This window comes from Humulus lupulus, chromosome 9, assembly GCF_963169125.1.
Source record: "Humulus lupulus chromosome 9, drHumLupu1.1, whole genome shotgun sequence".
In the NCBI taxonomy this organism is placed as follows: domain Eukaryota; kingdom Viridiplantae; phylum Streptophyta; class Magnoliopsida; order Rosales; family Cannabaceae; genus Humulus; species Humulus lupulus.
Window position 1 is genome coordinate 61,425,634 of NC_084801.1, and position 72,089 is coordinate 61,497,722.

Sequence of the window (72,089 nt, forward strand, 5' to 3'; positions counted from 1 at the left end):
AGCCATCTGTCCAGGTACTGAGGTAATCCTCACATCTCGGGCTATCATAGCATTGAGCCCTCGAATGAACCTATCCTATCTGGCCGCATCTGTAGGGACCAAGTTTGATGCAAACTTCACCAGCCTATCAAACTTCAGGCATACTCCGTAACTGTCATGCTGCCTTGTACCAGCCCTGTGAATTCATTTATCTTCGCGGCCCTGATGACAACATTGTAATACTTCTGGTTGAACAAATCTCTAAACCCATCCCAACTCAAAGTAGAAATATCTCTAGTCTGTGATGCCACCTCCCACCAAATATGGGCATCCTCTCTAAGCATATAGGTGGCACATGCCATCCTGTCATTACCTTAAACCCTCATGAAATCGAGGATGGAAATGATCATACTCATCCACTGTTCAACCTTCAGTGGATTTGGTCCTCCCTCAAAAGTGGGAGGATGCTGTCTCCTGAACCATTCATAAAGTGGCTCCCACCTGTTACCAACCTCAATTGGCTGTACTACTGATGCCACAACAGGTGGCATAATAGGTGCAGCACTCCCTGACGGAGCCTGGTGTCCCAAGAGGCGGATATGCTCTTCTTGACTCTGTAACCAGGCTTGCATATCTGCTACCAGTTCTCAGGGACTGGCGGAGGGTTCGGGCCCTGCTCATCATCTCTAGCCCCAGACCTTATGCCGGCTAGTCGTATAGATCGCCTTGGACGCATAGCTATCCAAGTTTATCTGCAATCAACAACTTGACAATCATGCAATGATGATAGGTTAACAGCCTTTCCATTGTAATGCCCCGAATTCTCCCATATGGTTTAATGGCGGGAATAGTAGGCCGGGAGGGCCAAACTTGTTTAATTATGCCATTAAATGATCAAATGCATGTGTAACACCCTAATTCCATAGAGCCGTTACTAAGTGAGTTTTAAATCAAAACTTTGGGCAATTAACTCGCTAACCGAGGTTTTTAAAACAAAAGTGTGACTAAGCAAAAGTTAAGGCTGTAATCTTTTGAAAATGCTTTACTTTATTGAAAACTTCAAGTATCTAATATTTGGGATCCCAAAATAAGGTTTGCAAAATGCTTTACAACTTAAAATAAGTTTACAGTTGATTAATTATTAAAATCACAGATTATTGCAGCCATTTCCCGAATAAACCCCCAACCAAAGCAGTCGGGCAGGCCAAACATGTACGCGTCGCTTCACGCTCTCCGTACTCATGGCTGGTTGACTCAATCTTTGCCCTTACCTGCAATACAGAGCACCCGTGAGCCGAAGCCCAGCAAGAAAACTCATACAGTATATAACATAAGCGAATTATATAGTTAACATATCATATAATCCACAGATAACCAAATGTTCCATCAAACTAAACAAACACGGCCATGCCGTCCCAGAGGCATTACCAGAGCCTGGGGCCTCGGTCCTCACTGTAAAAATATCACATGTATCCATTGGGGTCCCACCCTGACTACAAGCACTTCACATGCTAAGTGTTACTTTCGGCCCAGCTGGCGTTCTCGGCCTTTCACCGTTCTCGGCCCCATTGCTGTCCTCGGCCTTTTGCCGTTCTCGCTACTATAATCACATATAGTATAATTCAAATAACATTCAAACATATAACAATTCAATCAAAACTACACCATAATCATGTAATACAATTTAGGGCCGTGCCTTGCATTAACACTATGGGTCCATGCCCTGTCATACGGGTGCTACAGTTTTCTTACCTGTATTCCGAGCTTTCTGATGCACTAAAGCCGCGAGCACGGTCCTCTAACCCGAGCTTTTCCAAAGACCTAGTCACAACACGTATAAAACATCCTTTAATACTAATAAATTCAAAACCACTTCCCGGGATCAATCCCACACTCTCGGGACTCCCAAATTCCTAAAACAATTCATTGGAAACATCCCTCGAACCCCCGGAACAAAAGCTCAAAATTGCAAAATTTCATGTCCTGAAAATGGCCTAGCGCCGCAGTGCTGCCCAAGAGGGCCGCGGCGCCCAGCAAGTCAGAGAGCCCCCTTGCCTGGAAGCAGCCTCGCGCTGCGGCGCCCAAGAACAGGGCCGCGGCGCTTCTTCGCGAACCCAGATTTCTAGGTTTTCTCTTGCGTTTTTCCCGAGCTACAACCTCCTCAAATCATCCCAAACAAATACCTAAACCCCAAGATCAATTTAAAACTTCATATGAACCATCTAACAACCCATAAACACTAGTATCAAGATCAAAACACCATCCCACCCAAAGATTCACCCTTTGATTTCTAATTTCAGCAACTCAACCCAAAACTTTAAAAACTTAACTCATGCTTTAGATTTCTCAAATCAAAACAGAAACAAATCTTAAATGTGCATAAAATCCTTACCTCAAGTGGAGAATTCACCCAAAAGCTTCCTTGATCTCCTCTTAAACTCCCACTTCAGCCCCTTCTACTCTTCTTCTTCTTTTTCTTCTTCTTGCCCTAGCTTTTTCTTCTCTTCAATTTTCATCAAAACCATCAAATGACCCAATGCCCAAACCGTGTACCCCAATATCCCAGCTGAAAATTGTCTAAATCCCTTGCCAAATGACCACTTTACCCCTTCCTAATAATCCTTCCTAACTAAACCTTCAAGGGCACTTAAGTCCTTTCACTTCTATTCAATTCTATTCAAAGCAGTTACAAATGGTTACACAGGTTACTCAATCGCCAATAACTATAACCATTAGTTCTCAATTCAACTTACGAAATTCCTAAAGTACCCCTAGGCTCCTTCCGAGCCGGGTACAAAATCCCGTTGTGACTTTTGAGTTAACTAGCTCTCCAGGACCGTCTCGGCACGTGCATCACAATAATAACACCACTCTCACATGGTGCAAATCACATAATACAATTATCACATATATGCCCTCAGCGGGCTAAAATTACCAATTTACCCCTATCATACAAACAGGGTCCACATGCATATTTATTTCACCTAAACATGCATACTAACCACATATTCATTAAATTCATATAAATTAATGCAATATAACAATTATTGCCCTCCAGGCACACTAATCAAGGCTCCAAACCTTATTAGCAAATTTAGGTCGTTACAGCATGTATATGTGGATTATATTATAATATGATGTTAAATGCATGCATGTGAGTCCATATTTCTAATTACAGGGATGTGATGGTAATTTGGCCCGTTGAGGGTAAATTGTTTATTTGTATGCATGTCGGTGATATATGTTGAGACCACATTATATTGTGGGATTGTTCGAGCTATTCGGCATGAGACGATCTTGGATTATTAATTAGCGGTCTGGTCATGACAGGTTTAAGTTCGAGGCTCGGGAGGAGTCTCGCGGTGATTTTAATGATTAGAGTGTTACCGGGTATTAGAGGGTAACGGGATATGAATTATTGGCATTTGTGATTATTGAGAATAGCGGGAATTGGAGAGCGTTAATTATGATTAACGAGATAGGTTGGGAATGACAAATATGCCCTTGGGAGCCTCTAGAAACCCTTAAATGACCTAGGGGTATAATGGTCTTTTTACCCCTAGGATAGATATAAACTCCTTTATGCTGTAAGTTGATGAGAGAAACAGAGCAAGTTCTTGAGCTTCCCGTACCTTCTCCTTCTTCCATTTCTCTTTGTGATTTTTGGTGATCCTGTTGAGGATTCAAGCTTGGGAAGTAGACCTTGGGCGTTTGGGAGAGTGTTCCACCATTGAAGAGCATCACAACCTGAGTTTGAGGTAAGATTCCAGCCATTGGTTTACTGGTATACTCTGTTTTGGTGTTAGTTTTCAGCTTGTGTTTTTATGGTGGATTGCTGGAATTGATGGAAGTTTTGATTGGGGTTTATCTTGGGTTTTGCTAAGGGAGTGATATAGATCAAGTTTAGGGGTTGTATTGGAGGTTTGAGTGGTGTTTAAACTTGGTTTGAAGGGTTGGTTCCAAGAGAAGTCGCAAGGGAAGAAAAACAGGGGTTTTGGCTAAACTGGAGGTTGGGCCGTGGCATGGCCAGGGAGGGCCGCGGTCCTTGAAGGATGCTGAATTTGGATGCCTCTGTTTGAGGGGTGGGCCGCGGCATGGCCAAGGAGGGCTGCGGCCCTTAGTGGCTTTTTGGTCAGAAATGGCTTTTTGGCTCGGGGATGCAAGCCTTAGGCCTCGGGGTCGATCCTACTACCCAGTTTAGTAGTGTTTGATGTCTCGGAGGCTAGGTTTTGGTTTGGGAACCTTTTATTATTAATTTTATTGATGGAATCCCATAATTGGTTATGACCAGGTAACCGCTAAAGGACCAAAAGGTTGATCATTCTCAAGGGTCATTCTTTTATTCATTTTAGCTCGAATCAGAGGTAAGAAAACTGCACCCCAAATGTGACATGCATGGTTATTCATGAGGCATGTTGGTTGTATAAATGTGGACATGAATTGATTGTGGAATACTTAGAAAATGTTGCTCACTTGTGCATGGTACTGACTCATTAGTCAGGTTTGGCAAAGGTGCTAGTATCAATTGTGAAGCTGTGACTCATTAGTCAGGTTCGGCAGTGGTACTGGGCACTGGTCACATTGCGCTGACTCATTAGTCAGGACGGTCTTAGCGTGTTTAACGCAAGCCAAAAAAGATTAAATCTAATCGACTTTCTGCATTGAATGACTCAAAGAGCATTAATGCTGGACCGACCTCAAGTTCGATGAATATTATAAGCGCTTGAAGGCTAGTGGCTTACCTAGCAGCCACTCTTCCACTTGAATTAGTGACTTGCTTGTCAGTCACTCAGTATGGTTTACCAGAACCTGTTGAAGGCTAGTGGCTTACCTAGCAGCCACTCTTCCATTTGAATTAGTGACTTGTTTGTCAGTCACTCAGTATGGTTTGCCAGAACCTCAAGCGATATTCACTCATCTGTTTGATTATAATGATAATCATTTGATGATGTTTACATATAATGTCATGTTTTCTTGCTGGGCTTTGGCTCATGGGTGCTATGTGGTGCAGGTAAAGGGAAAGAAAAGCTCACCCAACCTTGAGTGGAGAGCTTAGGTGGTGATGTGTACGTATGTGGCCGCTTGACCACCACGGCCAAGGAGTTCTTAGAGGAACTAGGGGGTTTACCCTATTTTTGCCGCTTAGGTCGGCGGGGGTTGAAATTTTGGAACAGTAATGACATTTTTGAGTTGTAAATAACTTGTAAATGTTCTTGTGGGCCCATGAATAGTTTTATGTATCAATAAAACATATCCTTTCCTTTTTACTGGTTTTCACCTTAACCTGTTAATAACACTTAGAACACGTTTTTAACCAAAGGACTCAAGCAATGAGTCAAATTTCCGGTTCACCGTTCATCGTAACTGTTCTGGGGTAACCAGGGCGTTACAACTTGGTATCAGAGCAATGCCAAGGTTAAGGTTCCTATAGACTGGCTGGGCATGTACATACATCACTGAAGTCAAGCTCGACTCATGGTTTGGTAACTATTTATGTAGTATGTGCATAACTGCCTAAATGTGGTGCATATGCGTTACCTGTATGCATGAGACACTGTGTTGAACCTGTGCCCTTGAAATATTATGAATTGTTATGTGATACATGCTGAATTCTGAGTGCCATAAACATGTATCTGCTTATGGTTGTTGAATGACTGTGGAATATGATAATTGTCTGCTTGTTCTTGGACCGTGAGGCGGCAAGAGGTCTAGTTATTACTACCTGACTGGCCGTATTGATCAATGTTTCAGCAAGGTATCAGATAAGAATGAACCCAGAACAGTCAGACACTACAGCTGGCCAGAGTGATCAGGGCCAGAATAACAATAACAGTCAGGGTCAAGAAAATGACCAGTCTCAGATTCCACAGCCAGCTCCTGCAAACTGGTAGCAGTTGTTTAATAAGTTGCAGGCAACAGTGTTGAAACAAGGAGAGGAGCTTCGTCTCCTGAGACAGCAAAAACTTCCTGTAGTGGTTAGTGTATCAGAGGCACCTCCTGTGTCAGTGCCAGTAGCTGGGCAGCTGCTTGAGGTTGGAAACAAATGGGAACCTCTTTATGAAAGGTTCAGGAAGCAACAACCTTCTGTTTTTGAGGGCAGTGCAGATCCTGCCAAGGCAGAACAATGGATTAATATGATTACCACTATCCTTGATTTTATGAGGGTAGCTGGTAACGAGAGGGTGGCCTGTGCTACCTATATGTTTCGGGAGGATGCCCAGATTTGGTGGGAAGTGATTACCCAGACCAAGAATGTTAATGCCCTGAGCTGGGAGGAGTTTCAGACCTTGTTTAATGAAAAATATTACAACGATGCTATTAGGGCAGCTAAAGCTGAGGAGTTTATTAGGCTACTTCAGGGAAGTCTATCAGTTACTGAGTATGCCTTAAAGTTTGACCGTTTGGCAAAGTTTGCCAAGGAACTGGTGCCCACTGATGGGACCAGGAGAGAGAGATTCCTCCAGGGGCTATAGCCCAGGTTAGCCCATGACGTTCGTATCACCACTATGGCAGGGGTTACTACCTATGCACAGGTGGTTGAGAAGGCACTCACAGCTGAGAGTGTAGAGACCAAGATCTGGCGTGGCAGTGCAGCCAGAAAGGATTTCAGGAGGACAGTTCCTCCATTTGTGGGTTCTGGTAGGGGTGTTGGCCCCAGTGATCAGAAGAGGAAGGTTCCTGACACCTTCCCAGTTCCTGACAGGAGGCCCCGTGGTATTACAATGGGTCGTCCTGGGGGTAGTGAAGCCTAGAAGACTCGTCTTGAATGCCCTAGATGCAAGAGGCATCATTTGGGAGAGTGTAGGGCAAAGGCCTGCTACTTGTGTGGAGCAGTGGGTCATCTTAAAAAAGATTGCCCTCAGGTAGGGAAAGAAGAACCCAGGAAGGTGGACAGCTCGGCCCCAGCTCGAGTGTTCACGTTGACACAAGAAGAAGTTGAGGCTTCCCCCTCAGTTGTTACAGGTCAGCTTCTTAGTGCTGGAACCCCTTATCATGTGTTGATTGATTATGGTGCTACACATTCCTTTGTTGCTAGTAGTATTATTGATAGGTTGTGTAGACCTTGTGATTTCTATGCTGTGGGATTTGGTACTTTGTTACCCACCGGAGAGTTAGTGGTATCCAGAAGATGGGTCAGATCTTTGCCAGTGACAGTGGAGGGCAGAGAGTTGTCAGTGGACTTGATAGAGTTAGTTATGACTGACTTCGATATGATACTGGGTATGGATTGGTTGGCAAAGTATGGGGCAACTATTGATTGCAGAAGGAAGATGGTCACCTTTGAGCCTGAAGGTGAGGATCCTTTTGTGTTTGTTGGTGCTGTGCATGGACCTCGCATTCCTATGATTTCTGTGTTGAGGGCCAAGGATCTATTGCAAAGAGGTTGCATTGGATTCTTAGCCAGTGTGGTTGATACCACTCAGGTCATGCCAGTGAGACCAGAGGATACTAGACTTGTATGTGAATTCCTGGATGTGTTTCCAGAAGATTTGCCAGGATTGCCACCACGCAGGGAAATTGAGTTCATTATAGAACTGGCACCAAGGACGGAGCCAGTGTCTAGAGCGCCTTACAGAATGGCCCCAACTGAATTGAAAGAATTAAAAGTATAGTTGCAAGAGCTGTTAGATTTGGGTTTTATCAGACCCAGTTTCTCACATTGGGGTGCGCCAGTTCTGTTTGTGAAAAAGAAGGATGGTTCTCCGAGAATGTGTATAGATTACAGGGAACTAAATAAGCTGACAATTAAGAATAAGTATCCTTTGCCAAGGATAGATGATCTGTTCGATCAGTTGCAAGGTAAGAAGGTATTCTCAAAGATCGACCTTCGTTCTGGTTATCATCAGTTGAGGGTCAAGGAGGGAGACATACCGAAGACTGCCTTTCGTACCAGGTATGGGAATTATGAGTTTCTAGTCATGTAATTTGGATTGACTAAGGCCCCTGCCGCTTTTATGGATCTGATGAACAGAGTGTTCAAGGACTATTTAGACCAGTTTGTGATCGTCTTCATCGATGATATTCTGGTATATTCTCAGACTGGGTTAGAGCATGAGCAGCATCTGAAATTGGTTTTACAGAGACTGAGAGAACACGGGCTGTTTGCTAAATTCAAGAAGTGTGAATTTTGGTTGTCTCAGGTATCCTTTCTTGGACATATTGTCAGTAAGGAGGGGATTAAAGTAGATCCAACAAAGATCGAAGCGGTCAGAGATTGGCCAAGGCCAAAGAATGCTTCTGAGGTTAGAAGTTTCCTTGGGTTGGCAGGCTATTACAGGTGGTTCGTGGAAGGGTTCTCGAAGATTGCCATTGCTTTGACTGAGCTGACACGCAAGAGTCAGAAATTTGTGTGGTCAGATAAATGTGAGAACAACTTCCAGGAACTGAAGCAGAGATTGATTACAGCTCCGATTCTGAGTCTTCCGACAGATCAGGAGAAGTTTGTGATTTACTGTGATGCTTCTCATCAAGGTTTGGGCTGTGTTTTGATGCAATCAGAGAAGGTAATAGCTTATGCTTCTCGTCAGCTGAAGGAGTATGAAAAGAGATATCATACTCATGATTTAGAGTTGGCGGCTGTGGTTTTTGCTTTAAAGATATGGAGGCATTATCTCTATGGAGAAAAGTGTGAGATCTATACAGACCACAAGAGCTTGAAATACTTCTTCACCCAGAAAGACCTGAATATGAGGCAAAGACGTTGGCTGGAGTTAGTGAAAGATTATGATTGTGAGATTTTGTATCATCCAGGAAAAGCCAACGTGGTAGCTGATGCTTTAAGCCGGAAGGGTCTGGGACAGATTCATGGTATGAGGCTGATAGCCAGGGAGTTAGCAGATGATATGACCAGAGCAGGTATAGAGTTGCTGGCGGGCCAGTTGGCTAACATTACGCTACAGTCTACGCTGTTGGAGAAAATCAAAGAGGATCAGTTGAGTGATCCATAGCTAATCAAGATTAGAGAGGATGTTCTGGATGGAGCATCCAGAGACTATACAGTGTCTGAGGTAGGCATGTTGAGATACAAGGGGCGGATATGTGTTCCGTTAGACACTACATTGAGGCGAGAGATGCTGAATGAATCTCATACTACACCTTACTCTTTGCATCCAGGCACCACGAAGATGTATCAGGATGTGAGATCGTTGTACTGGTGGCCGGGGATGAAGAGAGATGTAGTAGAGTATGTGGCTAAGTGCTTGACATGTCAATAGGTCAAGGCTGAGCATCAGAGGCCGGCAGGGCTACTGCAGCCTCTGGATATCCCAGAGTGGAAGTGGGAAGACATCACAATGGATTTTGTGGTGGGCTTACCCAGGACTACTGGTCAGCATGACTCTGATAGTGGATCGCTACACCAAATCAGCTCACTTTCTGCCAGTGAGGACTACTTATACAGTTGATCAGTATGCAGATCTCTATGTGAGAGAGATTGTGCAGCTCCATGGTGCACCTAGGTCGATCGTGTCAGATCGGGACCCTACTTTTACTTCCAAGTTCTAGGGGAGTTTGCAGAAAGCCATGGGGACACAGTTGAAGTTCAATACAACTTATCATCCTCAGACAGATGGGCCATCTGAGAGGACAATTCAGACTCTGGAAGACATGCTGAGAGCGTGTGTGCTGGATTTTGGTGGATCTTGGAGTAAGTATCTGCCTTTGATAGAATTCTCCTACAACAACAGTTATCAGTCTACCATTGGAGTTGCACCTTATGAGATGCTGTATGGTAGGAAGTGCAAATCTCCCATTCATTGGGATGAGACAGGTGAAAGGAGATACTTAGGTCCTGAGGCAGTTCAGAGGACCAGTGAGGACATTGAGAAGATTAGAGCTAGGATGCTTGCTTCTCAGAGTAGACAGAAGAGCTATGCAGATCCCAAGCGCAGGAACGTGGAGTTTCAGGTAGGAGACTATGTTTTCCTCAGAGTCTCACCATGGAAAGGGGTGAGAAGGTTTGGGAAGAAAGGCAAGCTGAGTCCTAGATTTGTAGGTCCATTTGAGATCCTGGAGAGGATTGGTCAGGTGGCTTACAGATTGGCCTTGCCTCCGGCATTGTCTGCCGTGCATAATGTGTTCCATGTATCAGCTCTTCGGAGGTATGTATCTGATGTGAGTCATATTTTGAGTTATGAAGATTTGGAGCTTGAACCAGATCTCTCCTTTGAGGAGCAACCAATTCAGATACTTGATAGAAAAGACAAGGTCCTCAGGAATAAGACAATACCTCTGGTTAAGGTATTGTGGAGGAACAGCAAGGTCGAGGAGGCGACCTGGGAGCTGGAGTCAGATATGCAGAGTCAGTATCTCGAGCTGTTCAGGTAAATTTCGAGGACGAAATTTCAGTAAGGAGGAGATAGTTGTAATGCCCCGAATTCTCCGATATGGTTTAATGGCGGGAATAGTAGGCCGAGAGGGCCATACTTGTTTAATTATGCCATTAAATGATAAAATGCATGTATATGTGGATTATATTATAATATGATGTTAAATGCATGCATATGCGTCCATATTTCTAATTACAGGGGTGTGATGGTAATTTGGCCCGTTGAGGGTAAATTGTTTATTAATGACCCAACCACCCTATGCTGACCCACCGTCTTGGCAGCCCGCTACGATACCTATCGCGATGTTCCCTTATTCCCATTATAAAATACTCTGAGGCTGTAATATCCTTACTAGTTTTTGACACCTTGTTTTGACCTGCTAACAGGTTAAGAGCTTTGTCCTTGATTCCATTACGTTCCTCTCCACCTAGGCCTCCAATATAAAGCCTTTAGATTATGGTACCTTTTTCCTGATGTCTAGATGAAAAGACCATAAGAGTAGTATGAGATTCATCCAAAATTTCCATGTAATTCCGATGTCCATCAGAGTTCAGATTCGATCCTTATATTACAATGAACTTATACATGACACCGTAAAATCCTTAGCTAACCCAGTTAAGACTTTGCCTTCAATTCTTTTCATCTGGGATTTCCTTAACTGTCTTTCTTTAATCCTTTATGAGATAATAGTTCCAAGTATAAAACTGGTTACCTAGCCCACTAGAAATTCGGACCCTTTAACCAACATCATGCATAGACAATCACCTTTTTCTTGCTACTGAGGTGTCATAACAACTCACAACCTGATTCTGGCCCGTAAAAGACGTAGAATTCAACCCGAAATACATGTACCACCATGCCCGCCTAAGGAAATACCTACTCTTAAGGCGTTCTTTAACCTTGGAAAATTTCCAACCAAGAATACACCACAACACCGTCGATCAAGATAATCACAAATCCAATTAAGATAATCTTTGAATACTCCGTTGCCCCTTTTACAAAATCAATTTGGCATTGAACAAATCTTCAACACTTAACTCGGCATCCCTAGTGCCCTTGTCTAATATAATAACAATCCTCTGTCTATCATTCTCCCTGATTTCTAGCTGGTAATAACCAGATCAAAGATCTCTAGCTGGTAATAACCAGATCAAAGATCTTCCTTGAGGAACATCATCCCACTCAACAATTGAGCCTTTAAACCTTATAGCTTTGATGAAACCGTTCGATACAGCGCCCTAGATTTGATTTCATTCATGGCACCAGTACAGTCACTACTTTATCTCTTGTGCAGATGTACCCTTGACAAATTCCTTGGAAACTTATCCAGAAATTCACAAACTAATCCAATCTGTCTTTGTCCCACTGGTACAACTCAAGTAGTGTCCATCACACTAGCTAAGATCCTAAACATACTCTTGTAGTAGATCTCCAATTCTAAATACAAATGCCATATATACATCACCCATTAATGCAAGGATTTCTCCCTTTCAAACTCAAGAATTACTTTTCCTTCCTTGCAATCCACCACCGTCCCCCATATCTGACTAACCATTCCATATTCAAAATCCTTACGTTGTAGCTGTCTTTAAAGATACTTTAAGTAGTAGCTTATATGTTCACCAGTCTTAGTGTGCTTCTGATCAAATCTCTTCGTACTTGATCTCTTCCCTTCCTGTAGCTTAACCTTGAATACCTTTGAAAAATAAACGAAGTTAATACCTTCTGAAACCTTACCTATGACTCTGCTGCTTCAGTCGTAACATCATCAGTGTAGTAATCATTCACATTCTGATTCTAGTTGGGGAGTAGTTGAACACATCGCTAATGAACCTGAATATAACCCATTTATGTCGTTTCTGTATTCTCTGCTTGTCGGACTTACCCATGTCATTGGAGTATAAAACGGTTGGGAACCCTTACCCTTAATCCATCACACCCCACTCGGTACAAGTAATAATTCCTGAGATGTCTCTTTCCTTGATCCTTATCTGGTAATAACCAGATCGATGATCAACTCTTGAAGACATCGTCCTGTCTTGTAACGGGGAATTTAAACTCTTCATCCCTAGCAGGCAATATCCACGAGTCCCATGATAGAATGTTCTGTCCAATTCACTTATAAGTCACATACTTCTTCAGGTGACCCAATAATTCCCTAAGCCAAACTAATATCATTCTTCATAGCGTCCCTGATATCAAATCCTTCCATACCCAAGTTTCGAACTGTACCCAAAAGCTCCTAGCATACTCAGTTGCATCCTTACTGACCAATTTGATTTTCATTCAGTCTAATCAATATACTTCAAGAGATATCCATGACTGTCCAGGGTTGTCCCTTATGTAACACATTAGCTTTTCTCAACAAATATTCATATCTGAATCTTTCCTAAGAGACACACGGCACCAAGCTCTTTCAGTTCTTTTTCTAACCAGAGCAAAAGCTATCCAATCTACTGGTCACTTTCGAGGAACTAACCTTGGGCTCTAAATGAATAAAATATCCCAATCTTCCCAATCTTGATGGCCAACCTGTAAACTGAACCCCCTTCCTGTCAAAACCAGGAGCCATAAAACCACCAAAGGTTCTCATTTTTTTTCCGATCACTGAGTAGCCACTCTTACTAAATTTCCATGAACGAAAATATCATCACCTGTGTTCCTTATGTCTTAGATAATGAGGCCCTCTCTCTGCCGCCCAAGCATAGATAACCATCTCAAAGTTTAACTCACAGATGACTTATCATCTCCGACTACATCCGTTTGTACCATAATCCAAAGTGGATTGATCAATCCACCAAACTCGTTAACATATACTGTCGTTATCCTACCACTTTCGACATCCTTCTGCCATAAATGCCTAATACGGCTATTCTGCCCCAATCTGTCCTCCTCATATTATCAGGAACAGGATTAGCCATACCCATTCACTAACCAATTCTTGAACAAACCCAAACCTTCCTCAAAACTAGAGGATAATACTTCCAAGGCCTTCCATATAATGATTCTTATCTGTTCCCTCTCAGTTACCTGCTTTTTTGTCCATCTAATCCCCTCTATCAGACCTCACAGCCTGACTCATATATCAGCAAACATCTGCTGCGAATCTCAGGGGCAGACTGAGGATTCCAACCTTAGCTGTCATCTGCTACCCCTACTAAAACCATAACTGGGTCCAATTAACCATTCTCAACACATACAACCTGAATTAATCTGTCTTCACCGACTAAACCTCTTAACCCTGATGTTCATATCCAGAACCATCCCAAGAGCAGATCCAAACAACCATAGTAATCATGCACATATAAAGCATACCAAACACCAATTTACAATACCATACATAAATTACCAAATTTCATTACCATTAGATGCATACATACTATGCACTCCATACGCCAATAAACAGGTATAACATATAAGTTCAATTTATACATATAATCACCTACAATTCATGTACCAATCATTATCCAAATATTCATCCACATGCAAGAGCGATGCTAATCAACATGCCTTAATATCGTCACACAACAATCAAGGGCCAGACCCTATTAGTATCTCATGCTCCCTATTGATCACACCAATTAATGCACTCATATTTCATTCAAGCACTTAAGCATACAATTTCATGTATTCAATTACAAACCCTTGAGTCGAGCTTGTCTTTAGTGGCAAGTGTACATGTCCAGCCAGTCTTCAGGTACCCATAAACCTAGACCGCTTTGATACCAAGTTGTAACGCCCTGGGTAACCAAGATTGTTACACTGTGTGTTTAAAATAGTGCAAGACTTGCTAATCAAGTCATTTAAACAAAATGTGAATCTAACGTTATCAATGGATTAGGAATAAAAGAGTTTGGTCACAAAACAGGCTATTTTCATTTAAAATGACAACTTAATACATGGAAACTCAAAACAGGGTTTAGATGACTTAATTACAACATATTCCAGAAGTTATAAATAATTCAGGCCACTCTAATGGCAAAATATACATTTTAGGTTTCCGTCCCTGTACAATCCCTCGACTGTGGCGGCCTACACCTCGCCCCCAGAGCTCTCCAACTCATGGTTAATCCAATCTACCCTTGCCTTGACCTGCACCACGTAGCACCCATGAGTCGAGGCCCAGCAAGAAAGCATGATACCATAGCAAGATCAACATAAATAACCAAATATTCCACAACGCATAACTAAGAATACGACAATTCATAACATTCACCCAATCAGTGATAACACTCAACAAATTAACCATTTGTCATCCAGACAATCAACAAATCATATTCATAACACAATATTCACATTCATAATCAACAGTTTATCACAACCATCAAATGATATTCAGGGTAAGCGCCCTTAGGTTGCACCCTCTATTTAACCCACTGTCTTCGGCTCACTTAGGCTGCCCCTAGTGTTGTACCCACTGACTCCGGCCAGCTTAACCGAGCTCAGTGATTAATAAGCTGCCTCAGCTACCAGTGGCTGAGCCGCGCCCTGTGCACAAATGTTGATTCTGACACCCTTAGGCCGGTTATCACATGTCCCATGGCATAATACCATCTCATGACATGATATACAAATATAGGGAGCTCTTAGTCCCATCATGTTCACATGGTTAATCATATTCACATAACAATGCATATAAACATAGGGAGCACTTAGTCCCAACCTAACCACATAATCGGGTGCATCTTTCTTACCTTTAGATATCACTAGCTTGTTCAATTGATCCTCAAGCACGATCCCGTCTGAACCATAGCGCGCACCTAATCATAGCCATAGATTAGAATCATCACCGAACCTCAAATCAAAAACCTAGCCTCGGGACCAATCTCGAGTCCTCGGGAAGCTCTAATTCCACCAAACGGGGTGGTGGAATCAAACCCCGAGCCCCTGGGAAAAAACCCTAAGAGATAACCCAAAAACCCATTTATGGAAACAGGGTAGCGCTACAGTGCTACAAGTAGAGCCAAAAACGCCCAGAAAGCCCAAGCCTAGCGCTGTAGCGCTCAAAGGCTAGCACTACAGCACTAATCACAAAACAGCAACACCTTGTTTTACCCTTCTTCGACTTTCTCGAACCAAAACCCCTTGGAACCCTTCCAAACCTCAACTACACACCAAATCGAGTCTACCATCACCTATATCTCATCCTAAATGGCCCAACAACCCAAAACTTAGCCACTTGCATCATCAAGCTAAGAAAACAAACATTGAACTCAGAAACTCAAGAACTCATCTGAAAACCAGCAACTACCAAGCAATTCAAGATGACAAAACCCAGAAATCCTTACCTTTTATGGAGAGCCCAACATAGGTTGTCTCTAATATCCCTCCAGTCCTTAGCTCCTCAATCCCCAAAGCTCAATTCCCTTAAGTTCCATCCAAAGCATCAAATTAGAAATCTATTCTAGTGAAGTTCAGAAAACTCAACAGAACCCTTTAAACCTTACCTCAATTGAGCAACCAATCCCTGATAACCCCTTAGCTTCACCAAGGTCTCTAGCCCCAAACTCCAGTATGAAATTTCTCTAAAATCCCAGCTCCAAAACTCACAGAAAAAGATGAGGAAAAGAACCAACCGAATGGAGAAGAGAAGTCCCTGTTTTTCTTCTTTCTTTCCTTCTTTCCCTTTCCTTCAGCTTCTCACACTTTCTAATAACTCCACTAAGGCATAAAGGCAGATTCTACTTATCTCTTATAGTCAAATGACCATATTGCCCTCCCAATTAAACCAAGCTTTTAAACATCCTAAGGGCATTTTAGTCATTGCTCCCAATTCCCACTAATTCCTCAAGTGTCCTAAATATTTACCACTTAATTCCTATCATCTAATTATTCAGCAACCATTTTTCGTCATTATCAAATAATTTCCAGTATGTTCTCCAAATTCTTAGATACATCCCCAGGCTCACCCCGAGCCGGTTATAAATCTCCGCTGTGACTTTCCCGCTAAACCGCTTGTTAGGATCGCCTCGAATCACAAGCTACAAACATATCCACATAATAATGTGGTCTCAACATTAGCCTACCAATATACACACAAATATGCAATTGCACTCTCAATGAGCCAAATTACCAAAATACCCTCACAACAAAGTATATATCCCCATGCATGCTTTTATCATCATATAATAATATGACCCACATAATCATGCATATAATCATATAATAGCACAATAAATCAATTATGGCCCTCCCGGCCTCCTAATCAAGGTCCCAAACCTTATTAGGAAATTTGGGTCGTTACATCAACTGCATGTTTTCCATCTCCACCACCGTCAGGTAACCCGAGTTTGGATTTGGCAGTAGGGGCGCTGAACTTCCGGTGTCATCATGGCCCATCGGCTGTTTTCCCGATCGTTGCTGAATCTCTAGGTTTTGTTCATTGGATACAGCGGTATAGTGAGCCTCATGCTCACCATGCTGATCCGTTTCGTAACCATGCCTTGAACGAGTGACCACCATGATGAACTTTTTGTGATAACACTAATCTAAATTATCTCAATGAAAGCACCAAACTGTTGACATGGTTTTTCACCAACAATGAATTATATGAATAACTAGGATGGATTAGTGCTTAATGATAAATCGTACTAAGAAAGTGATAATACTGAAGGATGTTGGAAATTAGCTGCAAAGAAAATGATCACTCTTTTTTACGTGGTTCGGAGGTTAAAATCCCCCTAGTCCACAAGTCAATATTATTGCTGTAAATTTCTCTCTATTTTTACAGAGTATTTGCATTACAGAAAGAATTCAACCCCTTGCACTACCCAAGATCTTTGTATTTATAGGAGAATTATCTCTGGGTAGGTATCGGGGTCATCCTGTGATCTCTTGATCCTTCACATCATCTCTGTGACATTGATGATATATATGTAAATTTTACATTGAAGTGTGGTCTAATCAACAGATAAAAAAGATAATGGGCCGCATGACCTAAATTAGGCGTGTGATATTTGATCACGCACGTTTATATTGCGTATCCAGGAATTCGAGAATAAAAAAGACACGTGATGTCTGTTTTATGCACGTTTATATTGCGTGATCAACTTTATAAAGACCCTGAGGTACGTCAGACCTTTGGCGTACCACGAGCTTAACGTAATGTTAGCTCGTGCCTTTTGATGCCGTATTACACAAAATGGTTCCAGGTGATAGGTTGCTAAATGTCTCATCAGCTCGAGCTATTTGTATAAGGGATGTCACTGAATGTCCTCGGATGAGAGGTGAACATGTGGTACATCGATTATGGATTTTTATTAGCTGGCTGTACCCAAACTATCTCAACAAGGTATGTGCTGATTTTCAGGGCGTACAGTGTTATATGTGATTGGGGCTTGGCTGAACTATTATCAATTATCTAGACTAGGGCTTGGGCCTCGGGGACATTTATATTTAAGCTTTTGCTTCACATTTTGGTTGATATCTGCTTAAGTGCTTTATGACTGTTGTGTGAATTCTGTGGTTAGGGCATGAGGCCCTGTTAAATAGGTATGTGTACGCCCTGGTTTTCCCACGGGCTGTTAGCAAGCTGAGATACGGCCTAATCATGAGATACGACCTAATCATGTCTACCACGTGGACATCCCCAAGACCGGAGCTGCCACTCGAAAGATCCTACCTCCTCAGCTCGAGGTAACCTAAGGGTTCACCAAGATTAGACTGAGTTTGGACTTTGAAGGCCACAGGTCGAGGGAAGCATCCAGCTCGTGGTACGAGCTAGAGTTGGAGGCTGTGACCTTTCATAAAGTCAACAACGCAAGGTAAACGTGCATATATCAGACATCACGTGTCTGATATATCCCTGACTTCTCGGACACGCAGCATGAACGTGCGCATTCAGACACCCACAACTGGGTTGGGCCGTGCAGACCATTATCCCCTTACCTATTGATTAGACCACACTTCATGTGTCAGGTTTTAGGAATTAATCATGAATGTCACAGAGTTGACATGATAGGTAAGAAGGTCACGGGATGACCTTCTTACTAACTCCCAGGTGCCCTCTCCTATAAATATGGAGACCCTGGGAGTTGCAAAGGGTTGGATTCTATTGTGTAAGAAATACCCTGTAAAAGAATACCAAGCATATAGCAATAATATTGATTGGTGGAGTAGAAGGATTTTAACCTTTGAACCACCTAAAAACGTAATTGTGTCACCAGCCCATTTCTAAAAAGATCATTCATATATTTCGGTTCAACATAAGCACTAATCCCTTCCTCTTATTTTCTTAATTACCTGTTGGCGAAGAACCGCATCAACAGTTTGGTTCTTTCATTGAGAGCAAGTTAGATTGGTGCTGTCGCAAACATCCACTATGGTGACCACTCAATCCAGACACGGTAACGAGACGGAACAGCATGATGGGCAGGAGGCTCATCATATCGCAATCCCCGATGAACAAATTCCTGAGGTCCAACAGAGGCCGGACAAACAGCCGGTGGGCCAAGATGACACTGGAAGTTCGGCGCCCTGGCCACCTAATCCAAACCCAGATTTTTACACTGCGGTAGAGATGGAAAATGCTCAGCTGAGGAGCCAACTAGCAAAAGCTAATCAGCAGATCAAGGATGTGTTGGCCCGACGACCCCCTCTTACAACCGACGCTAACGTCGGAAAGAGGCAAGGCGAGACTCATAAGTCCCGCCGGGGTAATCGGTCCAGGCCTAGCCGCTCGGATAGACCTCCGACAGCCAACTCTATTCCCCCATCGCACCGTCGAGAGGCAAACTTCGAAGAAATACCTAGAGTCAAACAACAACAGTACAGCCGTTCGGTCCAAACTTCAACTCCCAGCTCCCAACCAGCCTTGAGCGCGCCCAGGAGAGCTCGAGGAAATTCCAGAAGGAGATCCGGGGAGGGCTCACAGCATCAGCCCGTCCCCACCAGCCATCCTGCGCCTCGTCCAGATCGCCAGGTGTGGAACCCGCAGGTTGGTAGGGCCGCGAGGCCCCCACCTAACTTGATCCGCCCTGACGGAACCAGGATTGCATCTCCGGTCAGGCATCCTCCGTCTCTGATAAGGTATCCATCCCCTCCTCAGCCCATTCGAGATATTCCAGCCTACGGAAGCAGCAGGAGAAACACGCCGTCCGCGGAACCTTCCCAACGTAGCAGGGCGCCGAGAGAAAGCCCGGGTCCTCACCCCCAAAGGCGGACTCCGAGCTTTTCTAACGGGAGCTACTAGACCGGCAGTCGCGGGAGCGACCTTTCTGGCAGAGAGCTACGTCAGCATTTAAGCTCGGCACAAAGTCCTCAAACCACCCAGGGGGGCGACCTGCGAGATTGCCTTAACTATCATAGAGGAGAGCCAGTAGGAGGCGGCAGCCATGCTTGCTCAGGGGGGGACCTATCCGAAGTACGTAACGGCGGGAATGCCCCAAATAACCTATCTCAAGATAGGAGGGGCAATAACCCACCAAATATGTACAATGGATCCAGAGCTATTGAGCAGCCCCGGAATAACCAAGGAAATCAGGACAAAACCCTCGAGCGCTAGGCTCAGATGGAGGAGTTGATGAGGAAGCTCATGTCGGAGAAAGAGAAAGATGAATATGATTCGGGGGACGAGATGGAGCTCTTCGCCCCCAGCATAGCAGCAATGACTTACCCACCCGGTTTCCGTATGCCGCAGTTGTCCAAATTCAATGGAGACGGAGATCCGTCAGATCATCTGGGGATGTTCAACACCCTGATGATGGCCCACAACATCGACCCTGAGCTGAGGTGTCTGATATTTCCCTCCACACTGACTGGACCAGCCAGGCAGTGGTTCAAGCAAAGCAAAAGACAATCAATCAGCTCCTGGAAGACTTTCTCGGCTGACTTCAAAAGGGCATTTCGAGCCTCCCAGGCTGCCCGCGTCAAGGCCGATTCTCTGGCTAACGTGAGGCAGCAGCCAGACGAACCTCTGAAGGCTTACCTGGGCAGGTTCGCGAGCATCGCTGCTCGGGCCAGAGATGCGAATGACAGCTCCAAGCTCATGGCCTTGAGGACTAGGATCCTCGTCGGAGGGGGACTCTGGAAAGATATACAAATGAAGGGAGTTAGCTTGGTGAACGAGTTCCTAAATAGGGCCCAGGAATGGATCAACTTGGAGGAGGTCGAAGCCTCAGCTGCAAGAACAAGCCAGGTCCCTGAGCAGCCCGCTGGAGTGGGGACGGAGGTCGTGACAGCAACCCAAAACATCACACAGAACAACCAGCTCGGTGGAGGCAAAAGAAAGGGGAACGGCGATGGCAGCCAGCACGGCCCAAAGAAGAATAAGTCCGTAGACAAGTTCAAGCCAGTCTACGCGACTTATACAGAGCTTACCCACTCTAGGGAGAACATATTCCTGGCGAACTCTACTCGCCTCCCCTGGAAGAGGCCAGAGCCGTTGAAGCACCAAAAGGGGAAGAGAGACACCTACAAGTTTTGCCGTTTTCACAACGATGTTGGCCACAATACCGATGATTGTAGGCATTTGAAAGATGAGATCGAGACTCTCATCCGAGCCGGCCCCTTGGCCCAGTACGCGCGGAACTGGGTTCCAGTAAGTCGACCTGCTCCGAAAGTCCCGGTCAGTCAGCCCGGGTCTCGGGTAGATCAGGACGTCCCTCGTCCCGTGATAGGAGGAGAGATATCCACAATCTCTGGAGGTCCACATTTAGCTGGCGTGAGCAGGGGTGCCCAGAAGAGGTACATAAACAAACTCAAGGCGCATAATGGAGTAGAATTCGTCCCGGAACAGCGTCTGCCAAAGCAGCAGCGATTGGAGAGGCAACCGATCATTTTTACAGAAGAAGATGCGGGCCATGTCCAGTTCCCTCATAACGACCCTCTGCTCGTAGCAATTCAGCTCGCTAATTGGAGAGTTAGGAGGGTGCTGATCGACAATGGGAGCTTGGTAAACCTTCTATTCCGGTCCACATTGGAGAAGATGGGTTTGACTGTCGCCGAGTTGAAGGCGACCTCCATGATGCTGTATGGTTTTTCGGGAGAAGGATCAGCAGCTATAAGGACTATCGAGCTGCTAATCACCCTAGGAGAAGGACCTCGGACAGTCTCTAAACTCCTCGAGTTCGTGGTCATCGACTCCTCCGCTGCGTACAACGCAATTTTGAGACGACCCACGCTCATAGCTTTTGAGGCCGTCACTTCCATTCGCCACCTCACGATGAAATTCCCTACTTCCATGGGAATATACATTGTTCGTGGCGATCAGCTCGCTGCCAGGGAATGCTACAGCATTTCCATGAAGGGAAAATCGAAACCTGGGCAGCTAGCAATGGCCATCCAAGGTGGTGGAGAGGAATCTCAGGAACCCTTAGCTGATCCTGAGATTGAAAAACCTCAGAGCGCCGAAGGGGAAAATATCGTCTTAAGTGAGGATATTGACCCCCGAATAGGTGAGGACAGGTCCGAGCTCCAGGCTATTGAGGAGCTCGAGGAAGTAAACATCGATCCATAGAACCCTTCACGGATGGTCAAGCTCGGGAAAAACCTCTGTAGTAAGAGGAAGACGGAGCTGACTAAATTTCTGCAGGACAACCTGGATGTGTTTGCATGGTCACACGAGGACATGGTGGGAATCAACCCAAGTGTCATCATGCACACCCTTCATCTGGATAAAAGCATTCCTGCGAAGTCCCAAAAGCAGAGGTGCCTTGGAACAACCTGGGCTGAAGCCCTAGAGGAAGAAGTTGCCCGGCTCAAGAAATGCGGCTTTATCCGTGAAGCCAAGTTTCCGATTTGGGTCGCCAACCCCGTGCTGGTCCCGAAGCCCAACGGGAAGTGGCGAACCTACATCGACTTCTCTGACCTGAATAAAGCCTGCCCCAAGGATTGTTTTCCATTGCCAAGGATTGACCAACTGGTGGATGCCACGGCGGGGCACGAGCTCATGTCCTTTATGGACGCATACTCAGGCTACAATCAGATCGCCATGAATCCGGCGGACCAGGAGCACACCAGCTTCATGACCCCGACTAACGTTCATTGTTACAAGGTCATGCCATTCGGGCTGAAGAACGCCGGTGCTACGTACCAAAGGTTAGTAAATAGAATGTTCTCAAACCAGATCAGGAAGAACATGGAAGTGTACGTTGATGACATGCTAGTCAAGTCAAAGACTGCCGATAACCATGTTTCCAACCTGGAAGAATGCTTCAAGATACTACAGGAGTATGGCATGAGGCTTAATCCACAGAAGTGCACTTTTGGAGTCACATCGGGAAAATTCCTGGGTTTCATCGTCAATACCCAAGGAATCGAGGCAAACCCCGACAAGATCAGATCATTGCTCGAGCTTCCCTCATCCAGGTCGCGCAAAGATGTCCAAGGCCTGACAGGAAGGGTGGCAGCCCTCAATCGGTTTATTTCAAAATCCACCGATAAGTGCTTGCCATTCTACAACCTGCTTCGAGGAAATAAGAAGTTTGAATGGACAGGAGAGTGCGAAAGCGCTTTCCTCGACCTGAAGACACATCTGGCCGAGCCACCCGTATTATCCAAACCAAAAGCAGGAGAGCCTCTTTTTCTCTACCTAGCTGTCACAGAGGATGCAACTAGTGCCGTATTGGTCCGAGAAGAAGACCGGGTTCTGAGACCTGTCTATTACATCAGCAAGAGACTTCTCGGAGCTGAATCCCGGTACCCGTTGATGGAGAAATTGGCATTCTGCCTTATCACGGCCTCTCAAAAGCTCAGGCCGTACTTCCAGTCCCACTCAATACACGTCATAACCGATCAGCCTTTAAGGCAGGTTTTGCAAAAAACTGAAGCATCAGGACGTCTGTTAAAGTGGGCTATCGAACTCAGTCAGTTCGAGATTTTGTACACCCCATGAACTGCTATAAAAAGTTAGGCCCTGGCCGATTTTGTAGCAGAGTGCACAGGATTCCGAGAGGATCCTGCAGAAGACTCACCCCAGGTCACCTCGGCCCAGGCGTCGGGGAGGATCTTCGTGGATGGTTCATCCAATGAGAACGGCTCTGGGGCTGGGATCATTTTAATATCCCCTGAGGGACATAGATTCCACTCGGCGCTGAGATTCGGATTCAAGGCCTCCAACAACGAGGCCGAATATGAAGCTTTGCTGGCCGGGCTAAGAATAGCCCAGGAGCTGAAGGTGAGCTCCGTCCAGTGCTTCAGTGACTCCCAGCTCGTGGTAAACCAGGTTCTGGGTGAATATCAGGCACGAGGACCTAAGATGGCTGCCTACCTAGCAAAGGTAAAAGTGGAACTGTCCGCGTTTGGGCGAGGCTCAATCGAGTAGATACCTCGGGAACAGAACGCTAATGCAGATGCTCTTGCCAAGCTCGCCACCTTCGGGGAGACGGAGGCTCTGGGGTTAGTTCCGGTAGAGTTCTTGGAAAAACCAAGTATAGAAGAAGCCCAGGCCGAGGTCGAGATGATCGATGCTAGGCCGACCTGGATGACCCCCATCCTTGAGTATCTCATCGAGGGGAAGCTACCTGAAGGGCGTAATGATGCGATACGAGTACTGTACCAGGCCCCAAGGTATACGATGGTGGACGGGGTGCTATACCGACGTGGGCACTCCCTACCTCTCCTACGATGTGTTCTTCCAGGTGAAGCAAAGGCCATCCTGCAGGAAGTGCATGAGGGTTTTTGCTGAGATCACACTGGGGGGCAAAGCTTGGCCCTGAAGGTCCTGAGGCAAGGATATTATGCCCACTCTATCCAAGGATTCGATCTCGTATGTCAAGAAGTGCGGCAAGTGCCAGTGATTCTCCACTGTTGCCCGAGCTCCCCCGGTCGAGCTGAAGATGATCTCGTCCCCATGGCCATTTGTAGTTTGGGGGATTGACTTGGTTGGCACCCTTCCTACTGGAAAAGGCGGGGTCCGTTACGCTGTGGTGGCCATCGACTACTTTACGAAGTGTGCTGAGGCAGAACCTTTGGCAACGATAACTTCCAAAAAAGTCCTCGACTTTGTGGTTAAGAGCATTATCTGCCGATTCGGCCTGCCCAAGAAAATCGTTTCCGACAATGGGACTGACTTCGACAGCGACCTCTTCACCGAATTTTGCGAAAGGTACGAAATTGTGAAAAGTTTCTCCTCTGTGGCCTATCCTCAGGCGAATGGCCAGGTCGAGGCCGTCAACAAGACGTTAAAGGCGAGCCTCAAGAAGAGACTAGACCAAGCGAAGGGGGTCTGGCCGGAACAGCTCCCCCAGGTTCTGTGGGCATACCAGACCTCGCATTGGCCTCCTACGGGTCATACTCCTTTCTCCCTGACCTTTGGGAGTGAGGCAGTCCTCCCTATGGAGATTAAGATACTTTCGCATAGGGTCCAGGCATATGACCAGGACCGCAACCACGAGCTACTTTGCACTTCCCTTGACTTGGTTGATGAAAGACGAGAAGATTCGCAACTCCAGCTCGCACATTACCAGCAAAAAATCACTCGTTATTTCAACTCAAAAGTCAAAAAGCGCGCCTTTAGCATTGGCGACCTAGTCCTCATGAGGGTTTTCTTAGCCGGAAAGGATCCCAAAGAGGGAGTATTGGGACCGAACTGGGAAGGGCCATATCAAATCATCGAGGTCGTTAAAGAAGGAACTTACAAATTAGCCCGGCTTAATGGAGGGGCAGTCCCACGAACTTGGAACGCCATCCATTTGAAGAGATATTATCAATGATTCCCTTGTAAGGCCTAAAAGGCCATTTTTTATGTATTACGCAATGAGAATTAACTTTTTCATTTATGATTGTACATATTTACAAGTGTAATCTAAAGTAACCACGAAAGACCTTTTCCTAGTTACTTGGGGGGAATATGGTACCTGGATATAACCAGGTCGCCTTAAAGACTTAGAAGTTAATTTAAATCGATTGATCGTTGTTTTTCTTAAAGAGCACGAGATATTGATAAAAGTTAACACGAACTAAGTTTTCAAATTAAGTTCCTGGAAATAACCAGGTCATAAAACTTAGAAGTTAATTTAAATCGATTGATCGTTGTTTTTCTTAAAGAGCACGAGATATTGATAAAAGTTAACACGAACTAAGTTTTCAAATTAAGTTCCTGGACATAACCAGGTCATAAAACATGGAAGTTAATTTAAATCGATTGATCGTTGTTTTTTTTAGAAAAAAAAGGCACGAGATATTGACAAAAATTAATGCGAACTAAGTTTTTCAAAATAGTAACTAAAGTGCGTAAAGACAAAAGCAAATAAATCGATTAAAAATAAAATTGATAGTTAGATGTCTCAAGGTGAAAAACCTCATGCAAAGTTACAACAAAAAAAAAAGTGAATGATAATAAAAGAGTGGGAGCAAAATGGAAAGGCCCTAGGCTCCACCAGTCGGTCCCGTGGAGGTCGCTGTCTCGCCCTCCTGCTTGGCCACGATGGAGGCTTCCCCGGTCTCAGAAGGTGCATCTTTCTGGAGGCGAGCTTTAAACTCCTCCAGCAAGGGCTCCCAGACGTCCGCTCCCAAGAAGGAGAAATCACCGTCAGGGTTGTAGACCCAGCAGTGGTAGAGCATGTCCTCCATGGCGGTGCTGGAGGCTGCCTTCTCGGCTTCCAGGGCAGCTTTGGCCTCCTCGGCCCTAGCCTTCGTAGTGTCTAGCTCTGCCCGCGCAGTGGCGAGGGCGGCTTTGGTTGCCTCGACCTCTTGAAGCTTGGGACGGGCTTCTTCCAGCTCGGCCTGCGCGGCCGCCAGGGCATCCTTAGCCATCTGCAAGGAAGTCTGGTGGGTGGCCACTACTGCCTGATGCTCGCCCCTCATATCCTCGAGCTGGGCCTTGGTCCTGGCTATGCTCCTGTGAAGGGCCAAGGCGCTCTGCAAAAACGGAGAGGCAACTGCCTTAAGAAAAAAAAAGGGAGAAAGGAAAAATAGGGCAAGGCATGATAATCAAAAACCTTAAAAGGGTAAGGTCAGCTTACCGTTAGGGCCATGCCCAATGAAGATTCCAGTACGCCCACCAGGCTCCTTGTTTCGATGGCCCGCAGCTCCCTCTCGTTGAAGCGGTAGAAGTGGCTGACGGCGTAGTTCGCCATCTCATACACCGTCCCCTGAAAGACATCTGGAATATTCTCTAGGTCCTGGGGGTCAACCGGGATGCGCACCTCAGGAGGCACAATCGCCAAAGCCCTGGGCTCCGCCCCTGTGTCCCGAACGAAGGCCGGAGCTCGCGGAGGGGTGGGGGCATGCTCCCCCCTGCAGCAGGAGGTGCAGTTTCCTCGGCCTGGGCGGCTGGGGGCTGCTCTTTCTCCTTTGTAGGAGACTTGGTTGGGGTCCCGGTGGCTTTCTTCGCCATCCGGAGCTTCTTCATTTTGGGCTCAGAGGCCCTAGCTGAGGAGTTCCCCCTGGTGAACACATCCCGCAGATTTTTTCCCCCGGGCTGAGACATCTCCTTTGGCAAAACAAATATATGGTTAGTACACAAGTTAGCAGTCATGCAAAAACAAAAACAAAGAAAAAAGAAAGAAAGCGAGATTCAAGTATATATATATACTAAAGGGAATCCTACCCCAGAGCTAGAGGAAGAATCTATGGTTACGACCATCGGCCCCGGAGCTTCCGCGGGGGAATCTAAGGAAATTACTTCTTGAGCTGGCGCAGGTTCTGGATCCGAGGCTGTCTCAGGACTAGACTCTTCTATGTATTGCCTAAGACTTGGAGCCACGACACCCTCCCGGAGTGATGGCCACGACCGAAGGTTAGTCCCACACTCCTCGAATAGGACCGACCTAAAAGCTAGGGTGTTGTCTACAACTACGGTACCCCTAGGGCGGCTACTTTCATAATCCAACACGAGCTGGTCGACGCAGTGGAGGAAGGTTTCATCTAAGTCTGGGTCACTTCGATGGCGTTGGACGATCTGTCTGGGATTGAACCTAGCTAGTCGGGGGTCTGCAGTGGCCCTATCTAAGTTCCTAAACATATAAGGGTTACCTTGGCTGGAGGGACCTGCAGCTGCTCCAGACCGGATCCTCTCCTTGTCCGTTCTCTGGGCGACCTCCAACGCCCGCTTCCTCGTCCTCACGAGGGGCACCTCGTCCTCCTCATCCTCATCCCCTGCGACCTCCTCCACGATGATAGGCCTCATATCGCGGGCTGGGGGAAGCACCCGGGGCCTCCTCAGGTTCAGAGTCTGGCCTGGGGAGATCAGCTTGCAGGCCAGCATCGTCTCGTCTGTCACGAGCTGACGATAGTCCTTTTCACTGGGGGGCAAGCCCGCTAGTGTCTCGTACTGGCTCCCGAGGATCACAGACTTCTCTGTCCTTGCGAAGATAGCTGCAGAATTATTCTAAGTCAGAAATGGATATAGGGGGAGCTAACCGATACTTAACTTATGAGCTAAGGTTGAAATGCACTTACGAGGATGGTTGAAGTAGTGCAGCTCGCAGTTTCGGAACCCCGTCGACATAAAGAATTGATCTTTGAAGTCCTTGGGGTGGTTGGGCAACTCGATGACCGCAGCCGTGTTGGGGAACCGGGTTAAGTAATAGAACCCGTCACCTCACCCCCGCCACTCCGGGCTGGCCTTGAGGCAGAAGAAATACAGAATGTCTGCAGGAGTGGGGACCTCCCACTCCTGTTTCAAGAACAAGTATCTTAACCCCGCCAACAAACGGTAAGAGTTGGGGGGGAGCTGGAATGGGGCCAACCTCACGTAGTTGAGGAAATCAACGAATTACTGGTCCAACGGGAGGAAGGCCCCCGCCTTGAAATGTTCGTCGCTCCAGGCCGAGAACGCCTCATCAAGCGGCGCGCAGCTCCGCTCGCCTTCTAAGGGAGGTCAGGCAATCACGGTTTCTCTCCCCAGCTCGATGTTATGGGAGAGGAATATTTTGTTTACCCTCGCCTGGTCAGTGATCTTCGAGACGATCTTCTCTGCCTCAAAGAACGCGTCAGGGGCCACCTCGAGCTCCCATTCCACTGCTGGCCCAAAGTTGGGAATCGGGGATTCAGCCGTCACCTCCTTTCCCTTGTTTTGTTGGGAGGACGAGTTGCCTACGGACTTCTTGGGAGCGTTCTTCTTGGGTCCCATTTGGCCGCCTAGCAAACAAAAAGAAGAAATTTTAGAAAAAGGCGACTTAAAATGGAGAAGAATCTGAATGTGTTTCCTTGACACGAGCTGAGGTAAGCCCAGCCCGTGGAGAGTGAGACCACGCAGTTCTATGAACACGCGCCTGTGCTCCCAACAGATCCCCGATTACTCGGAATTTGTGTGTCAGGAGGGTCAGGATAAAATTTGCCATGGAAGGAAAGTTTCAGTAGGCAAGAAAGGAAAAACCGCTTGTGAAGCGTGTCCCCTAAGCTACCCGGTTTTGCACCCAAAATACTGGGTACTTTAAACCAGCATACCTAAAATCTTACCCAGAAAATTTCCCCAGAAAACGTACCCTGTAAACAATGCTCCTAAATGGTTTTCTACTGCAAATGATACCCTAACCTAAAAGACTTTTACCCTTCATGCCCACAAAAAACCAACAAAACCTTGCATGTGGCTACAGTAAATATTTACCTAAGCTACAGTGAAAAATAATTTCAAAACATGCACAGTCAGGAGACTTACAGAATGTTTTGGTTGAGAAGAGGATGAAGGGATCGCCTGGGTTGGGGGTTCGTCGGAGTAGTTGATTCCAAAGCTTCGAAGGGGCTCTTACGCCTGAACTTCTTGAGTGCTGGGAATGGCAGCCGGAAAGAAGAGGGTTTTTTCTTTTGAAAATGAAGAGAGAAGAAGAAAAAAATTTCTGAAAAATTTCAAATGAACGAGTGGCCCATGCGTAAGGTGGCCACCCCTTTTATATACGTGAAGGGCCACATGAGGAGGGCCGTTGGATTGCCCTGATGTGGGATCCAAGGCTTTCCACTTGAAAGACGAAACGACGGCTGAGTATAGGCTAGGCCATTAAATGCGGTTCTCGGAAGACGTACCGTCACCAACCACGATGTTCCACGTATTCGGCGCTTGCGTAAAATGTGGAATATGAAGAGTTCATGGGGAAGCCTAAAAGCCCCTACTGTGGCCCTATGCGACGTCGTGTACCATGAGCAGGGGCTTGGGGGGCAAATGTACACCCTGGTTTTCCCACGAGCTGTTAGCAAGCTGAGATACGGCCTAATCATGAGATACGACCTAATCATGTCTACCACGTGGACATCCCCATGACCGGAGCTGCCACTCGAAAGATCCTACCTCCTCAGCTCGAGGTAACATAAGGGTTCGCAAAGATTAGACTGAGTTTGGACTTTGAAGGTCACAGGTCGAGGGAAGCATCCAGCTCGTGGTACGAGCTAGAGTTGGAGGCTGTGACCTTTTATAAAGTCAACCACGCAAGGTAAACATGCATATATCAGACATCACATGTCTGATATATCCCTGACTTCTCGGACACGCAGCATGAACGTACGCATTCAGACACCCACGACTGGGTTGGGCTGTGCGGCCCATTATCCCCTTACCTATTGATTAGACCACACTTCATGTGTCAGGTTTTAGGAATTAATCATGAATGTCACAGAGTTGACATGATAGGTAAGAAGGTCACAGGATGACCTTCTTACCAACTCCCAGGTGCCCTCTCCTATAAATATGGAAACCCTGGGAGTTGCAAAGGGTTGGATTCTATTGTGTAAGAAATACCCTGTAAAAGAATACCAAGCATATAGCAATAATATTGACTGGTGGAGTAGAAGGATTTTAACCTTTGAACCACCTAAAAACGTAATTGTGTCACCAGCCCATTTCTAAAAAGATCATTCATCTATTTCGGTTCAACATAAGCACTAATCCCTTCCTCTTATTTTCTTAGTTACCCGTTGGCGAAGAACCGCGTCAACAGTATGATTAGCATTGTGAGAATGATTAATCGATGGTGTTATGTGATTAACATGCATATGTAAGTTTTCTGTTGAGATATGCCTATCCATATCTGTTCTGTATTGAGGTCTATAATCCTGGATCAGGGCTGAACTTATTAGTCAAGGACGGCAATAGTGCGCTGCACGCTAGTCGAAAGGCTTAGGCCTAAACCAGCAACATACTATTATGTTGGTCGACTCTAAGGTCGAAGGTAAACCAAAAGGTTGGGCTAGCTCTATGGCTAGTGATTCAAAGCTAAGGGCGAGGGCCTCAGGTGACTCTATGGTCACGTAGCTAGGGCATAGGCCTGGGGGTTGGCTCTAAAGCCAACTGTTTAGGGGAGCGATCCCAAGTTGGTCCAATGACCACTTGTTTGTAATTGAATGATTTTAACTATAGGTTGATATTGCTGGCCATGTTAGATGGGTATCTGGATGTTTATATTCTTTATTTATGCACATGTTGAGTTTTCTTGCTGAGCCTTGGCTCACAGATGTTTTGTGGTGTAGGTAAGGGGAAGGAAAAACTTGACCAGCCATGAGTTGGAAAGCTTCGGTGGCGGCGTGTACATATGCGGCTACTCGACCACCACGACGAGAACATCTCGGAGGAACTAGGGTTGTAGCCATGTTTTTGCTGCTTAGGCCAGCTGAATGTAATTTTGATGAATATTCACCTTTTTAAAAGTTGGTTATAATATTTTGGGATCCCATGTTTGTATGAAACTTTTTATATAAAAGTCAATGGTTCATTTAATAAAATTTTTTAACCCTAACCCTTGACATTAACCTTAGTTACACATTTTAAACCAAATGACTTGGTTAGCAAGTCTAACACAATTTAAAGTACACAGTGTAACGGTCTTGGTTTAGGAGGACGTTACACGACCTGTGTCTTTTTCTGCCAATTCATTTATTCTTTGAAAGTTTAGGCGCCGCAACTTGATAGACCAAGTCGCGACCCGCCTATTTTTAATTACCTTTGCTGATTCGCCTCTGTCTTCATGCGCGTCGCAACATGATAGCCCAAGTCACGACTCCTGTACTCATTTATCCTTAATTCCTCGGTCCTTTAACAACATTGACTCGATAGGCCAATTCGCGGCCCTTGTTCTAGATTTATTGATTTCACTCCTTTTCAATCTCCGTTTAGCACCAGAGTCATCACGAATATTCCTAGCTCTCCCGAACTCACACAAAATGGCCAAAAGCTCCCAAAATACCCATTTTCATCACTAAACATGCTCATTTCCTCTCCATTCATGTAGTCATAGTAAAAACCTGAAAACAAAACAAACACAAGCATAATACCGTACAAAACCCACAATTTGACTCGAAACTAATACTAAAACATACAAGTTCTCAACCTTCCGTTATCATCGCAGAACATAATTTTAATCTCAGAACCTACTTCAATATGGTTGAATATTTAAGATATTCAAACTCATCTAACATTTGTTTAATAATATTAAAACACAAAATAAGAGAATGTATGTACCTCTTGCAATTAATAATCCTAGCTAGCAAATTTACTACACTTTGCAAAGCACTTTGCTATTAAATCCACAACCTACAAAATTAAATTAATTAATAAATAAAAAATTACTAAACAAATATCACTAAATATCATTTTAACAATAATTTATTTTTGTTATTTTAGAAACTTAATCATCTCAAATGTGTGCTTGAAATAGAAATTTAGAGTAAAAAATCACCCTAAAATCTCACCGCAACAAAACCACAACCTACAAAATTTAATTAATTAATAAATAAATGAATACTAAACAAATAATTTTTTTTTAATGAGCCACTAATCAACCTAAACAAAAAGTGTGGTACATAACTTTAACAATTATAAACTTTATCAATTAAGTCACTAAAAATTCATTAATCAACAAAAACATATAACTTTTCATACATCTCTAATTTTTAAAATTATTTAATAAATACATTTTAACAAAACATAATTATAAATAATCAACCTAGCTAAAATGTTCCTAAAAAATTTAAAATATATGTACAAATATATATAGTTTTCGAATTAAATAATAATAAAAATTAAAAAATTATAAACATATATACTTTAACCAAATTTATACAATGTACTATGTAAAATTAAAATTAAAATTGTTTTCTACATTGTCAACAAATGTATTTTCTTAGAAACCCACTCAAAATCTATTATAATCATCAAAACTAATAAAGAAAAATATCTCTAAATATCATTTTAACTATGTTTTATTCTTGTAATTTAAAAATTTACCTTAAATGTGTGCTTGAAATAGAAATTTTGATTCAAAATCCCATAAGTTCCACCCTAAAATCTTATTCCAAGAAAATCATACAAATCCATTATAAAAAATCATAATCATAAAAAACACAAAAGTGCATATATATCTCATTCTAATGCAAAATCCGTAGTGTTTTTTCAACAAAAATTACCTCAAAAGCCTGAAAATAGAGCCAAACTCGAAGCTTGAATGAACTAAAATTGCCAGAAAAATTCCTTAAATCGTCTCTGTAATGCACGAGGAAGAAGAAAGAGAGGTGCGCTAGGGTTTTAATCAAGTAAGGGACACGTGGTAGACTCCCAGTTTGCAACGTCTCCCCATTGATTTAATGACTTACTATTTTAGTCATTAATAAAAACTTTCAATGTCTCCCACCATAAGACATTAAAAATACCTTTTAAAAATACCCACCCAACTTCGAGCTTGCCAGACGCACACCCAGTACCTCAACCAATTTTTTGTCATTTTCATTTTTTTTTTAATTTAAATGGACTTTTAGTCTAATAGTTTTTTAATATTCAAATTCTTTTATTTTTAAAATTTGAGGGGCATGATTTGGTAATGATAATAGTTCGGGAGGCAAAATTCCTATTTATTCTTTCAATTATAAACAAGGCATATGGCGTGGCAATGCCACATTAGCGCTCAAACTGACACATCACTATTCCATTAGCAAAATTGGATAGAAGTCATATGTTTTAGTAATGTGAATAATTCATGGGGAATTTTTAACATGCTAAAAAATTCGGGGGAGGGGGGGGGGGACAATTTGGATTAGTAGTAATTCGGGGGAAAAATCCTGATAAGCATAATGAAAATTTTAAAATGTATTAATGAAAATAAAACAAATGTGTTTGATACACGTAAATGAACCCCAAAAAAGAAGTACTAGTACACCCTAAATGACAAATTTCGTTGGTGACATGCAAGTTTTTTAGGAAAGATTAATGTAGGTTCACGTGCATTGAATTCAGGCTTTGTAAAAATGGGTTGTACCAATACCCCATAAAGTATAATTTTATTGGTCCACAATGATTTTATGATTTATTTAGCCAATATGCATATTTTGAGACTGAAAGCTCTAATTAACAATTTTTTTGAGACATAAGGTAGAGATATTTTCTTTGTTGATAAATTTCTTCCTTACAGTCCACCCTATTTAGTGGCACAACATTCACCACAAACTAATGTCATTACTATTTGATAACAGAACTTCCAAACCTTGAGTCATGGCTTCCCTTAGCCTTCTCATTTTTTTACAACTCCCACTAATCTCGGGTGCTTCCACACTTCCTCACTTGGGAGACCCCAACTTGGTTTCTGATTATAGCTTGTCATCTTTATTTATTAATTAGAAATTTTGGTGAGCATGAAATTTTTTGTTGTAACGCACTTGAAGAAGAATGCTATTGTATTTAAATTATGAATATTTGTTTGAACTTTTCGTTGGTATTAAATGAGTAAATGAGAGTTTGCAGCGAAAGGTGTTATAAAAAAATCATCAATACTAAGTGAGAATCATATATGTTAAATCATAGATTACAAAGATCAGATCTATTACCTCTTGTAGCCTATCAAGAATCTTCGCTATCTCTTAATAAACAATAATTAACATCAAATCCATGTAGTATGACTGTGAGATCCACACCACGTTCTTCTAAGTCAATCCTTCAACACATTAGGATGTGTGTGAGAGCGTAGAATATATAAGATAAATTTTGATAGAGAAGGAAGACTTTTTTTTTTTTAGAAAAATATATAGATATATTTTGAGGCATGTGAAACTTATCTCTCAAATAACCTACAAAATATATATATTCTCGGTCTATTATGATTAGGATTATGTTACATTTATTTAATTAATATTCTAATCAAATAATTAATTAATAAGATAAAATATTCAAATTGTAACCCACACCATTAGTATGCACCAGTCATTGTGCAAAGTGCGCATGACACCAATTAGTGCTCCCCAATTTTTATTATTTATTTAATCAATTAATTAAGACAAAATCATTATACATTTCAAAATAATATTGTTGATGCATTTTTTCGCCAATAGTGAATTAACAAAATGACAAAGTTGAATTAGTGCTTGATGATAAACCGAAGTAAGAAAATAACTCTCAAGAACACTGGTCTTTTTACGTGGTTCAGTGGTTAAAATCCACCTAGTCCACGAGTCTATATTATTACTGATTTTCTCTCTCTATTTTGACAAAGTTTCGGTATTACAAAGTAATTGTCCCCTTTCTTGTCCAATATTCTCAGTATTTATAGAGAAATTCCTTGGACAGGTTTGGGTAATCGCGCGAGTCAATCACAGATTTACACATTTATTACCTTTAATACGAAATAGCCTCATTTATACTAGGATATGATCTGATCATGAAATAAATAGTCTCCTAATATCTGAGACATTAAATATCATAGGCTGGCCATAAACGATCGTATACAGTATCCGGGTCTTCGGGGATTCGCGGATATGCCATATCTCCAAGTTACCCCGATCTGGATATTCCGTCGAGCTCGTACTATGGAGGTCGTGCCTTATAAATATTATAAGCTCGCAATTATCAATTTATGCATCCCTAGCTCGTACAACCATCATGAAAGTCGTGCTGTCTACATAGAAAATACATGGACTACTTGGCTATTTCAATAATGCATTTATTTTCCAGCTGTACACGATATGAGTGAAAGACCCGTGCTGAAATTAGGATACACATTTGCCCCCCAAGTCCCTGCTTGTGGTTTATGATGTCACCTTCTGACCTATACAGTAGGGACTTTCAGACTTCTATCGCAATAAACCATGCCTGCCCACCACTCGAGCACTCGACACGTGCAACACTACAATTGGTGCCTGTTCGAGTTTCGAGGACTGCAATAATTGTCTTGTCAAATTTTTGCCGCCGTTTTGTCCTTTGAAACATAGCTCATGGATCTTGTACTGACCAAATTGGATGGCTCAAATTAATCTATCTCGTTTACGTATAAATAAGATAGATAATTTCCATAGTTCACCACCTTTTATTCAAAATCTTTCTTCATCTTTTGTCTTCTGCATTTTCAAACCCTTTTTCTTTCTCTAAGAAAAGAAACCCAAAAACCTTTTGTTTGAAAAATCTCTCCGAAACCCAGCTGCTCAATTACTCAGGAGTCTTCCAGGAACTCTACCTTGCGAAATCTACTTCTTTTATCGACGAACACACTGTAAGTCTTATTGTTTCGAAGAAACTTTTTCTTTATGATTTCTGTGTTTTATTTACCATGCTTCACCGTAGTTAATATTAGGTTGTTTTCTCAATGTTTTTGGCATATAGGCTTCAACTTAGGTTTACTGAGAAGGTCTTAAAATATTTCTTAAAACTATGATATTCACAGAATTGGGTCATTTCTGGGTAAATTTTGGTAGCTTATGGCGACTTTTAGGAAATACCCATTCAGGATATTGAAGATGAAAGGTTAGGGTTCGACACCAGATTACATAGGGAACACGCTTCTTGGGTGGTTTTTCTCTGAACCGCCTCCCAAGGACAGTAGTGGCCAAATTTTCTTACACACAAATCCCTAAACATCAGGGGTTTGTTGGGAAATTGAGGCGCGTTGTGTAGGGTAGCGCGTGGGATCACGCAACGGGATGAGACTAACTCAGCCCGTATATTAGAGATAGCCTTCTCCCCCATACATCCGTGTCATAACCTTTACAAAATCTTAGATTTCCTACTAAGTAACTCATCATTCTTGTTCGTTCGGAGATCTAATGGCATCCAAGAAGAGAGAATCCAAGAAGAATGCATCTGGCTCATTTGCTCAGCAAACAAACAAGGGAAAAGAGATCGCCTCCGAATCTCCCCTTCGTCACTTCGGCCCAGTGGTGGAGAGGGAGGTTGTGGTCGACCCCAACATGTTCTTCGAGGCAGAGACAATCGCCTCCAAGATTATGTCCCAAGGAAGGGTCAACAAAATTATGCTGAGCCATAATATAGAGGTCAGGTCCGAAGTCATCATTTCTCGACCTCTGTTCGAAGGGGAACGGAGCTGCACGCCTCTCTAGGATGACTTTGCGGCCTGGAGTGACGAGCATTTAAAGGCGGGGCCTTCCTTCCCCTGGATCAGTACTTTACCGACTTCCTGAATTATATGAAGTTGGCACCTTTTTAGCTCCCCCCAAATTCATACAGACTTTTGGCGGGGTTGAAATATCTCTTTTTGAAGAACGAGTGGGAGGTCCCCACTCCGGCAGATATTCTATACTTCTTCTGCCTTAAAGCCAACCAGAGCAAAAGGGGCGAGGTAATGGATTTTACTACCTCACTAGATTCCCGAATTCCACTTCGGTCATCGAGCTCCCAAGCTACCCCAACGACTACAAGGACTAGTTCTTTATGTCGAATGGGTTCCGAAACTGTGAGCATCGGTACTTCAACCATCCTCGTAAGTTTTATTTCTTTTCTTAGCTTGTAAAATCATTTTTTTAAGACATACTCCTTGTGCATATACTAATTGAGTCTATTTTTTTTTTGAGTAGCCATATTTGCGAGGATGGAGAAGTCAGTAACCCTCAGGGGTCAGTATGAAAATTTTTTTGGGCTCCCACCCAGCGAGAAAGATTATCGCTAGCTCGTGAATGACGTCACGATGCTCGCATGTACATTGATCGGCAAAGGCCAGACATTGGCCTTAAGAAGGACCCGGGCTACCCTTCCAGTAGTCCACAAGCTCCCGCCTTCCTAAGAAGAAGACTAAGTAGCTGCTGAAGGCGAGGAGCAAGAGGAAGATGAGGTGCCTCTTGTGCGAAAGATGCGGGTTCCTGAGGCTGCTCAGGAACCTGCAGCAGCCAGCCCCTCCGGCCAAGGTAACCTATACCCTTATAGGGGATTAGATAGGGTTGTTGTTGACTTTAGGCTAGTTAGATTTAACCCAAATTAGCTCGTCCACTGCCACCCTAACAATCCAGATCGTAAAATTACCCTGCTCCAGTGCATAGATCGCTTAGTGTTACGCCATGATATGAGTTACCCTAGAGGCACTATTGCTGTAGACAATACCTCAACCTTTAGGTCAGCCATTTTTAACGAGTATGTGAACAATTGTCGGTCGTGGCCTTCTTTGCTTCAGGGCGCCTTTGACCCTGCATTTAGGAAATATGTAGACGAGTCTAGCCCTGAGGTAGAACCTGAGCTCAAACCTCCTATAATCCAAGCAATTTTAGACTTAGATTCCCCTTCTCTTTTAGTAGTCCCAAGGCCGGAGGTCGTGATAATAGACTCCTCCCCCAGCCCGGAGGGTAGGACCTTTATTTATTTCTTTTGTGTAAGTTTTGACTTTACTTGTGAATTAAATCCCTTCTTATTCTTTTTAGGCGAAGATATGGAACGATTCAGAGCGCTTGACCTCTGTACAGCTTTCCAGGGCGGAAAGTCCGGCTCGGGTCATGTTGTAAAGAGGCCCCGATTTATAAAGAAAACCCCCTACTGCAGGAAACACCTCCAAATCCCCTGCTAAGGGGAAAGGCGTGAGCTCTACCGCTCCGACGTCTACCGTGACAGGAAAGAGGATTCCTCCTCCTCCTCCTCCTCGGTTCGCACCTGCTCGGAATCATGTAATACAAGCTGATCCCCCAGCTCCTCTTGTCTCAGCTGTGCGCATCCCAGTTGATCCCCAAGACCTGGAGAAGATCCCCGATGCCTTTCGGGGAATCCTCTACGAGACAACGAGCCACATGGTGGGACACGCTTATAAAGCCAACCTGAGAGACCTGAGGACGATAAAAGAGTGGAGCCCGGAGAACATCCTGGAGTCAACCTTGGGGATGGCCCTCACAGTAAGATATCATTCCTTAGTGAATTTTTTTTATTTTCATCTTGCCAAAGTATACATCTAACATGTCTCTTTATTTTGCGGTCTGCCCTGGCTCAACATTGTAGTATAGCCCGAGCTAGAGTTAGAAATGACGAACTCCAAGCCGAGCTCCAAACCACCAAGGCCACCCTGACTGCTGCTCAAGAAGGCAAGCAAGCTGCCAAAGCTGCCTTTGCAGCTGCTCAAAAGGGTGAGTATGATGCCAAGTTCGCCCTTGCATCGTCTCAAGAAAGCGAGCAGGCTACAAAGATAGCCTTGGCTGCTCTCCAGTTTGATGTTGCTAAGGCCAAAGCAAATCAGCTAGAGGCCAAGGATGCGGTTAAAGAAGAGAAGGCAGTCTCATTGTCCTCCATGGAAGACATGTTGTACCATTGCTAGGCTTTTAACAAGATGGCAACTTTTCTTTCATGGCTTCAGAGCTGTGGGATCCATACCTTGAAAAATTAAAGACCCGAATCTTGCAAGAACCATCAGAAACAAGGGATGCTTCTACAGTGGGCGAGCAGGAGATCGAGGAGGTCACGTCCTCAGAACGTCCTGGAGGGGCTCAATGAAGTCTTCGTTGTTTTGCTCTTTATTTTTTTTATTTGTTTGTAAACAATTGCCCTTGGGCTTAGTTTGAGGTTTTTCTCCTCGGGACAACTTGAATTTCAATTCATATATCTAACTCTTAATCTATTTGTCTTTTCCTTGATTATCTATCATGTTTATGCTTTCTTAGACTTGCACATTCGAGATTTTAGGAATCGATTTTTAGATCGACATAGATATTTTGAGTTTGGTTATATCCAAATTTAATGTGTTGATTTATATCATACCTGTTAAGTGTTAGGCCTTGGACCCGGTTATATCCAGGATTTTAAATATTTTAAACTTTGTTCGTGTTAGGTTTATTGACATCTCGAGCTTCTAAAAGCCATCGAATATTCAATTTTGATAACTTCAAAGTTTTGGACCTGGTTGTATTCAGGGTTTTAAGTGATTTGAACTTAGTTCGTGCTAGGTTTATTGACATCTCAAGCTTCTAAAAAAGCCATCGAATAATCAATTTTCCAAGCTTTTAAGTTTCTGATCTGGTTGTATCTAGGATAGTTTTATACTTGGTTATATCTAGGATTTTAAGTAGTTTAAAAATTTAAACTCAATTTGCAACCTTGTTCTGATCCACCTCGGGTTATATGCCCCCCAAGTAACTAGTTTGTATTGAATTTTTTGGTTGCTTTTACAAACATCGATACACGAGCTTAAAAAAAGGACAATTATTTAAAACAACGCCAACAAGAAAAATTACATAATAATCCCCCATTATTTAATTGAATGGCTTTCATAACTAAGCCTTACATAGGTGGTTAGTAATACTGCTGGTAATACTTCTTTAAGTGCATGGCATTCCAGGTCCATGGGACTGCTTCTCCACTAAGCCGAGCTAACTTGAAAGTTCCCTCACGCAAAACTTCCACGATCTGATATGGTCCTTCCCAGTTCAGGACTAAAGCCCCCTCTTTAGGATCCTTGTTTGCCAAAAAGACCCTTCAGAAAACTAGGTCGCCCAGTCCAAAACTACATCTTTTGACCTTAGAATTAAAATAACGAGTGATTTTCTGTTGATAGTGCGCAAGCTGTAACTGTGAATCCTCTCACTTTTCATCAACCAGGTCGAGAGACGCGTTAAGTAACTCATCATTTCGCTCCTGGTTGAATGTCCCCAGTCTGTGTGTGGCTACCTTTGCTTCGACGAGAAGGACGACCTCACTTCCAAAGGTCAAGGAGAAAGGAGTATGTCTTGTGGAGGTCCTTAGGAAGTTCGGTATGCCCAAAGTACTTGTGGGAGTTGCTCGGGCCATACTTCTTTGGCCTCATCTAACCTTTTGTTGACTGCGTTTTTAGCCAATGATGTGAGAACATCAAATAGGACAAACCTTCAAGAGAATTTAAACAACACAGACGGTATAATAAAGAAAATAAAGAACACACAAGATTTTTATAGTGGTTCAGCCCCGATTGTCGGTAATAGCCTAATCCACTTAGAGTTGTGATTTATAGACCCATACTCAAGATCAGATGGACTGAGCCAACTGAGTTTCTTCAGTACAGATTGCAAAAATACAAGAATTCTCTCAAATATCAGAACTTTCTCTCTCTAGAATACTCAGACCCAAATTTCTCTCTCTAGAAAGAAGAAGCAGAAGAAGCCCTTTCTCTAATCCCATAAGCCCTCTATTTATAGGCTTAGGGTCATACATACGGTATCCCCTAGAACCGGGATATTTTATTATATTGATTACATTTAAATTACAAAGAAACATTCAAAATTCAAAATGTAACAAACCCCTCATTTGTGGGAAGAATGAGAGATTCCTGCATATCTTGTTGAAGTTGTTTTTGGGAATCTTGACTTAGTCTCCTCTAGCTAGTTGATCCACCTCCTTCTGACCACCCATGCAAGTCTGGTCGAACATGTGCATGGTGGTAGGAAAAACATTTGTTGGTCGGACATGCATGGTGGTAGGACATGCATGGTGGTAGGACATGCACTTCTCTCCTCTAACATGGCACTCTCCTCAGTCTCCTAGGACCACCCTCTTGGGGTCTCCTAGGACCACTCTCTTGAGTTCTCCTCAGATGCACTCTCCTTAGCTCTCATAGGATGCATTCTCCTTAGCCTCCTAGGATGCACTCTCCTTAGCCTCCTACGATGCACTCTCCTTAGCTCTCCTAGGATGCATTCTCCTTAGCCTCCTAAGATGCATTCTCCTTAGCCTCCTAGGATGCATTCTCCTTAGCCTCCTAGGATGCACTCTCCTTAGCCTCCTAGGACCAAAGTGAACTTGGCTTGGTTATGACATCTTTCAAGCAGTCCAAATCCTTCGTCAGTCTACCGGGTCACTTTATCACAACTCTGAGGAGTCAATGTATTTATTGACTATTTAATGTGTCTTTTATGGACCATGTACTGCCATTTGTCACCTCTATTGCCACGCCATTGATCTCCAATTTTTGGGAATAACACCTTTTCTTAAGGCTCATCTTTAGGGTCATATTCACAGCCTCGACCTGTCCATTGGCCTGTGGATATGCAACCGAAGAAAAACTTTTAATAACTCCGTGCTTTTCATAGATTTCAGTGAATAGATCATTGTCACATTGGGTTCCATTATCTGACACGATCTTTTTAGGAAGCCCAAATCAACATACAATGTTTTTCACCATAAAGTCCAGGACTCTCTTTGAAGTGATGTTTGCCAAAGGCTCGACCTCTACCCACTTCGTGAAATAATCAATTGCCACCACCACGTAACGAACTCCTTACTTTCCCATAGGTAAGGATCCTATTAAGTCAATTCTCCATACTGCAAATGGCCATGGGGATGAGATCATCGTTAGTTCGACTGGAGCAGCTCGGGTGACTGTGGTGAAGCGCTGGCATTTGTCGCATTTCAGAACATGGGAGATGGAATCTTTTGTTAAAGTGGACCAAAAATAACCCAGCCTTAATACTTTTAAAGCTAGGTTTTGCCCTCCAGCATGATCTCCACAAAAACCTTCATTTACCTCTTGTAGAATGGTTTTAGCCTCCTCAGGCAGAATACATCGTAGAAGAGGTTGTGAATGACCACGTCAGTATAATGTTCCATCCACTATCACATACCTCAGAGCTTGATAGAGTATTTTTCTCGCATCCTTTCTTTCCTCAGGTAACCTTCCTGTTGTAAGATATTCCACTATGGGGGTCATCCAGGTCGGCCTAGTGTCAATCATCTCGACCTCTACAATTTTTTCTGCCATGTTGGGACTCTCCAAGAATTCCACTGGTACTACATTCAAAGTCTCAGCTTCCTTGGTGGTGGTAAGCTTTGCCAAAGCATCAGCATTAGAGTTTTGCTAACGAGGGACTTGTTCAATAGTACTGTATTCAAACTCTGATAGCTCTCCCTTCACCTTATCTAGATAAGCCACCATCTTGGTACCACGCACTTGATATTCCCCCAACACCTGATTGACCACGAGCTGGGAATCGCTATAACACTGGAAGACCCTTGCTTTCAATTCCTTTGCCACTCTAAGTTCGGCTAACAAAGCTTCATATTCGGCTTCGTTGTTGGATGCTTCAAATCTGAATCACAGAGATGTATGGAATCGATGCCCCTCTGGAGAGATTAATATGATTCTAGCTCTAGACCTATTCTCGTTGGATGAGTCATCCACGAATATTCTCCACAACTCCTGCATCAGTTCCTTCGAAAAATTCTCTAGAAATCCGGTACATTCAGCCAAAAAGTCAGCAAGGGCCTTGCTTTTGATCAAGGTCTATGGTACGTACAGTATCTTGAACTAGCAGAGTTCAACCACCCATTTTAGAAGACGTCCCGACGTTTCAGGTTTTTGCAATACCTGCCTTAGAGGTTGGTCGGTCATGATGTGGATTGAATGGGACTGGAAGTATGGTCTAAGCTTCCTGGAAGCTAATATCAGGCATAATGCTATCTTTTTTATCAACGGATACCGTGACTCAGCCCCGAGAAGTCTTTTGCTTATATAATACACTGGTTTTTGAGTACGGTCTTCTTCTCGGACTAACACGGCGCTGGCTGCATTTTTTGTCATGGCCAAATAAAGGAAAAGGGGCTCTCCAGATACAGGCTTAGATAATACTGGGGGCTCGACCAAATGCATCTTTAGGTCGAGAAATTCCTGCTCGCACTCCTCAGTCCATTCAAATTTCTTGTTTCCTCTGAGCAAGTTGTAGAATGGCAAACACTTGTCAGTGGACTTTGAAATAAATCAATTTAGCACTGCTACCTTTACAGTCAGGTTGTGAACTTCTTTACGCATGTTGGGCAAAGGCATATCCAATAATGACCTGATTTTATCGGGTTCACCTCTATCCACCTTGTATTGACTATGAATCCCAGAAAATTTCCCGACGCCACTCCAAAAGTACATTTCTGGGGATTCAGCCTAATATTATATTTCCTCAAGATTTCAAAACATTCATTTAGATTGGAAACGTGGTTATCGGTAGTCTTAGATTTGACTAGCATATCGTCGACATACACTTCCATATTTTTCCTGATTTGACCAATGAACATTCTGTTGAGTAACCGTTAGTAGGTATCCCCGTCATTCTTCAGCTTGAAGGGCATAACCTTATAACAATATACATTTGTTGGAGTCATAAAGCTAGTATGCTCCTAGTCCGTAGGATTCATCGTGATCTGGTTATATCCAGAGTACGCATCCATAAAGGTCATGAGCTCGTGTCCTGCAGTGGCATCTACCAACTGATCAATTCTCGGCAATGGGAAGCAATCCTTAGGACAAGCTATATTCAGGTCAGAGAAATTGCTGTAGGTCGGCCACTTTCCATTTGGCTTCGGGACCAAGACAATACTCGCAACCCAGATTAGATATTTTGCTTCACGGATGAACCCAAACTTTAATAACCGAGCTACTTCTTCTTCCAATGCCTCAGCTCGGACTGTTCCCAAACGTCTCTATTTTTGGGATTTCGCAGGCACGCTTTTATCCAAGTTTAGGGTGTGCATGATCACACTCGGGCTTATTCCCACCATGTCTTCATGAGACCAGGCGAACACAAATAGATTCCCTTGTAAAAATTTAACTAGTCCTTTTTCCTATCATCACCAAGATTTTTCCCAATCTTGATGACTCTTGAAGCGTCTTTGGGATCTATATTCATCTCCTCGAGCTCCTCAATAGCTTGGAGCTCTGACCTGTCCTCGCCCATTCATGGGTCGATATCATCACTTGGGGCGACGTCTCTACCCTTTGTTTCTTGAGGTTCTTCCGTCCCGGAGGCAACTCCCACTTCCTGGGACTCCTCACCTCCGTCACTTATGGCCATTGCTTGCTGCCTGGGTTCTGTTTTTCCCTTCATGGAAATGCAATAACATTTACTGGCAGCGAGCTGATCGCCTCTGACAGTGCATATTTTTGCAGATGAGGGGAATTTGATTGCTAGGTGGCGGATAGAGGTTATGTCTTCAAACGCCATCAACACAGGTCGACCCAAAATCATATTGTACGTGGTTGGACAATCGATGACGACAAACTCAAGAAGCTTGGAGACAATTCTTGGACCTTCATCCAATGTTACCATTAATTTGATCGTTCCGATAGCTACCAACCCTTCACCAGAAAACCCATATAGAATCATGGAAGTTACCTTCAGCTCGGTTATAGACAATCTCATTTTTTCTAGGGTGGACCTAAAGGGTAGATTCACAGAACATCCATTATGTACTAGTGTTCTCCTAACTCTCCGATTGGTGAGTTGAACTGTTATGACCAGAGGATCTTTATGTGGGAACTGGACATGGCTGGTATCTTCCTCCATAAAGATGATTGGTTTTTTTTCCAATCGTTGTTGTTTTGATAACCGTTGTTCGAGGACGAACTCTACTCCGTTATGGGATTTCACTTCGTTGATATATCTCTTCTGGGAACATCTTCTCGTGCCTGAAAGATGAGGTCCTCCTGAAATGGTGGCTATATCTCCTCTTGTTATCGGAGGAGGATTGTCCTGATTCATTTGAGCTCCGACTTAATTCAATGGAGCTTACAGAGCTGACGAAGTGTTTTGTCTAGCGGACTGACTGGGAGTTGTTCGATTCTTGGCATAATGAGCCAAAGGTCCTGCCCTGATGAGAGTCTCAATCTCATCCTTCATGTGTCTGCAGTCATCGGTATTATGACTGACATCATTGTCGAATCAACAAAATTTTGAATGATCTCTCTTCGCCTTTTGATTCTTTAACAGTTCTAGTTTCTTCCATGGAAGGCAAGCATAATTTGCCAAGAAGATGCGTTCTCTAGTATCTGTGAGATCGGTATATGTTGTGTAGATCGGTTTAAATTTCTCCACGGACTTGTTTTTCTTTGTTCCTTTTGGTCGCCCTCACCATTTCCCTTTCTCTTATTATTTCCCCCTTGGTTATTCTGGGCAACAGTTTGAGCCGTAGCTGCTACATCCGTTACTGCTCCAACGGGCTGGACAGGGACTTGGCTAGTTCCTGCGATAGGAGCTCGTACCTCTTCTAGGTTAACCCACCTTTGAGCTCTGTTCAAGAACTCATCCATGGTACTAAATCCTTTCCTCTGTAGCTCTTGCCAGAGGTCACCTCCAACAAGGATTCTTGTCCTCATTTCCATGAGCTTAGAACTCTCATTTGCGTCTCCAGCTCCTGCAACAACATTGGCAAACCTACTTAGGTATGCTTTCAACGGTTCACCGGGCTATCACTTTACATTTTCCAGAGAGTCGGCTTTAATCCGAGTTGCTTGAGAAGCCCTGAATGCTCGCTTGAAATCGATGGAAAAACTCTTCCACGAGCTGAGTGAATGCCTCTTGTACTATTTGAACCACTGCCTAGCTGACCCAATCAGAGTCGAGGGGAATATTAGGCATCTTAGCTCGGGCCCGATGTTGTGGGCCATCATCATGGTGTTGAACATCCCCAAGTGGTCAGAAGTATCTCCATCTCCGTCAAACTTTGACAAATGTGGCATCCTGAAACAATGTGGATATGCAGTCGCCGCAATATTTGGGGTGAAAAGCTCAAGCTCATCCTCTAAATCACACTTATCTTTCTCTTTTTCTGATAGGAACCTTTTCATTAGCTCCTTCATCAGAGCTAACCATTCGAGGGTTTGGTCCTTGGTTCCTTGATTATTTTAGGGCTGTTCAACAGCTCCTGTCCTATCGTACGCGTTTGGCGGGTTGTTGTCCCTCCAAGTTCATGCTTGGTTTTGTGGGACATTCTCGTTATCACGTACTTCAGAAGGACCTCTTCCTTGACGAGTATAAATAACTCCTTCATTTCAGGCTGAATTTATTCTCTGTGAGTTTAGGCGATCTCGTAGATCAGGCTGTGGATTGAATCGAGGACTCTGAGCTGAACTCAAGTAATGTCTCAAATCACCTTCGGACCTGCCACTTCGATGGCTTTCAGTCCAATAACTTCCATTAGCGAAGCTCACTGCCCGCGGTTGAGGCTGAGGATCTGGATTATTGACACGTGTTCGCGGGACATAAGTAGGGGCAGATGGAGGAGGATTTCTCCTGCAGTCCCCATAAGTAGGAATGTCCCATGCAGAATGAGGCAGTGTCGGATGTCTTATGGGTGATGGGGGATGCTTGACTGGTGAGGCAATTCTTGTCCCATCCGGGTGAACTAAATTAGCCCACGGTCGCTCCGCCCCACCATTTCTAGCTCTTTACATTTGGCGATCCGATCATGATGTAGGAGGGTTGGTCAGAACATTTTGTCTCTGTGAGCCTACTCCAGCTCCTCCTTCTGGGTTGCCATGGGTATTCCCAGACACGTGCGACGGTGGTACCGAACTTGGGGTCACAGTTCTAACCGATCAACTGACCTGTGGATGACCCCTGGGAGGGCCACTAGGTTGAACATTTTGGCGATCTCGCACTGTGGGTATAGAACTTAGGGTGGCAGTTCTGACTGACCAACTTGGCTTATATCGGTTATTCCTATGGGATTTATGAGACCCACTTTGCCTTTTTTCGACATTAATGTCGGTTGCAAGAGGGGGTAACCGAGCCAAAACCTCCTCGATTTGCCTGTTTGCCTTAGCAAGATGGCTTCTTAATTGCATGTTTTCCATTTCCACCGCAGTTAAGTAGTTTGGGTTTGGATTCGGCGGCAATGATGCCGAACTCCCAGTATCGCCGTGGCCCATCGATTGCTTTCCTGGTCATTGTTGAACTTCAGAGCCATGCTCATTTGAAATAGCGGCATGGTGGGCCCCCTGCCCACCAGGCTGTTCCATCTCATTGTCATGCATCGAGCGTGTGACCACCATGATGAGATTTGATTGGGATTTTGATGAAAGCACTAATCTCAACCCTCAATGAAAGCACCAAACTGTTGACGTGGTTTTTCGCCAACAGTGAATTAAGAAAATGACAAGGTTGAATTAGTGCTTGATGATAAACCGAAGTAAGAAAATAACTCTCAAGAACACTGGTCTTTTTACGTGGTTCAGTGGTTAAAATACACCTAGTCCACGAGTCTATATTATTACTGCTTTTCTCTCTCTATTTTGACAGAGTTTCAGTATTACAAAATAATCATCCCTTTTCCTGTCCAATATTCTCAGTATTTATAGAGAAATTCCTTGGACAGGTATGGGTAACCACGTGAGTCAATCATGGATTTACACATTTATTACATTTAATATGAAATAATCCCATTTATACTAGGATATGATCTGATCATGAAATAAATAGTCTCCTAATATATGAGACATTAAATATCACAGATTGACCATAAAAGATCGTATACAGTATCCCGATCTTCGGGGATCTGTTGATACACCATATCTCCAAGTTACCCCGATCTGGATATACCGTCGAGCTCGTACTATGGAGGCCGTGCCTTATAAATATTATAAGCTCGCGCTTATCAATTTATGCATCCCTAGCTTGTACAACCATCATGAAAATCGTGTTGCCTACATGGAAAATACATGGACTCCTTGGCTATGTCAATGATGCATTTATTTGCCAGCTGTACATGATTTGAGTGAAAGACCCGTGTTGAAATTAGCATACACAAATATATTATTTCAAATTTGCATAAATATCAGTTACTTCAAAATTAATTTTATCTTATAAAACATTATCTAGTTATCTTATAATAAGATAACATTATTCTATCTCAATATTAATTAATTCAAAACTATTCAATATTTATTTAACTAATATATAGTTTTCAAATAAAAACATATTAGTCAAATTAACTAATTAATTAATTTTTTGCCTTGAAAAATTAATTTCCTTGCAAATTAATTGTGGATGTTGAAAATTCTACAATCGTGAAAGACCCACATCTTATGTCTAACGTTCCTGGGAGGTCCAAAGCAACCACGTACGAAGTCCCTCGGATCCCTCGAAGACGTGCTCAAGCCCTATGAGGGTGGAGATATAAAATGAAGCATAGGCTAATAGTGCATAAGCCTCACTCGAAACCAGCTGCCTAGGGCGAGTTCCCTCTGGGTGCGCCTCGCACGGATAAACCTTGCTCCAAATAACCACTTCGCCTTAGACACCCACAAGCGTCTTGCGTACCCCAGGCGTCTCGTGAGCCTCATCGCCTCGCATGCACATGAGCGTCTCGCGCGCCCCAGGCACCTCGCGAGGCCTCTCCATTTCGCATGCCCCTGATGCCTCACAAACGCCTCGCGTACCATGACATCTTGTAATGCGGCATCACCTTGGACGCCCACGAGTGTCTTGTATGCCCCAAGCGCCTTGCAAGGCCTCTTCATTTCGCACACCCCTGATGCCTCGGTAACGCCTCACGTGCCCAGGCATCTCACAAGGTCGCATCACCTCAGACGTCCATGAGTGTCTCGCGCGCCCCAGGCGCCTCACGAGGCCTCTCCATCTCGCATGCCCCTGATGCCTCGCAAATGCCTCGTGTGCCCAAGAATCTTGCAAGGCCGCATCACCTCAGATGCCCATGAGTGTCTCGCGTGCCCAGGCGCCTCGCGAGGCCTCTCCGTCTCGCATGCCCCTGATGCCTCGCGTGCCCAGGCATCTCGCAAGGCTGCATCATCTCAGACACCCATGGGTATCTCGCGTGCCCCAGGTGCCTTGCGAGGCCTCTTCGCCCCACACGCACATGAGCGCCTTGTGCCTTCCAGGTGCCTCGCGAGACCTCTACGCCTCACACACCCATAGTGCCTCGCATCCATGTTGCTTCGCCAGCGCATATGGTGCCTCACACCTCATGGGTGCACACGGTGCCAGGACCTCCCCATGTCCTCTCAAGACCTCACTAGCCTTATTGCATGCTATACCCACCTTGTTGAAAAGGCCCTACGTCACTTGGTGAGGTTGGGGCCACCAACGAAATACACCCTCTCTAGTTAGCCAATTGGGACCACTTACAAGAAGACCAACCATATATGTTGTTCAAGGTGGCCTACAAGAGACAAGAAATACGAACAAGGTACCTTTAAATAGGTACATACATGTCTGCAAGGATGAAGGCACAGACCTGACACCTGTACCCGACAAGTAGTGGCGATAAGGGGTAGTACGAAGAGTGGCAACACCACCACCATGCCCCTGACCATGTACTAGAGCCAACACCACTACCCCTGAAACCACTCTCCTGACAATGTACTTGTGTACCATCTGGTCCCCTGGACCACAATGTATCAGGGGCCATTAAAGCCCACTATAAAGTGAACCCCACCTCCACACGGAGGGAGGTTAGGAAAAAACATTGTAGCTTGAGACAATAAAGGAATACAAGTTCTTTTCCCTATTTTTCTTTTGCAACTATTTTCTATGTTTCTGACTATATAGTTGAAGTTCTTCATTGATAATCAATAGACTTCGATTTTTCTAACTTAACTTCCTTGACGAGTTCTCACCGTCAATAGTTTGGCGCCGTCTGTGGGAAGGATAAGTGTCAAGCCACTGTTCTTCCATTGATTCTGATAAGATAGAAATGCCACGATGTTCTAAATGACTGAGAGAGCCACGAGAAGTTGAGGTCCACCTTGACGGAGATCAAATGAAAGCCTCTATGAAAGATCCTCCTCCACCCACAAACGTGGAGGCCCCAAAGGAGCCTGAGGTTCACGGAGATGAAAGGGAAGCCTCATCCCTGGTAGTCCCATCTGAGGAGGATCGACCAAGGCGAACGGCTGCCCCAGCAGGGGATGCCGGTGAGTTCCCGCTCCCGAGGCCACCGCAGGTCCCAAACTCTGGCCGGCAGGATCCAAGCCCATCGACGCGCAGACCTGACAAGCATCCCTGGGTCCATTTTGTGAGCTCGAGTTCTAGATCTCGATTCTACGAAGAGGAGATACTTGAACTGCATTGTAGGAACCAAAGGCTAGAAACCACCTTTGAGAACATTCAGGATGTGCTAAATGGCCTGCTGTAAGGGAAATCAAACATAACTCTCCCTAAGCGAAAAGAGGGAGGTCAAGAGAGGGCAGAAACCATCGTCCCACTAGATGATGGAAGGACTCGACTCTCCACCAGTAACACCCCCCGGACGAAGCAGCACAAATGTCCGGACCATCGAAGCAGCCCTAGAGGCCAAAGCCGAAGACCAATGTTGGCCCTCGTAACGACGTCGAAGTCACCTCAAGGAAAACACCTTTAGATTTACGAGAGGAACTCAATAAAAAGAGGGCAGGTAAAAGGACCACGCCTCCTATGGCGCCCCGAGAAGCCAAACTAAAGGGAGATCCTAACCATCCACGTTGAGGGACTCCTTGAACAAGAGGAGACAAGACCTAGACACAGAAATGAGGAGCCTACGGAGCAAAATCATCACCGCCTCTAGAGGACAAGCCATTGAGGAAGAGTTCGACCATTAGTCGCCCTTCATCAAGGAGATCCAAGCCATCCGGCTCCCAGCCAACTTCAAGGAGCCCCGTATGATCCCATCCTAAATACCATCTAGATGCATTTAATGATCTGATGAAGTTAATGGGGATTAGTAGCGGGCCAGATGTCATTGCTTCACTGTCACATTGAAAGGACCTGCGTACAAATGGTTCAAAAGACTTAGACCAGGGTCCATCAGATCTTGGCAGCAATTTTCAGATGAATTTCTCTAGCAACACCACGCCGTGCAGGACTACACGATGCCAGGCACCAACCTCGCTAACGTGAAGCAAGGAGAAAATGAGAGTCTAAAGAGCTACATTCACAGGTTCAATATGGAGGTGGCCAAGGTAGGGAGTTTGACCCGTAGAGAGCTAAAAATGGCCGTCACAGCCGGAGTATGCCCGAGAAGCAAATTATGGGATAACATGCTCAAGAGAGAGGTCATCGATTTGGAAGACTTCTACGAGTGGGCGTAGAAGTATATTCGCATGGAGGATGGTCATGAAAGCCTCAAGCCCAGTCGCCACCAAAACCCTTAATCCGAGAAAGCCAAAGTGGTGTAAAGAAAAAGAGGGTATATGAAGGAACGAGAGATGATCGACCTTGGAAGCCTCAGAGCACTGATGAGCGCAGACAAGGCCACTACACCTTCTATACTGACCTCACCCATGCTCGGGAAAATATTTTTGTCGCGAACGAAAGCCAGGTCCCTTTTAGAAGGCCCCCACCAATGGAAAGAAAAATCGGTCAAAACAAGAACCTAGTAAATATTTCCAGTATCATAAAGATATCGACCATACCTCTGCGGAATGCAATCACTTGAAGATAAAAATCGAAGAGCTTATACGCAGGGGACATTTGGGAAGATACATTCGCAAGGAGAACCAAAGACCAAAAGAAGGGGTCTCCTCGCCACGGGCACGAGAGGTGGCCCTAGAAATACAAGGAGAAGTCAAGACCATTTTTGGAGGGCCAGGATTCAGAGGCAAATCAAGGAAGGGGCGAGACAAATATGCCATGGAGGTGAGACGGAGTCCACCACCATGCATCTTAAGTTTGGAGCAACGCCCCCCGAAAAGTTTCAAGAGTGAAAATGACTCAATAACCTTCACCGAGGAAGACGCCCGGGGTGTACATTTCCCCCATAATGACCCCTAGTGTTGACTGTCCAGCTTGCAAACATGAGGGTGCATCGGGTCTTAGTGGATAACGGAAGCTCTGTGGACATCTTATATCGCCCAAATTTGGAGAAGATGGGACTAAAAATCTACCACCTAAAGCCTTGCAGTACCTCCTTGTATGGATTTATGGGAGATTCAATACATCCCCCAGGGGCGATCGAGTTAGCCCTCACTATGGGAGAACAACCAAGACAAACCACCATAATGGCAAACTTTGTTGTGGTAGATTGCGCCTCAGCCTTCAATGCGGTATTAGGGAGACCTTCCCTAAGAGAATTGAAGGCAATAACTTCTGTGTACCACTTAGATATGAAATTCTCAACTCCCGGGGGAATAGCATGCATGAAAGGAGAGCAGAAGGAAGCGAGGGAATGCTATAACACATCCCTCCACACGAACACAAAGCCATCGGTGCCTATGTAAATGGTTGTGCATGAAGGCGTGAACCCGCACAAGTTAGACCCATGAGTCACGGAAGAACCCAGAGATGAACTAGTAGAGGAGTTGGAGGAAGTCACGGTCATGAAAGAGCCAGTGAGAAAGTTGAAGGTAGGAAGAAACCTTCCGAGTATCGTGAAGGGGAAGCTGGTAGAATTTCTGAAAGCCAACCTTGAGATATTCGCCTGGAGTCATGAGGACATGGTAGGAATAGACTCGTCAATCATGTGTCATCACTTGAACATCGACCCAAAGGCAAGGCCTGTGAGGCAGAAAAGGAGAGCACTAGACCCAGAAAGATATGCGACCTTAAAAGAGGAAGTTGACAAGTTGAAGGCAAATGGGTTTATTCGAGAAGCATTCTACCCAATATGGGTATCGAACCCAGTCTTAGTCCCAAAGCCCAATGGAAAATGGAGGACTTGTGTGGACTTTACTAACCTCAATAAAGCCTGCCCAAAGGACAGCTTCCCGCTTCCTAGGATAGACCAGTTGGTAGATGCCACGACTGGACACAAGCTACTTAGCTTCATGGATGCATATTCCGGGTACAACCAAATACCCATGAACCCAGCCGATGAAGAGCACACCTTGTTCATAACGGACAAGGGGCTTTATTGCTACAAAGTGATGCCTTTTGGTTTAAAGAACGCATGTGGTACTTATCAAAGGCTGGTGAACAAAATGTTTGCAAGTCAAAAAGGAAGGAATATGGAAGTATACGTGGACGATATGCTGGTAAAGACAAGGAAGGCAGAAGAGCTCACAAGCAACCTTAATGAGATGTTCAGCACCCTCAGAAAGTTCATAATGAAGCTAAATCCGCTCAAGTGCACCATCAGGGTTTCATTAGGGAAGTTCCTAGGTTTCATGGTGAATTCACGAGGTATCGAGCCCAACCCTGAAAAAATCAAGGCATTGCTAGAAATGAGCCCACCACGAAACAAGAAAGAGGTGCAATGCTTAACAGGGAGAGTAGCAGCCCTCGATAGGTTCATTTCCAGTTCCACTGACAAATTCCTCCCTTTCTTCAACATCCTAAAAGGGATCAAAAAGTTTACTTGGGATGATGATTGCCAGGAAGCCTTTACTAAGCTAAAGGAACACCTTGGGAAGCCACCCCTCTTGGCCAAGCCAGAAAAATGGGAGAAGTTGTACTTGTATTTAGCCGTATTAGAGCATGCTATAAGTGCCGCCTTGGTGAAAGGAGAAAAGAATCATCAAGAAGCTGTGTACTATGTGAGCAAGCGGTTGGTAGACGTAGAAACCCAGTACCCAGAAATAGAGAAGTTGGCATATGCCTTGATAGTGGCTTCTCAAAAGCTGAGGCCCTATTTTCATGCTCATGCCATCGAGGTGCTCACCAATACCCCTTTATGTCATGTCTTGCACAAGCCAAAACTTCAGGGAGATTGTTAAAGTGGTCAATTGAATTGAGTCAATTTGACATCACTTACACCTCAAGGACCTCAATCAATGGGCAGGTACTTGCAGACTTTATAGTCAAGTTTGCACACCGACCCCGTGAGGAGGGAGAAATAGAGGAGAATGAACTGGCACATGAAGAGGAAAAGCACCCTGAAGAATGGAGCCTCCATGTAGACAGGGCATTTAACGAAGGAGGAGCCGGCGCTGGCATAGTAATGACGGGACCTGAGGGGCTCAAGATGTATTATGCCTTGAGATTCGGATTCGAAGCTTCCAACAATGAAGCAGAGTACGAGGCACTATTGGCTGGCCTGCAGCTAGCTAGGGAGTTAAAGGCAACCCATTTGCATGTCTTTAGCGACTCACAGCTCGTGGTGTTCCAAGTGAGAGGTGAATATCAAGCAAGAGGACCAAAAATGGCTGCATATCTCGCCAAGGTGAAAGGGTATTTGGTTCAGTTCAAAAAATGCACCATAGAACAGATCCCAAGGGAGCAAACACACAAATGCTGATGCACTCGCAACACTCACCTCTACTCGAGACAAAGACATGCTTGAGTCCATCCTGGTCAAATACCTCTCTAAACTGAGCATAGCTGAAGAAATGATCCATATGGTCAATAGCCCAGGGGAGTCATGGTTTGCACCCATCATGAAGTACTTAACTGATGGGGTCTTGCCTTTGGACAAAAAAGATGCCCGCAGGCTGACTTACAAAGCTGCCCAATACACCCTGGTAGACGGGATCTTATATAAGAGAGGCTTCTCTACCACGCTCCTACGATGCGTAAATAAGGGAGAGGCTTTAAGGCCATCATTCTGGGGGCAGTCCATGGCAAAAAAGGCCATCCGCCAGGGGTATTATTGGCCTACCATTGAGAAGGACGTGAGCGACTTCGCAAGAAGGTGTGACAAGTGCCAGAGACATGTAAATTACCCCTAACAATCACCAAATGATCTGGTGAGCATGACCAGTCCGTGGCCCTTCGCTGTGTGGGGAATTGACTTGATTGGAGCATTGCCAAAAGGAAGAGGAGGAGGAAAATACACAGTCGATTATTTCACTAAGTGGGTGGAAGCAGAGCCTTTAGTAAACATAACGGCTAAGCAAATCACCTCCTTCGTCAACAAATATATCATTTGTAGATTTGGAGTACCCTACAAGATTATCTCTGACAATGGAACGCAATTTGAAGGAGGAATATTCGAGGAATATTGCAAGGAAAAATGAATCAAGAGGAGTTTCCCTGCAGCAGTACACCCACAAGCCAATGGACAACTAGAGGCCATCAACAAGATCCTAAAAAGGAACTTGAAAACAAAGTTGGAAAAGTAGAAAGGGACCTAGGTCGAGGAACTCCCCAATGTACTTTGGGCCTATAGGACCACCCCTCATTCCACCATTGGGGAGACGCCTTTCGCCTTAGCCTATGGCTGCGAGGCTGTCCTTCCGATAGAAATGAAGATTAATTCCATCCGCACGCAAGCATATGATGACCAGGCTAATATCGCAGCATTGGTCGGGAATTTGGACCTGTTGGAAGCCAAGAGAGAAAGGGCACAACTGAGGCTGGCAACATATCAGCAACGAGCTGCAAGGTACTATAATTTGAGGGTGTGAGAGGGAAATTCAGAGTGGGAGACCTCGTGTTGTGGAAAGTCCTGCCCAACACTCGAGATCCAAGCGTGGGTGTGTTAGGGGTGAAATGGGAAGGACCCTACCAAGTTGCCTAAGTTGTGCCCCCCAACACCTACAAGCTTGCAAGCTTGGATGACACAATGGTACCCAGGGCATGGAATGCAGAACATCTGAGGAAGTATTATCAGTAAAACTTCCATGTTGTGGCAAGGTTTATATTAACCTGCCTAACATGCCAGTTAAATGTAATAGTTTTAAGTTCAGTTTGAACTCCTTAATATGTAGCAAGAACAAGTCACACTAAGTTGCCATGTACTTCGCCTGTTTTCAATGAATATGTTGTGACATTAAGTGAATATGTAGTAAAGTTTCTTGTTTAAGCAAAATGATTATCAAAATGCATGAATAGAATGATCAAAGTGCCTGCCAAGATAAATCTCACCAAACACTTGGGGGGCAGAGTATATGAGTATATAGGGGGTAAAAAAAAAGGGTCTCAAACGAGACCTTTATATCCTAAGAGGACCCCTTATATCAAGAGGATCTAAAAAGGACTCCTTATATCAGGAGGATCCTAAAAGGACCCCTTATGTCAAAAAAAGGTCCCAAACGAGACCCTTATGTCCTAACAGGACCCCTTATATCAGGACGATCCTAAAAGGACCCCTTATGTCAAAAAAGAGACCCAAACGAGACCCGTATATCCTAAAAAGACTCCTTACCAGAAGGATCCTAAAAGGATCCCCTTACGAATAAAGAAGAAGACCTTGTAAGGCATCGCTTGAGTTCACAAGGATTAGCTACCCTTATGAACATCAAGGAGGTCAAAAGGTCTTACAAGAAAAGCATCCTAATAAGAGTAAATGCTTCCACAAGAGGAAGTGCCTTAGGAGAAGCACCCACCAATAAGCCTTGAACGGCCACCAAGCCGTCTAGCCAAAAAGGGTCCTGAAAGAGACCCTTGCAAAAATAGTACTATGAATAACGACGAGAAGGACGCTTCTCGCAAAAGATAATAAGCACGCGCAGAAATATATAAAAGGATAACTAGAACCCAAAGGGTAAATATATCCTTATAGTTACAATCAAGATGCACCAAAGAGGGACCTATTGGACCCCTTTGCATGGGCTCCAAAGGACCTTAAGCCTGATAAGTAAAAAAGAGAACCTATCGAACCCCATTGGGCGGGCTCAAAAGGTCCTCTAACATAGAGGAATAATGATGAATGATCGCATTTGTATATATATATATATATATAAAAGTTTATATAATGTAACAAGATTTAGAGAAATTACAAGCAAAATAAGGCTCAAATGAGCATAAAACCACATTGGACTGGAATGACAAAAAACGCAGAATGACAGTCTTAAGGCCTCCAGCCGTAGGCATTCCACTCAGCCGCCCTGGCAACGACATGCTCACTAAAGGAGGAAAAATCAAAGTTTGGATTTTTCCTCCATACCCGATAGAGGCCACGCTCTATGGATCTATACTCAATGTCAGCCTTATCCACCTCTAAGGAAGCGACCCTCCCCTGCAACATTGCGATTGTAGCATTTGCACCCTCAAGGTTAGCCTCCAAGCAAGTGACCTTCTCCTGCAGCATCTCGGCCTTGGCAATCGCTCTCTTATTCTTTTTTGATGATGAAGAGGCCTTCACCAGGGCCTTCTCCAGCTTTTGTTTGGCTTCAGTAAGCTTTCTCTCAAGCCCCTGGACTTGGACCGTAAGACAGTCCCTTTTAGCATTCGACGCAGAGAGGTCCTGAGCCGAATTGGAAAATCGCTGAGCCACTGTATAGGTCTACACAAGAAAAATAACAATAACGATGATAAGCAAAAAAAAAAAAAAAAAAGAGAGAGAGAAAAGGGATAAGGCCGACGTAAGATGCATGAACTCACCCAAGCAGCGGAACGCGCAAGAGTCTCCCCGAGCTCCGACATGGCGAAATTCCCAAGACCTCTCCAATAAGCCTCAGGAAGATCCGTGGCGACCCGGACATACCGTTTCCCATAAGAGGTCACCCCTTCCGAGCCAAGGTTGCTTGGCTGGGTAAGGACAGATGACCCACTCGCTGAAGGAGGAGGGGGCGCAGGAAGATCGGAAAAATGAGCCCCCGATGAACTAGGATCAAGGGAAGCCTAAGGGAAAGCATCGAAGTCCTTAGAATAGGGACAGGCGAAGCCCCTCGGCATGGCCTGTTGATCGTGGGAGTGGGAGGCCATGTCATGGTCTGTAGGGGCTAAAGGAGGGCACTCCCTGGGAGACAAAGATGGTTGGTGGGGTTGCCTATGTCCTGGGGAGACTCCTTCTGACACACACTCAGCCTTACCCCCGTCTGAGTGAGGATCAACCAAAACAACCTTTTTCTTTCACCTTCCAGAAATAGTCCACAACAACTCAGGCTCTGAGACTGGGGTCAGCTTGTGATGGTTGAGGTTGGTTACGGTGAAGAAACGTACAACCATTTTTTCAGCAGGGTTAGCCTCGAGAAATTTATCCACTGCATCCGCCTCCGACCCTATAACTTTAGGCACAACGAAATTCTTTGCACAATCAACACAGTTGCCGACACGAACATAAGTTCCAAAACAGTAAGTTCCAAAAAATAATAAAAAAAAAACTTGAAGTGCTTACTAAGAGCTGAGTGAAAGTGCTCATGAATAGAGAGGGGACCCTTCACAAAGAAGAAGTCCTGCTTCCAAGACCCTGGGTTGGATACAGAACCCTCTATCAAGAAGACCAAAGAATTGGCTTTTTGCAGGAAATAAAAGCCTTTGGATTTAGGAGAGGGCATGAGCTTGTACATGAAATGCACCTCTTAGGTCGTGGGAGCACGCTTGAAGCGCTCCATACGCAATAAAGAGGCAACTCAAGGTCAGCCAGCTGTTGGGCACCAACTGGAGCAGAGCAAGGTCAAAATAGTTGAGAACTATGATGAAGAACGGGTGTAATGGGATTGTGCCACCCGCTTTCAAGATATGCTCGCTCATGCCCACATAACCCAGACTTGGCCGATCAGCCCGACACTTGTTCGAAGGAACGTATAATTTGTATTCCAGGAAAACACGGTAGTTCTCCATTAATTCAAACAATTTATTTTTAGACACATGGGACACTAGGGTGGATGCCAACAGGGGGTCAGTGTCTTGATCCTCAGCGGTCACCTGTCATTGTGCTCTCTTCAGCATATTTGCAAAACCAAAAGAAAAAGTGAGGTGGAAACAGGGCACTTTACCCTCCATTTTTTCTTCCTAACAAGGGTTTTCCACCGAGGCGTCGAGTGTGAAAGCGCCAAGCAAGGGTAGACCGATAACAAGGGTTGAGGAGAAGATGGGATGGCCCCATGAAAGTCATTAGGGGTAAATGGGGTAGGAGGCTCAGGCGGGAGATTTCCCTCCATAAACTCCAGCTCCATTTGTAAATCTAAAAGGGTCACCCTAAGGTTCGCTATATGGTCATTAAGGTCAAGGGGAAAAGATACTCCGTCTCCCCTCAAAACAGAGTCTATTTTGCTCGCTACCACCCAGATTTTACGTCTAAGTTTAGCCATGTGCTCAAGATGACGAATACGGGCATGCCTTAAGGTGTCATAGTCTTGGTGAAGGTTGTCCTCAGGGGGCTCGAGTATGAAGACAAGTTAATAAACTCGACCCTCGGAGGAGCGTTGAATGGTCCTTCACATGCCATGAGACCTCATCCCGAAAGCAAAAAAGGTTCACATATAGATGAGAGGATTGCTACAAAACACAAAGGAATGGGCTCAAAACTTCTAGGCACAAGCACTCTAACTAACCAACTACGGGGTATGAATGAGGGCATGCAACTGGGTTAACTCACGACGAGATCAGACCAAAGTACCCCATCCCTAGTGGTGCTAATTTAGACCTAATAGACATAAGGGAGAAAGAAAGTATACCTCAAGCAAGTAAAATTGGACGCTGTCGTGGTTAAAAGGAGGTCGAGGGCCAAAAGAACCTTCATGGTCAATGAGAGGCAAGTGGTCAAAAGTACACCCCTACAACAACAAAGAAAAAGGATGTTTTAGTCCCTAAGCACCCACATGGATATGGGCATAAAAAAAAAAGAAAAAAAAAAGAAAATGACATAAATAATAAAAAGTGAGGCGGTGAGGAATCGAACTCCTCACCTCTTGAAAAGAGTAAGGTTTCCAAAACCACTAAGCCAAAGAAATAAAGGGTGAAGGATAGGCTAGACATCAAGGGCTATTTATAAGGATCATGAGCTCATCTTAGCCATTAAGTCCAGTGCTTGATCTATGGTAAAAAATGGAGCTAAACACCTCCATTGGGATCTGAGAAGCCAAATAACAGGCTCACACTCAAGCTCAAGCAATAACAAGGATCATCACAAACACCGCCTATGCTTACAAGACACCATACCGAAAAGTCTACCAGAGCACCTGAAGGCCCTCTCCTAGACTGGGGGGGCAAGTGTGGATGCTAAAAATTCTACACTCGTGAAAGACCCACACTTATGTCTAAGGTCCCTGGGAGGTCCAAAGAAACCATGTCCGAAGTCCCTCGGATCCCTTGAAGACGTGCTCAAGCCCTATGAGGGTGGAGATATAAAATGAAGCATAGGCTAATAGTGCATAAGCCTTACTCGAAACCAGCTACCTAGGGAGAGTTCACTCTGGGTGCGCCTCGCATGGATCAACCTTGCTCCAAATGACCACTTCGCCTCGGACACCCACAAGCTTCTTACGCATCCCAGGCGTCTCGCGAGCCTAGTCGCCTCGCACGCACATGAGCGTCTCACGCGCCCCAGGCGCCTCGCGAGGCCTCTCCGTTTCACACTCCCCTGATGACTCGCAAACGCCTTGCATTCACCAGCATCTCGCAAGGTCGCATCACCTCGGATGTCCACGAGTGTCTCGTACACCCCAGGCGCCTCGCAAGGCCTCTCCATCTCGCACTCCCCCTGATGCCTCACAAACGCCTCGCGTGCCTAGGCATCTCACAAGGTCGCATCACCTCGGACGCCCATGAGTGTCTCGCGCGCTCTAGGCGCCTCGTGAGGCCTCTCCGTCTTGCACACCCTTGATGCCTCGCAAACGCCTTGCGTGCCAAGGCACCTCGCAAGGCCGCATCACCTCGGACGCCCATTGTAACACCCTAAGTTGCTAATAAGGTTTAGGACCTTGATTAGCGTGTCTGGAGGGCAATAAGTGAATTAATATGATAATATGTGAATTTAAATGAATATGTGATTAGAATGCATGTTTAGGTGGTATAAATATGCATGTGAGCCCTGTTTGCATGATAGGGGTAAATTGGTAATTTTAGCCCGTTGAGGGCATAAATGTGATAATTATATTTTGTGGTTTGTACCACGTGGGTGTGGTGATATTAATGTGATGCACGTGCCGAGACGGTCCTAGCGAGCTAGATAACTCAAAAGTCACAACGGGATCTAATACCCGGTTCGGGGGGAGCCTAGGGGTATTTTGGAGATTTTGTAATTGGGTTCTTGTGAGTTAATGGTAACTGGTAATTTTGTAACTTGTGTAACCGTTAGTAACCACTGGGAGTAACAAGTTTGGTTAAAAAAAGTGGTAGAATTGTTAGGAAGTAGGAATGACAAAAAGGGCCTTGAGGTTTAGTTGGAATGGGAAATAGGTGGAAGGGTAAAGTGGTCATTAGGCAAGGATTTGGATTACTTCAGCTGAAGGAGAAGGGAATACGTATTACACTTGGTTATATTTTGGTTTATGGTGAATTTGGAAGAAAGAGCTAGAAAGAAAGAGGAAAAAGAAGAAGGAAGCTGAATTTGAGCCCTAGGAGGAGAATTGAGGGGTTTAAAGTAACCAAGATCAAGCTTAGGCCAAAATTGTTCTGAGGTAAGAACTACTCTTATTTTACTGAGTTTTAAGCTTGATTTTAGAAGGTAAGAATGGAAATTTAAGGATAGTTATGGCTGGTTTAGTGAGAATTCAACTTGTGGAATTATAAGGCTTGGCTTGGAGCTGGAAGCAAGGGAGCTTAAGGTTGGGTTCTTCATTCAAGGTAAGGATTCTGTGCAATTATAAAGTTTATTTCTGTTATGAATTAGGGAATTTGAAGTGTGGTTTGGGTTTGGGTCTAAGCTTTTAACTTTCTGGTTTGAATTATTGAGGCATGAAACCAAAGTGTGATTTATGGGAGTGATTGTGTAATTGAGCTGGGTTATGATGTTTATAGGTTGTTAAAGGGTTCATTTGGGGTTTTGAAATGATTTTGGGACTTAGGTGCTTGCTTGGAATGATTTGGAATGGTTTTAGCTCAGGAAAAACGCAAGGAAAAACTCAGATTTCTGGGTTCGCGAAGGTCCGCCACGGCCCTGTTCTTGGGCGCCGCGGCGCGAGGCTGTTCCTGGGCAAGGGAAGCCCTCTGACTTGCTGGGCCCCGCGGCCCTCTAGGGAAGCACCGCGATGCTAGGCCATTTTCAGAACATGATATTTTGCAATTTTGGGCCTTTGCTCCAGGGGTTCGGGGGATGTCTTCCATGTATTGTTTTATGGATTTGGGGGTTCCGAGAGTGTGGGATTGGCCCCGAAAAGTGGTTTTGGATTGGTTAGCATTAAAGGGTGTTTTATATGTGTTGTGACTAGGTTTTCAGAGAGGCTCGGGATAGAGGACTGTAACGCCCTACTTCCTTAGAGCCGTTACTAAGTGAGTTTTAAGACAAAACAGTGCAATGAACTCGCTAACCGAGGTTTTGAAACAAAAGTGTGACTAATAAAAGTTAAGGCTGTAATCTTTGAAGATGCGTTGACTTAATAAAAACTTCTAGTATTAAACAATTGGGATCCCAAAGTAAGGTTTGAAAACTATTTACATCTTGAAATAAGTTTACAGTTGATCAGTTCTAAAAATCATAGATTATTACAGCCATTTTCAAATAAACCCCCAACCAAAGCAGTCGGGCAGGCCAAACATGTACGCGTCGCTTCACGCTCTCCGTACTCATGGTTGGTTGGCTCAGTCATTGCCCTTACCTGCAACACGGAGCACCCGTGAGCCGAAGCCCAGCAAGAAAACTCATGCAGAACATAACATACGCAATTTATACAGTTTATCATAACAGATAATCCACATATAAACAAGTCAACCATTAGACTAAGCAAACACGGCCATGCCGCCCCCGAAACCTTACCGAAGCCTGGGGTCTCGGTCTTGACCGTAGGGATAACACGCGTATCCCCTGGGTCCTACCCTGACCATAAGCATCCCATGTGCTAGGTGTTACTTCCGGCTCCGCTGCCGTTCTCGGCCTTGCCGCCCTCGGCCATAGCCGTTCATTTCACTATAATCACATATAGCATAAATCAAACAACATTCAAACAATTATCAATACATTTAAATCTACACCCTAACATGTAATGCAGTATAAGGCCATGCCCGACAATCACACTATGGGCCCACGCCCTATCCTACGGGTGTTATAGTTTTCTTACCTGTATCTCGAGCTTCACAATGCACCAAAGTCACGAGCACGGTCCTCTAGCACGAGCCTCTCCAATAGCCTAGTCACAACACACATAAAACAGTTTTTAATACTAACCAACCCAAAACCACTTCCCGAGACCAATCCCGCACTCTCGGGACCTCTAAAACCTTAAAACAACACCCCGGAGACATCCCCCGAACCCCCGGAGCAAAGGCCTAAAATTGCCAAAAATGATAACCTGAAATTGGCCTTGTGCCGCGGCACCCAGCAAGTCAGGGGCTCCACGCCGCGGCACGCAAAAACTGTGCCGCGGCACGCCTTCGCAGGCCCAGAATTCTGGGTTTCCTTCGCGTTTTCACCGAGTTAAAACCTTCCCAAATCACACCAAAGCAATACCCAAACCCCAAAATCAATATAAGACTTTAAATGGACCATCTAACAACCCATAAACACTAGATTCAAGCTCAAAACACAATCACACTCACAAATCCACCCAATTGATTTCAACTTAAGAAATCTAAACCCAAAACCTTGAAAAGCTTAAATCAAGCATTAAATTCCTCAAATCAACACAAAAAACAAACTTAAGTGTGTATAAAATCCATACCTCAAGTGAAGAATCCTCCCAACAAGCTTCCTTGATCTCCTCCTAAGCTCCCAAATCAGCCCTTCTACCCTTCTTCTTCTTTTCTTTTTACTTGCCCTAGCTCTTCTTTCTCCTCCTCTTTCTTCTCTTCAATTTCTATCAAAGCATCAAGTGACCCCAAATGCCCAAACCGTGTACCCCTAAAACACAGCTGAAAATTGTATATTACCCTTGCCAAATGACCATGCTACCCCTCCAAATAATCCTTTCCCAACTAAGTCCTCAAGGGCACTCTAGTCCTTTCACTAATATTGCAATTCTACCATTTCTTTCACCTAACTTGTTACTCTCAGCAGTAACTAATGGTTACCCAGGTTACTCAATCACCAATAACCATTACCCGCTAAATCTCAACTTAGCCATAAAATTCCCGAGGTACCCCTAGGCTCCTCCCGAGCCGGCTATAGAATTCCCGTTGTGACTCTTAAGTTAAATTTGCTCTCTAGGACCGTCTCGGCACGTGCATCACAATAATAACACCACACTCACGTGGTACAATTCACAGAATGCAAATATCACATATATGCCCTCAGCGGGCTAAAATTACAATTAGGCCCTTCTAACACGATCCTGGCCTACATGCATACTAATATACATAGTCATGCATCTCAGATAAACAAATAGTCATATAACATGCTTTAAATCATAATCATGCATTAAACTCATAAAATCACACATAAATTCCATTATGCCCTCCAGGCACACTAATCAAGGCCCTTGAGCCTTATTAGCGATTTTGGGTCGTTACAACTATCCCCTCCTCATAAAAATTTCGTCCTCGAAATTTATCCAAACACATCAGTCAGTAAACCCGCAACTCTGACCCTGAATCCCAAGGTCCACTGCCTTTACTTTACTTTTCAACAACAGTATTACAAGAGTAACAATCTTGCCCCACAAGATCTTGTCTAATAGCCATGCTCTCGATAGCCCCTTGTTAACCCTGCAACCCTACCGAAGCCCAGGGTCTGCCTAGATTACAATGACCAATTCATTGTCTTATTCCTGATTCCAGAGATACTCAAAAGTCATCACCTCTACTAGGTGGGATCAACTTGCAGGCCCCGCTGGCCTAACCCTTAGTACAACTTCAGAATTTTATGTCGAATCAAGAGTCAGAACTCTCCCTTCTTTCTCTGAACACCTTACAGATCCTCGTCTGTTATTACGCAGAGACGCAACTCTTTCTTCCCGGAACTTTATTTCCTCAAAACTTATCAATTTACTAGCTCTTTATTCTTTCAAATAGGCAGTCACCCCTACCTTAAGAAGTTTCAATGACCTCTTTGGCTTTCTTTCAGAACTAAAGCCAAACCGTAGTATTCTCTAACCTTCACCTCTTACCATGTCCTATGTCGTGTTACATTAACAAGACACCAGCAACTGCCACCATGATTAACTCATCAGGGATTACACTTCCCTTAATACCTCAAGCATTCGCCTACTCAGCGCTCAATTCTTTAAGATATCTGATAAACTTTCAGACTACCATTTCACCTGCAATCGATTGATAATCCTAGATTCCCACTCTGTTCCTTTCGTTCTCTAAATCCATTCCAAAATTTAAAATACTATAGGGTCTTCATTCAATATCATCGACGCTCCATCCTGAAACCAGTTCACTTGACCCAACTACACTAACTCGATCAACTGAGTTAAAACTTTTCATGTCAGGATACCTTACTTAAGGTCTATTGTGGTCTATCCCCACGATGCACCACCACATCACCTAACCCTTCAGGGTCCAAAGGAAAACACTAGACTCTGTCACCCGCTCGACCCTCCTGGTACGACGCACCCTAGGAGGTGGAATGATATCCATTCAGAATTCTCATTCGCAAACCAAATCTAATTGGATCCTTCATCCATTCCTGGTATCCTAACTTGTACCACCTAAGCAGGGTTCTTCTCTGCTTCGACCCAAGCCGACACTTCGGATTCCATAGCTCAGTGACCCTCACTAGCTAATCATACCTACTAATGTTACGCCAATCTCAGTCGTTGCCTTGTCCACTCCATTACAATCTATGGTGTTATCCCTTGACTGACACACGCCTCACAGCTAGGAGTTCCGCCTCCAATTATATCTCCCCTCGCTCAATCGAGGATTTCCAAACACTGATCATCCGTCTGTTACTTTTCACCGCATCTGGGTCTCAACGTTAACCTTCTTAATAATACACAACCCTCAAGTTCCTAATGCCATGCACAACAATCGTCTTAACATCCCAAGTGTATCAACCATGATTCATTCAGCCACCTCCCGCGAGGTTCAATTCACCCTCGCGTCAATTTATTCCTGGGCGTGCCCAAATCGTGGTACATACCCCCATTTCCATAACTCTACCATAGATCAGGTCCTTTATGTAATCACTCTTTACTTAACCCAAAACACGCATATATTCCAGCATCACCAGATATCCATCAATTCTTACCTTGTCTTCTGAATTTCTTTCTGATGTGACACCACTCAGTCCGTCTAACCTCAAGTTTTACTGTTCTCCTCGTCTCTGATGTAGTTGTCTCCCGGAGATGCTTGTGCAATAGATGACGCGCTTACCAGTCTTGTTATGCCTTCAATTCTTCAGATGCTCTTCATTAGCTTCTTTGCAGCTTCAGATCAATTCTTCTCTTACCTGTCCTTTCTTCTTGTAGCTGTAACCTGAGAACTCATGACGACACCCAACTAACACTCCGTAGAACCTTGCCTGAGACTCTGCCTTCTGGGTACTAACGTCTTCAGCATAATAATCAGTTGCTTACCATTTCCGTCTGGGAGTAATCCACATGCACTGCTCGTGAGCTTGAAGGGGACTTGCCCAAACCGTTCACGCATTCTCTGCCTAAAGAACTTACCTGTGCCGCTGCAGTTTGAACCATTCTAGAGTCTTTGTTACCAGTTCCTCACACCCTACCCAGTGTAAACTAGACAATTTCCCGAAATGTTTCTATCCTTGGTTTCCAGCTGGTAATAACCGGGTCATAGATCAATTCTCGAGGACGTCGTCCCATCTTGTATCCAACATTGTACTTTTCGTTCTAACCCGACGATGCTAACGATCCCCGCAGTGTAACACACTGGCTACACCAGGGTCAAATTCCTTCGATTGTTTCAATAGATTTTTTCTGTCAGCCATAACCGTCTTTTACATCGTTCCTCATACCAATCCTATCTGTAGTCTGACCTTGAAGTACTCCCAAATATTTCTTTTCATACCCACATAATTTTCCACTGGCCAGCTCAGTTTCCACTCAGTCTCATTTGCATACTCCAGATGGTATCCTCTACAATCCATTTGCCAGAGTTTCTTATTTCTTCTCAATAAGTATTACTATCATCAGCCTCTCGAATGGCACCTTTGAGGCAACCTCTCTATGTCAATCTCCCTCTCGGAACATTTTCAACACCGAGCCCTTCCAGTTCGTTACATGCCCAAAGCATAAGCTCGTCAGTTAAATACTCATCCTTGAGGACTCAGCCTCGAACTTTGAATGTATCGCTGCATTCTAGTTCTCCATTTCCCACACCATGGGAAATCCATCCTAACATCTCGAGTCATTCTACGTAGAAGTCATGCCCTCACCTGACCTCTTCTCAGGTGGCATCCTCTTCTTCATGTGCATACCAAATAACCTCCAGGTTCCTGTCGCCATCTCGATAACTACCTATTCAATCAGGCTTCTTTCCAATCTCAATCTAGGTGCCCAAGCACTGTCTGGGGTCCCTTTTACCTCAAAAATTGAGAGTCCGACCTCGCTGCGTCCTATCAACAAAAATACCATCTTATCAATCAGACTTTTCCCCCTTTCTAGCAAACCAGAAGCCATAGAACTATCCGGGGTTCCTTTAACTCGATTATCACAAATCTATCTTTACTAATTCCATCAAAAGGAAGCACTGCCAATGCGGCTCTAGCACTCATGCTCTATACATCAACCATTAGTTCCTCGAACAACATGGCCCTCTCCGCCATCCACATACAGACGATAATTCCTTACATCAGGGCGGCCCAAATTCCTTAGACTATTCCAGATCTCATATCCTTAAATGGGTCGCCATCCATTCCAGGTACATCCATCAGTATAACTTCCTGAAATGAATTACCCGATTCACCAACCCATTGATTTACACTGTTGTTACTCCCAACAGTCCAAACCAAACTTATAAGCCCACCAGTCTCCACGGTTCTAATCATGTCTTTAAAATCTCTTCTAACCATTCATCATCTAGGTTCTTTCCAACCCATTAAGCCAGTACCTCAGCCCGAGTACCATTTCCAGGCATCTCCCTGCCTCAATATTTAACACAACCCTCTAATCAGGATCTCTCATCCTCTTAACCAAGGGTGGAATTAACTCTGCTCATCTATTGATAAATTCCTTGTCAACTCGAACTCTCCTCAAAACCCGAGGTTAACACCCTTTAAGCCTTTCATTTAATACCTTTTTCTGTCCATACCTCACAGTAAACCATCACCGGTAACCTTACTGTTAAAACATCTAAATCAGCCATCTCCCCAGAGAATCCGCTGTTCTCCTATCCCATCTCAACTAACAAACTCCACAGCTTACTCACACACTAGTGACCCTTTGCTGCTGCTCTCAGGGATAACTAGAGATCTCAACTCCAACTTATATCTAGAATCCCTCTTTTCAACACAATATCGGGTCCCCAACCCTTCTAGGAACAAACAACTCGAGTTCATCTGTCAAAACTGACCAACTCCTGAACTCTGTGGTTCATACTCTGAACCAACCCATAACTAGATCCAAATATCCACAGGTATAATGCACACACAAGCCTATACTAGGTCAAATCCACAATGTCATACATTTAGCTACCAACTTTTTATCACCACTAAGTGTATCCATACTCATCATGCTTCATACAAGCAAATAAACAAATATAACATATGAATTTAATTCAGAAAATTAACCACATACGCTCAATATGCGAACAATTATGCCAATATTCATCCATATGCATAAAAATACTATTCAGCATGCATCAATCTCAACATGTAATAATCAAGGGCCCAGCCCAACCGTATCTCCTGCATATGTCAACTCATTACTCATGCTCCATATAATTAAGCAAGCAAACAGGGCATTCAAACATATATTCAAGCACATTAATCATTCATACCAACCAACCATGAGTCGAGCTTGTCACTGACAGCGAGCGTACATGTTCGGTCATTCTCCAGAACCAATAAACCTTGGCTCGCTCTGATACCAAGTTGTAACGCCCTACTTCCTTAGAGCCGTTACTAAGTGAGTTTTAAGACAAAACAGTGCAATGAACTCGCTAACCGAGGTTTTGAAACAAAAGTGTGACTAATAAAAGTTAAGGCTGTAATCTTTGAAGATGCGTTGACTTAATAAAAACTTCTAGTATTAAACAATTGGGATCCCAAAGTAAGGTTTGAAAACTATTTACATCTTGAAATAAGTTTACAGTTGATCAGTTCTAAAAATCATAGATTATTACAGCCATTTTCAAATAAACCCCCAACCAAAGCAGTCGGGCAGGCCAAACATGTACGCGTCGCTTCACGCTCTCCGTACTCATGGTTGGTTGGCTCAGTCATTGCCCTTACCTGCAACACGGAGCACCCGTGAGCCGAAGCCCAGCAAGAAAACTCATGCAGAACATAACATACGCAATTTATACAGTTTATCATAACAGATAATCCACATATAAACAAGTCAACCATTAGACTAAGCAAACACGGCCATGCCGCCCCCGAAACCTTACCGAAGCCTGGGGTCTCGGTCTTGACCGTAGGGATAACACGCGTATCCCCTGGGTCCTACCCTGACCATAAGCATCCCATGTGCTAGGTGTTACTTCCGGCTCCGCTGCCGTTCTCGGCCTTGCCGCCCTCGGCCATAGCCGTTCATTTCACTATAATCACATATAGCATAAATCAAACAACATTCAAACAATTATCAATACATTTAAGTCTACACCCTAACATGTAATGCAGTATAAGGCCATGCCCGGCAATCACACTATGGGCCCACGCCCTATCCTACGGGTGTTATAGTTTTCTTACCTGTATCCCGAGCTTCACAATGCACCAAAGTCACGAGCACGGTCCTCTAGCACGAGCCTCTCCAATAGCCTAGTCACAACACACATAAAACAGTTTTTAATACTAACCAACCCAAAACCACTTCCCGAGACCAATCCCGCACTCTCGGGACCTCTAAAACCTTAAAACAACACCCCGGAGACATCCCCCGAACCCCCGGAGCAAAGGCCTAAAATTGCCAAAAATGATAACCTGAAATTGGCCTTGTGCCGCGGCACCCAGCAAGTCAGGGGCTCCACGCCGCGGCACGCAAAAACTGTGCTGCGGCACGCCTTCGCAGGCCCAGAATTCTGGGTTTTCCTTCGCGTTTTCACCGAGTTAAAACCTTCCCAAATCACACCAAAGCAATACCCAAACCCCAAAATCAATATAAGACTTTAAATGGACCATCTAACAACCCATAAACACTAGATTCAAGTTCAAAACACAATCACACTCACAAATCCACCCAATTGATTTCAACTTAAGAAATCTAAACCCAAAACCTTGAAAAGCTTAACTCAAGCATTAAATTCCTCAAATCAACACAGAAAACAAACTTAAGTGTGTATAAAATCCATACCTCAAGTGAAGAATCCTCCCAACAAGCTTCCTTGATCTCCTCCTAAGCTCCCAAATCAGCCCTTCTACCCTTCTTCTTCTTTTCTTTTTACTTGCCCTAGCTCTTCTTTCTCCTCCTCTTTCTTCTCTTCAATTTCTATCAAAGCATCAAGTGACCCCAAATGCCCAAACCGTGTACCCCTAAAACCCAGCTGAAAATTGTATATTACCCTTGCCAAATGACCATGCTACCCCTCCAAATAATCCTTTCCCAACTAAGTCCTCAAGGGCACTCTAGTCCTTTCACTAATATTGCAATTCTACCATTTCTTTCACCTAACTTGTTACTCTCAGCAGTAACTAATGGTTACCCAGGTTACTCAATCACCAATAACCATTACCCGCTAAATCTCAACTTAGCCATAAAATTCCCGAGGTACCCCTAGGCTCCTCCCGAGCCGGCTATAGAATTCCCGTTGTGACTCTTAAGTTAAATTTGCTCTCTAGGACCGTCTCGGCACGTGCATCACAATAATAACACCACACTCACGTGGTACAATTCACAGAATGCAAATATCACATATATGCCCTCAGCGGGCTAAAATTACAATTAGGCCCTTCTAACATGATCCGGGCCTACATGCATACTAATATACATAGTCATGCATCTCAGATAAACAAATAGTCATATAACATGCTTTAAATCATAATCATGCATTAAACTCATGAAATCACACATAAATTCCATTATGCCCTCCAGGCACACTAATCAAGGCCCTTGAGCCTTATTAGCGATTTTGGGTCGTTACAAGGACCGTGCTCGCGGCCTTAGTGCATCAGAAAGCTCAGGATACAGGTAAGAAAACTGTAGCACCTGTAGAGCGGGGGCTTGGGCCCATAGTTTTGTTGCAGGGCGCGGCCCTAGATTGTATTATTGCTAGGATGTAGCATTACATGAATGATTATATATTTGATTGTTATTTGAGAATGCTAAATGTGGAAATAACTGAATGAACGACGAAGGGCTGGGAATGGCGAAAGGCAGAGAACGGCGAAGGCCGAGAACGGCAGTGGGGCCGGGAATACCACTTAGCACATGGAGTGCTTGTGGCTAGGGTGAGACCCCAGTGGATACATGGGATATCCATACGGTGTAGACCAAGATCCCAGGCTTTGGTAACGCTCCTAGGACGGCATGGCCGTATATGTGTTAGATTTTATGGACTGTTTGACTGGATATGAGCTATCTGCTGTAATGACTGTATATAATGCATATGTTATGTGCTGTTTGAGTTTTCTTGCTGGGCTTCGGCTCACGGGTGCTCTGTGTTGCAGGTAAGGGCAAAGAGAAAGTCAACCAGCCATGAGTACGGAGAGCGTGGGGGCGGTGCATACATGTTTGGCCTGCCCGACTGCTTTGGTTGGGGGCATTTTTGAGAAATGGCTGTACTAAACTCTGTTTTTGATAATTTATCCACTGTGTATCTATTTTGAGTTGTAAATAGTTTACAAACCTTGTTTTGGGATCCCAAGTGTTGGATAACTGGAACTTTTAGTGAAATGAAGTACTTTTAAAGTTTACAGCCTTGACTTTTTGTTTAAAGCACGCTTTTGTTCTAAAAACCTCGCTTAGCGAGTTAATTGCACATTTTAAACTCACTTAGTAACGACTCTAAGGTAGTAGGGCGTTACACCCATGTAGAATTATATTTACAAAATTATCTCTTGTATTCTATTGATATAATCACCCCATGTAGTTCTACCCTTCAATTATTGCTTCATAAATTAGAGCTAGTCAAAATTATTGTTTTGTCCTTCTAATTACCTCTTGTTCCTTAAGTATTGTTATTTCACTAGTGAACAATTAATTTATAATCATATTATAAATTTGAGCTCAATAACTATTTAGTTCCATAACTAATCATAAGGGAACCAATATACGATCCATTAGGAAAGCTTGGATTCCAAATCTT